This window comes from Prunus avium, chromosome 2, assembly GCF_965620075.1.
Source record: "Prunus avium chromosome 2, drPruAviu1.hap1.1, whole genome shotgun sequence".
NCBI lineage: Eukaryota > Viridiplantae > Streptophyta > Magnoliopsida > Rosales > Rosaceae > Prunus > Prunus avium.
The window spans coordinates 34,156,542-34,218,108 of NC_142285.1; the positions used below are offsets into that span (position 1 = coordinate 34,156,542).

Sequence of the window (61,567 nt, forward strand, 5' to 3'; positions counted from 1 at the left end):
AGATCATTTTTAAATATTGTTAACACGTGAAAATATAATAAATAATTTAATATCTAAGTTAAACTTGTGTTTCATTTACTGACAAACTCGTTTATTTAACGAATCTCGACAATTAACACTCATAAAGTTTGTTAGTAACTTGCAAATGATGGTTTCTTCTCTCTTAATTTGGATCTCATTGCCACATCTCGTTGAATCTTGTCGATATTAATCTAATTGAGCTAATCTCTCAACGAACTGGCCACGATCAATGAAAATTTTAAATGATTCACCATCAGTCTTTAAAGATGGTTCACCAATGATGACAGTTCGATTGCTAAGTTTAACTAGAATCCAAATTGAGCCGCACCAAACCCAACCCTATTGTGATTGGAATAGAACATAGTTGCATATATTGGGAGATTAGAGATATCTCTCCTCCACTCTTAAATAATGGACCAATGCATGTCAAACTTGCATATCTACACACGCATTCTATCCACTATCCATTATGACAGGCTACGCATCTCTGAAGAGCGTGAGAGGCATCAAAGAAGCAAGTAGCCGTTGTCATTCAAAGGTGACCTCACTGAAAATGGGTTTGGGCCCCTCCGAAGAGGGTGACTTGGTTTGCATGTGAGTCTTTCTGAGTGTATGTATGACTTGTCTCTCCCTCCCCCACCACTTTCCATGCCCTACATATTTAACTTTAGAAAAATATCTACAATTTCAAGAGCACTGATATTCTCACCTGCCTGTGGGAGCTGTAGCTATAAAGTCTACCTTTAGAACTTATATGAGTACTTAGTTTCATATTGTCTGTTCAATACAGCGTTTGAGCAAAATGTAGATGCAACATTTGGTATAACATTTGTATACTTTTGAATTCCGGATTGATCAACACGGTTAATCTAAGAGACGTCAAATGAATCATGAATCGAACTTAGAACTCTCTCTTTGTCAATGTGAACCAAATATTCTTCGAGCTGTCGAACATTAATTAAAGAATTAACAAGTAATTAACATATATAAAAAGGCTTATTAGCCCTAATTGCACGCTAGAAAATCTAATCTATGTGGAGCATCAAAGTCAAACTTAAGTTCAATTACAGGAGTGCACTTCAAGTTGAAAGTCAAGGAGCTGCTTTTTCCATCTGCATATTAGAATAATGTCACAAATAAAAACATGTTGGAAAACAGATGATGCTTCGTTTCATGCATCCAATCCAATAAAATATATTGAGAGACAAAATTTTATATTAGATATTTGGATTGGATAGTTGGATAGATTTATGGAGATCTCTTTGTTTGGTCCAGCATTGGATCATCAACTCCAAAAGTGGAAGTACCTTGAACTCTGTTTTCAGAAAATTTCCCAATATTTTATATTTATAGGGAGGCCTCTTTGTTCTGGTGCTTGCCCAATTAAGATTTTTTAGTGGGCCAGTGTGTTATAGGTGTCGTTTTCAACATCAATCATCGAAATTGCTATAAAAAATTGTCAGTACACCATGTTGGAATTTTTTATTTTTTATTTTCTAATAACATTTTATGTTGATTAGTACTTGCAAATTTGTATACTTTCCCACCATACGAGGAAAAAAAAAATATCCTTCGTAATTGAATAGCATCTAAATACATGAAGCAAAGAAATGTTTTCAAGATAAAACACTTGAATTTGACATTCTACGTAACTCATTTAAGTTGCAAAGTTGATCAGATTTTATATTGAGATGGGCAATAATATACTAAATTTACAAACACGATACGGATAGTAGAACTCGAACCCAAGATCTTTCCTAGGAGATAGATAAATTTTTAAAGCAGCATTGCTTTAGAATATTTGGAATCAATTTTATGAATATGATGATCCAATTGTTCATTTTTTTATTATTTAAAAACAAGAAACAAATCACTTTCTTGAACATCCATTCTCTCCCAAATGAGAAAGGAATATTTGAGAGAGAAAATGACCTAAGAGTTAAAAAGCAGAGAGTATGTTGGTTGGTGGAGCTACCCTCAACCTATAGTTGTTGAAGAATAACTTGAAGGTATTTGGGTGAAATAATTATTAAAAAAAAAAAAGAAGGGGAAATTACAATAATGTTGTGTTTGACTAGGAAGTTGTACTTGCTATTTGTTGGTAACCATGTCTTTTTCTTTAGCTAGTTTCTACATTTTGGACAGCAGAAGAGTTACTGTCCATGGCGAAATGGTCAAATGAAAGAGGGCACACCAGACATTACCAAATCTTTTATTGGCAACAAAGCAAATAAATCAAAGCATAATTCAAAAGAAATCTGACTGTCATGATTATATCTCAACACAAGTCACCTAAAGCAGCTAGTCCGTCGGTGCACAATGAAAGATGCAAGGTTTTCACCAAAATGCCACTACTGCCAGTTTTTGTTTCATGAGAATATGTAAGTTTTATATACATTTGTAGCCTATTTTTTTGGTAGTTTAAGTCTTTGATACAGTGGTTGTCTATAATGGTATTAGAGTCTGTTTGTGGGTAAAACAAATTTAGGCATCAACAGAGTCTTTTTTGTAAGTAGTCATGAGTTCGATTCATGTTTCCGCACTACTTTGTTGGTTTGCAAGGTGTAGAGTAGGGCTACATTTATACGTTCGCCTCTCGCCTCTCGCCTCTCTTCCCCTATTGATCTACCTCTCCATGTGTAAGACGACTTACACGTGAGGAAAAGTAAATTTAATATACATTGTTAGCTCATTCTCCGACAACATAAGCTTTTGCCACTAGTGGTTGTGTAATAGTGTAAGATCTGCATACTTGGAAATAAGTACGAGAACATTTTCCATTTTATGTTTAGCAAGTGCAAACTAGAAAGATTATTTGGTAATTCGTAATGCATAATGTTTTTGTTTGTTGATTTCAAAACCATTGGGGCATCATTTCTGCAACTTAATCCAAATTTTTATAAGAAAAGCAAACAGAACTAAAATGAAAACAGAGAAGTTTAACGAGTGGGAAAATTTCTGAGGAAAAGGGCAAAAGGGAGAGTATAGCCGAGCTTCAATTGGTAAGTGCTCAACATAGATGGTGGTGCTTCGCTCCAAATCTGCGGAAAAGAATCTCCTACCTTCCAAGTATTCTCAACAAAATTATAATTGCTCCTACAAGCAAAGGTCCGAGACACCAGATTTCTATACAAGATCAAGCTACTGGGTTTTGCCATTTGCAAATCAAGTTCAACCAAGACCAAATCTCACCTCTTAAGCCAAATTCAACTCAACTCAAGTTCTATCCTGAGAATAGTTAGTTTTGGTGTACTTGGTGTCCTAAACATGACGCCCAGACCCATCCAAATCCATGCTCTCCACCACAACCTTCATAATCAATACCAAAGTGGAAGATGTGCCAATCTTCCCACCAGGGCGGCAGGCAATTTGAATGTAGGGATACAATCTTTGCCAAGGCACGGCTCCTATTGAAAACGGAAGTAAAAACAATACAGGATACTCTTTGGTCCCTGATAGGAAAAATGATTAATCTTGTGATGAATCAACCTAAATTATCAGAAAATTTCCATCAACTACATACTTCCTAGCACCTAAATTCAGGGAGTCAGAAATGAAGGTTTAAGTCCATTCAATAAAAGAACCATTTGACGGAAAATATCTCGAAAGACGTTGCACAGAAAAACTCCGCTAGAAGATTAAATTCTCAACCAGACGAGAAGGTCGTCTGGTTGATGGCTAAAACATTCAACAACAACAACAAAAAAAAAAAAAGTTCATCAGTTCCAAACTTCCAATTGATCTCTAATCAGAGTCAGGCTATTATATCACAATCTTCACTTTTTTAAGACAGATACACAGTTCATTTTCGAGATGATTATCTGTCTTAGCTCTTGATCACCCTCCACATTCTAACTACTAAGCCACACTACGCATTAGGACACGGGTAAGCATAATGTTTTGGTATTGTCTTGACAACCCAAAGTTTCCAACTGAAATGGGACATCATCTTTGTAGGCAAATTGATTGGAGCAAAAGAGCAACAACATTAGAGAAACCTAAATTGCACATTTAAAGGGAAATTCAAAACCATTCCTTTGAATACTTCTTAAAATACACAGACAAGCATTGCAATTGAACCTCATTTGTCAACCTCCATTGCCTGGGCAGCTTTAGCTTTTGCAGTCGCTGTCAGTTTGGTCTTCAATTTCCTCTTGCCAACTTGAAACCCACCTTTCTTGTTCTTGCCACTACCATCAACCTGGTGCACATAATTTGGTTAAAAACAAACTTTCCTTTAGTTGAGCTAAGCTACATCTAAAGAGAGGGAAAACTTACTTTCATCTTGCTCTTCTTTGCTTGAAGCTTCTGTGCCTTCTTTTCTCTTTCTTCTTTCTCTCCTAATTAATTACCAAACAAATTTAAAACTTGTAAACTACATGACATATAGATATCCACAGAGAGAGAGAGAGAGAGAGAGAGAGAGGCTTGCTTACTTTTGAGTTCGAATTCGTGCTGCCTTTTTCGACGAGCAAGATCGTTCTTTTTCGACATTTTTCTCGCGCAGCTCTGAATCGCCGGGAACCCCTCTGGTTTTGGCTTTCACTTTCCTTCTTCGAAATCTTCCGCGAAAATTGACTAAAACCCTAAACCTAGTCAGATGTTCAAGAGGGAGAAAATATTAAAATAGTTTCTTAATTATATTTTTTCAGTTTTCCAAATAACATTTACTGGGCTTTCTTCTTCGGCCCAAATAACATAAAGCTTCTTGGGCTGTGAATAATTGATTTTTCTGGGCCGTGAGTGATTTAAAACGAAATAAAAAGCAATATTATACGGAAAATACCAAGCTTTTCATAGCTTCCGCTTCCTGGATCAGTTAGGAAGCTTTTGCTTACTGGGTCCTGCTCAAGTTGGCTCAGGTACAAGTACTTCCTTCTTCACCTTCAAAGTCTCGGCCTTGCTGATACTCTGATATCCGAAGGGAAGATTATCAAACCGGAGACACAGAAATCAACCCATTAATCAGGTACCTAAGGAGACCAAATCAACTTTCGTTCTCTGGAAATTTACGGTCTGGTTCTAGTTATTGCTGAGATAATTTTCGATTTTCCTATTTGGGGTTCTATTGATTGTATTGAAATGTGCCTCTAATGTCATTCCCTCATCTGGGTCCTATCGAATTCTGTCGAGTTCTATGATTATTCAAGGGATATATTGGGTTTTCAGGCTATGATCTTTTGGGATGCTCAGAAAGATAGGTGGCAATTGGAAATTAAGTTGAAAACTAAGAACTTTGAGTTGTTTTCTATCTGGGTTATGAGTTTCAGGATTTTCTGCTTAGTTTTGCCTAAAAAAGAATTACAGTAGCACTTAGTTGGGTTGATTTACGAGGATTGCATACTTTTAAGATTACAATCAAGGCGTTAATGCTCTTGTAATGGCACTTGCATTTGTCTGGAACCTTCAAAATCTTTGGCCCTTTTCGATACTCAAATCCGATGACCTGAAAGTTTCTAATGAATTAGTAAGCAAACTAACAATACCTGAACACACGAAACAGTTTGTTTACGCCGTTCGGGAGCCTGAAACTCAGTCTGTAATTTACATACTTTCTGCTCAAAGTTTATCAGAGGGGTCAGCATTGGATGCTGATTGTCTTATTAGGGAGGTTAGACCTGATGCTGTTATTTCCCAGGTGGGTCTTTCAACTGTGACTGAAATTCAATCTGAAGAGACTGTATTAAGAGATGGTTTTGACAACTCAGTTCCCACTTCTTCGTTTAAAGTTCTCAAAAGATGTTTTCTGGAGAAGGTTAATAAGGAGAAGTATGAGGATATTGCAGGAAACTTGGTTTTACAAGAGATCTTTGGGGTTGGTTTTCATGGACACTTTTTGGTTGCCAAAAAGGTGGCTCAGGAGGTTGGGTCTTCATTCTTGATGCTTGAATTGCCATTTGTAAAATGTTCTGGTGGGGAGAATACCTCAGGTGAACATGAAGCAGTGAGCAAGTTCCAAGGTTTAGCTAGTAGTTTGGTTCCACAGAAAGTTGGTTCAGTTGCTTCGGTAAGTCCGTCGAGGTTTTGCATAACCAATGATGTTCATTCACAGATGGTTAAGTTATTAGCTCCGCATATTGATTTATCAATATCAAGGCTAAGTCCATCAACGTCTGTTTCTGAGGTGGGGTCAAAAGAAATTCAGCTGCAATCCAGTTATGAGGCCCCACAATTTGCTCAATCAATTTATCCATTTCTTGTGGATCTGCATAATATTTTTGCGGATATCCCATCAATGGGAAAGGCTCTAGCTTGTGCACAAAGGATGTTTTATGATGTGAAAAGAGGTGAAGCTGTAGATACCAAAGTTATATCTGAAGTCTACGCCTTCCGGATTGCAGTTGAGGGGCTAAGAATCTCTATGAACAATGCTGGTCGGCTTCCCATTAATAAAATAAGGAATCCAAACTTAAATGAGATTGATTTTTCTGAGCTTCCAGTTGAGGACAAGTCATATGCTCTCTTTGTTCAGGCCCTTCGCAGCCAGACTAAGAAGTTCAAGACTATAGTGGCAGTAGTGGATGCTAGTGGCTTGGCAGGTCTTAGAAAACACTGGAACACCCATGTACCTCTGGAGGTCAAGGATTTGGTTTGTCAGCTTGTTACTAATTGTGAAGGCGAGGGGGAAATGTCAAACGATACTGATAGGAAGCGGCTAATAACTAATAAACCTTTGGTGGCAGTAGGGGCAGGGGCAACAGCAGTTTTAGGAGCCTCTTCGTTCTCTAAGGCTGTGACACTCAAAGTTCCTGCTTCAACCTTTATGAAAGTTTTGACACTCAAAGTTCCTGCTTCACTTAAACTCTTTCTAAGCCAAACCCATAAGACAGTGGGACTTGCCCTTAGTAAGACCCTTGGCCCATCAAAAGTGGTAGCTCCAGGTTTTATGAGTTCTGGAGTCAAATCAACATCTATATTGAAAGCAACTGCTTCTGCTGAGAAGATCCGAGCAGCTGCCCATAGTGTTATAGCTGCTGCTGAGAAGACTAGCTTTTCAGCCATGAGAACTGCATTCTATCAAATAATGAGGAAACGGCGGCTCCAGAAAATCGGTGTCCTACCATGGGCTACATTTGGGTGTAGTATGGCAACTTGTGCCGGGTTGGTTGCATATGGAGATGGGATTGAATGTGCTGCTGAATCTCTACCTGCAGCTCCATCAATTGCCAGTTTGGGTCGTGGGATTCAAAATTTACACCTGGCATCTCAGGAAGTGGCACAGAGAGATAGCACCAGATTACAAAAATCGATTGAATCCCTCATGTACAGGTTTAAGAAAGTCAGAACTCAGTAGCGAGAATGCAATTCTTATCATATTTGCATAATAGTGGATGCTCTACACAAAGTGGTTGATGGCTAAAAGATGGACTTCATGTAAAAGAAAGAAAAGAGTGTCTAGAGCAGGGGTTAGAGCAGGGGTTCTTCATGTCGTCATTTTTAGTTTTTTCTGCTTCTGTATTGGTACTCTTTTCTAGAAATAGAAACAAATTTTGCAGAAACTTTTCCTTGTTTATTGTAAATATTCAGAGTTCTTTTGAGTGCAGTTAGATGAAAAGTGAAAGAAAATGAATATATTCATATATGAACAAAGATTTGTAGCTATATAGGTTTGAGCAAGGTTGAATTTTGTCATATGTTCGACAACAAATTGGATCTCTTTTTTCTCCAATACAGGCAGCTTGAATTTTGTCTATGGGCTTGTAACAGTGGGACATAATATGGGTCACTTTCTTTGTTTTTGTTTTTGTTTTGTTTTTAATTTAAGAGCGTTTGGTTTTTTAACTTAACAATTATTTTGAGACATAAAATCTTAATTTAGAAAGTTGAATTATATATCTTTTACTTGGATAAAAATGTCTGATTGGATTTTTATTTCCTATCTCACTCTTTTCAATGCTCCCAAAACCTAGCACTCACTTCTCTTTCACACCCTTGGTAACCCATATGTGTTGTTATCAAGGTATTAAATGTCGATATTATCGGGATAATATCGACATTTTTGGGGGACCGATATTTTCGCAACAAATCATGGTGTTATCGTCAATATATCAATATTTTATCGATATTATCCCGATAATATCAACATTTTTATGAATGATTTGGGCAATATATCGCAATATTATCGATAATATCGCAATACGAAACCCAAAAATATTTATATATATGGTTTTTGTGAAAACCATTTTATTCCTTCAAATGATTTTGCTTATGGACAACGTCAACCAATCTTGGATCCATATGAGTGGCATATTAACAATTACATACAAAACTATTTTTGGGATTTATCATTTGATGACTACTCTTCACAATATACCTACTCTACACATAGAGATGATGAAGATAGTGAAAATTTTGAACCTCATAGGAACTCTATGTAGTACTAAGTCACTCATGTGTCTTACTATGCAATGTATAAAGTGTAAAATATTGTAGTAATTCATTATATATAAATGATTATGGTGTGTTTAATCTTCTTTCATTAATTACTACATATTTTCTACACTTACAGTATTTGCCAGCTCGCTATATAATCAACTTAAATAAGTTAAATTCATCATGCAATGCATTTCCTTCCAATTTTTTGTGATAAAATAATAGATAATTGACTAAATAAACATCATGCAAAGTTTCAATAAAAATTTCCAAGTTTTTCTTACAATTTCTGTGGTTTTTATTTAATTTTTACCGATACCAATATTTCCATCAACATTTCCGTATTTTTGGACTTCCGATATTTCCGATACCATCGATATTTTAGACCTTGATTGTAATATACAACATATTTTTCTAATTATAGTAGGTGGTGTGCCCGTTCCCTTACACTCAAGTTCGACCTCCCTCTCCGTCTATTAGAGTAGTTTAGAATATATTTTTAAAAACCCATATAAAAATTTCACTCTGATGTTGATTGGGCTCTCAAAGAGGCCGACATGAATCCTTATTAAATCGTCAGAAATTTGTCAATCAAGGTGACTTCACTCTGCCTTTGACTTTGTTAATGATTGTTTTGTGGCTGCTTCTCTTTGTTTTTAGGGCTTTTTGCTCCGCTTTGGGAGATTCATATGGTGCATTGAGATTGAGGTTATTGTTGTCTATATATTTCTCCATTATGTCTGATTTTTGTTAGGCAACCAGGTGCTGAGGGTGTTCAGTGTTCCAATTTTTCATACTAGATAATCTGTCCATGTGCTTCAAATTTCTGTTGTGCACGTTTGGTTTCAAAAAACAAAAAAATCTGCAGAAAAGAACATTTGATTGATGAATTCTCTTTGCAACATGTCATAACATAACTGAACGACATGCTACATATTTCTCACTTTATCTGTAACAACATTTTTCTCACATTTATGATATAATATTATTAAATATTCATTTATATTATAACACATGGCGGTACTCCAGTAACACCTATAATTACTCCAAAAGTGATATGAAACTGAAAATTTCATTAAAATATTGCCTTTTGAATTGCAAAAGAACATTTTGTATTAACCTCTATTTATTTATTTTTTCTGTAGCAATACCATTTTAATGTAGTTTATGTGCCATAAAAGCCACGGCGTACCCTTTATAAATTCTATATCCAAACGGCGCCGTAAAGCTTATCTTCAACAACAATAATTAAAGCAGGCAAATGAGAAATGATTATGGCGGGAGCGATGGGGCAGAAGAATGATGAAGTCTTCGACTTGTGTTGGCCGTTGGCCCCATTCAATACCACACAACAACAATTCAATTCAATCTCTCCACCAACAAAATCCAAAGACCATTGGCGGTGGAATTTAAAAAAATTCAAAGCAAATAATAAGACCCAGCTAATCAAAAGTAAAAAGAGGAAGAAAATTAAGCTGGTCTAATTCTTCACAATTAAATTAATCAAAGAATGATTTATATTGTTTCTTAATGTAATATCCTTTGACTCAGGACATGGTTTGAATAGATTAATGGCAGATTTGTTTGTTTATGACAATTATATAAAAAAACAAAAACAAATACTATTGCAAACACCGAGCCTTTTTTTTTTCTCTTCTTATATTCTACACGGATCTTGAGCTGTTTCAAACTATCACTTTGTTTTTCTCTTCTTTTCTCGATTGTGGTTTTGTTTAATCATTTATTTCTGTGCTTTTTGAGGCAAAAGGTTGGATCTTTTAAGGGTTCTGCTTTGATCGAGAAGGGGAATATTTGATTGGCTGAAAGAGACCCAGAAGAGGGTTTTTAGCATTGGAGAAGAAGCTTAAAGGTTTTAGAGCTTTTGGGGTCAACTGGGAAGCCTTTTGCTTACTGGGTTTTTGGTGTTTAGTAGCTTTCTGGATCAGCTGGGAAGCTTTTGCCCACTGGGTTTTGGGTTTTGGTATCTGGGTCCGCTGTTTTCTTTTCTCTGATTTCAGCTTCGCCAAATTGGTTCAGGTACTGAAAGAACTTTTAAAGCAGCAGTTATGTTGCTATTCACATGTCATTCTCATTTCATTTGGCTTTGAGCATTTATTGTTCATTAAATTATGATTTAGTAATATTTGGTTGGATAGATAGAAAATGCTAATGGCCAACGCAATCATAATGTTTTCTGATAAGAATGAAAGGAAAAGGAAAATAAAAGTAATCTAAATTAGTTTGTAGCTAGAGCATTCAGTTCGGGTTGGTTTACTTTGCCAAACAGTAAACAGAAATTTTAACCAAGAAATTGTGTATGTAGTCCAAACAAATCTCTGCTAGTACCTGTTCTCTCCCTCTCTACTTTTCGTGCTACTTGAGTTTGTTTGAGTTTGTTTGAGTTTCTGCTTTCATCACATTTCTAATTCAATGTTCCTACAAAATGAATGAATCAGGTATTTCTGTTCGGACCAATTTAGCTTCATTGGAGCATTTGTCCCACTTGAATAGCAGTAAAGTTGATCTAGTTAGCATGAAGCCAGAGGAAACTGAATTTACTTGATCTTCGTTTTGTTTAGAGACACAGTTTCAAAAGGGATAGTTTAAGTTGATACTGTGACATTGACATGGGGTGTCAATGCTCCAAACTCATACCATGTTGCTGGAATTCACAATTCAAGGCAGCGGTTCTTGAAGCACCTGACATTGGTGGGTTAATTATATGCCCTTTTTTTGGTGTGTGGTGTTTTGTTTTAATGGAGAAGCGGATCATATCTGATGCTTGTGGATTGTTGCCTTTATTGCAGATAATGAGGAGAAGAGCGAGGTTGATTACTTGCCTACATTTTGTGAATTCACATTTGAGCAACTTAAAAATGCGACATCTGGTTTTGCAGTGGAGTACATTGTGTCTGAGCATGGAGAGAAGGCTCCAAATGTTGTTTATAAAGGGAAACTGGAAAATCAGAGGAGAATTGCTGTTAAGCGCTTCAATAGGATGGCCTGGCCTGATGCTCGGCAGTTTTTGGTAGACAGATTTTAACTTGATTTCTTTTTCTTCTATGGTTTCTCGAATTTTACTTTCGTCCAAACCATTAACATGATATTTTTCTTCTTCATAAACTCTTAGTCAGCACTTAGGTGACCAGAATTGCACAACTATTGTTTTTATCTTTGTGTTCTAAACCGATGTAATTTTCTGTTGAGATCTTATGTGGGTTGAAATTTGGGTCGTAGACTACTTTTGGCAGATAGTATTCACAAAATGCAGTGCTGTATTTCTCTGACTGTGAAGTCCATTTCTTTTGGGCCATATATATTACCTAATCATATTGTTTTATCAGCTCCATTGAAGGAAGGAATTTTCTGTCTTCTCTATTCTATGACCACTTTTGTGAGACGATTTGGTTTTGCAAAACTGCAGGAGGAAGCAAGATTGGTTGGTCAGCTCCGCAACCAGAGATTGGTCAATTTGCTTGGTTGCTGTTGTGAAGGTGATGAGAGGTTGCTTGTGGCCGAATACATGCCCAATGAAACACTTGCAAAACATCTTTTTCATTGTAAGGTTTAGTTCTTAAGTTTATATGAGGCTTACTCTTCTAACCTGCACTCATTTTTCAATCAGTGGATACCTGATCCATTTGGTCCTGCCATTGCCTCTGGATAATAGTTCCATTTGTCTTACTGATGACTTACCATGGACTTCATTTGGAATTGGACATAATAAGATATTAGGCATCACATTTATTTTAGTAATGATGACCACATATTGCATTAGAAATTCATAATATAATTGTCTGGCATAATTTCTCACTTTTCCACCCTGAATTTTGTAGTACCAAATGCTACTTGAGAGTTTATATTAGTGTTGGTATGAGCATCTACAATGATACAATGGTTGCTAGTGTGACCTTTTTTATTGGTGGTTCTTCGTTCTAGTTTTTTACCCCCTCCCCGTCTGGCATTAGAATATTTTTTTTTTGACTATTAGACAGAAGTTAAGGACAAATACCCTGTGTGGTCTTGTTTCAGTTATAGTATCTTTTCTTATTTCGCTAAATTATCTAATTAGTTGCATGGATGCATCACCTGTTGAGTACTATCCTAATGTTCTGTGGAGTGAACTTTATTGCTTTCTTGAATCAGGGGAAACACAGCCTATGAAATGGGCAATGCGATTAAGGGTTGTTTTGCATCTCGCACAGGCTCTAGAGTACTGCACAAGCAAAGGGCGTGCCCTTTATCATGACCTTAATGCTTACAGAATTTTATTTGATGAGGTAACTATTTATTAATTCCATCTGTTCAGTACCATTTTTCTTATGCATATTCTGCTTGCATACCTTGATTTTATGTATTATAATTTTGCAGGATGGAAATCCTAGAATATCTACCTTTGGCCTGATGAAAAATAGTAGGGATGGGAAGAGTTATAGTACAAATCTGGCATTTACTCCTCCTGAATATCTTAGAACTGGTATGTAGCTCCTAGAAAGCAGGCAATGTTTTTTCTCCAAACAACGCTCATTTAAGTTTATGATTATCTTGACAGCTGCATGGTTTAGCTATTTAAGGTAATAAAGTTATATTCTTGTTTGGTATTTGATAATAACTTGGAATGTTCTTGTTAACAAGCATCCAAAGCAGATGTAAATGATCTTCCTACCATGGTAGCCTTAATTATCAAATACATTAACAATTTACTTTCCAGAATAGTTTCTTTTGTTAGAATGGCAGATCTGTCTTCGTGAAAATTTGTCTCATCACAGATTTATTTTCTCCTGATATGTAAAAAGGAGTTTAATATGGAAATGTCGGTGCTGAGACAATTACTCTTGATGTGGATGCAGTTCAGCAATTATTGTACACTGAACAGGCTACTCCTTTTGATATATAATGTTTTTGAATTATAGGGTGAGCGCCATTTAGTCTTTTCATCCGAACTGATCCTTCTCAATATCTTACTATAAAGTATTGGTTGATCATATTTTCCCTTACATATCATGTGGTGGTACTGATTTGGAGTCTCCATGTTTGTTTGCAACTGTATTTATGATTTAAGATCCGACTGCTATTGGCATCTCACAACGTACAGTAATTACTCATTGGTTTGCAAGATAAGTCTATGACTTTGCTTCACGTCCCTTGTCATGCAGGGAGGGTAACACCAGAAAGTGTAATATATAGCTTTGGGACTCTTTTGCTTGATCTTCTCAGTGGAAAGCATATTCCCCCTAGCCATGTGAGTAATTTCTTGTGTGGTAAAAGGGAACAAAATAGAGAAAAAAGTGTTAACAGGAAAAGAATATTGTTTCTTGATGTTAATCTTTCTCCCTACATAATATTGTTTACTTTCAATTGTTAGGAATTCTGCATCATGATTTCGTCTTCTTAGGTTAAGTGTAAACACTGAAGTAAATTTCTTGACTTGACTGATTATTTTGTACCAGGCCCTAGACCTTATTCGGGACAGAAATCTTCAGATGCTGACAGATTCTTGCTTGGAAGGACAGCTTTCTGATGATGCCACTGAGTTGGTACGGTTGGCTTCACGGTGTTTACAATCTGAACCCCGAGAGCGACCAAATCCGAAGTCATTAGTTGCTTCTTTGACGCCTCTTCAAAAGGAAACTGAGGTCAGTTTTGTGTTTCTCTTATAAAGCATTCGAATTTCAACTAAATCAGGGAGCATCATTTGACCACCTGAAAAGTTGCACAAATAGTTTCTAGATCCATTTTTTGTGGCAGTCTTTTAAGCACTATATTTAATGGATATCTTCTTTCCACTGGACTCAATCTGAGTCTGAGCTATTTCTGCAAGTGCAGATCTACCGGATCTTTATTTTTATCGGCAGTGATCGCTTCGACACAGAACCTTTTGACAAGTGGAATATTTGAAAATTTGAGAATGGGACATGACACTCATGTGTTACTAGTTATGTAGGACTTAAGAGAGCTACACTTTTGTTCAGTGCCTTTCATGGTGAGCGATATTCTAAGAAAAATCTTGGAAAATCTGTATTGCCCCAAAACTGAGGGTCATTTTTATAGGGGTTTTAAGGTATTTTGAGTTTATAATCCCTTAAACTCATAGTTACCAACCTCAAAGTTAGGGAGATGGAGAACCAACTTCTATAAGAATATATCTATTTGAAAGTCTATGCTTACTTCTTCGGTGTGAATTCAAATCACTAATGATCTGAACCATCTTAGTAGTTCGATTAAATATAGAGGCTTGACATAATGCTGGTATCTATAGTTCCTTTAAATTTCTTTTTTGCTTATGACTGCAGGATCCCTCTTTTGTTTTGATGGGTATTCCAAACAGTACCTCCTGCTCTCTTTCACCACTTGGTGAAGCCTGCTCAAGAAGGGATTTGACTGCTATACATGAGGTCCTAGAGAATATTGGCTATAAAGATGATGGAATGACAAATGAGGTTCTATATTTGTTTAAAATGATGGAGAAATATAAAATTGCCTCTACTTCTGCATAATTAGCCTTCTAGATAGTCTGCTTCTGTATTCATTTTGTGCATGTGGTTGTTACTGAACTTCTCATTTGCATATGTTCTGTTGCAACTGTCTGTTGAGTTTCTTGCCATTTATCTTGTATGCAAAGTACTGTTACTGAAACATTTTCATTTCTCACGTTCCACTGCAGCTCTCGTTTCAAATGTGGACTGACCAAATGCAGGAAACATTAGATTCAAAGAAAAAGGGGGATTCTGCTTTTAAGCAGAAGGACTTTAGAACCACAATTGAGTGTTATTCACAGGTTAAGTTCTTATTGTGATACTGTGGTTGGTTGGTTTCTTTTTGCATTCTCTTCTCTTGTAGGGAAATTATACTCATTCCAGCTATTAGAATTACTTTCAGAAATAACAAAATATGTTTGTAACATCTTATCTGCTAAATCTTGTAGGAACAAGTGAAATTGGTAGTTCATAAACAGTCACAAAATTAGTGGATTTGGTCCTAGTAAAGCCTTTGTTGCTACTTTATTTGTATGTGTTATCCTGCTAACAGTTTATTCCACTTGCAGTTCATTGATGTTGGAACCATGGTTTCTCCAACAATTTTTGCCCGGCGCGGTTTGTCTTATCTCATGAATGACATGCCTCAAGAAGCTCTGAACGATGCAATGCAAGCTCAAGTAATTTCCCCAATATGGCACATTGCATCTTATCTTCAGGCTGCTGCCCTCTCTGCCCTTGGAATGGACAATGAAGCACAAGCAGCACTGAAGGAGGGTACTATGCTTGAAGCCAAAAGAAACGCTGCAGCTGGAAAGAAGTGAAAACCAAGGATCAGGTACTGAATTTGACACTTCTCAGTATGACGCTCAGCACATATAGATGTTGCTCATAAGGTTTCGAATCACGGAAGTCAAAGCTTCACTCAGTTCCATGATATTAAGATTTTGGTCATTTTCCCGTGAGATATGTTGTATTTGAATTCTTTGATTTGATTTGATTTCTTGTCCGTTAAATGTTTCCAGTATATGAATTACTCTGGAAAATTGGAAACAAAAAAAATGTTGTAAACAACAGTGGGAGGAAAGAAGCTTGTAATTTTACCCAAAAAAAAAAGAAGCTTGTAATTTGTGTACAAAATACTTAAAAGATTCATGGTGTATTCTTTCTGATGAAAAACACTGGATACCATTCCTGTTGGGTGGAACCACACTAAGGGCTTTTTTAAGAAAAAAAATATAAAACTTATATATTTAACTTATTTTCAATATTAGCCCAATCAGTGGCGGTGTATTATATTACTCCATTTACTTAAGTTTATAATGTAAATAATGAAGTACCCCCCATTTGGATTCAATTAAGTAATTAAATAAATTTGAGTTTTCAATTAGTTTGGATCACACTATATTGATTGACTTGATAGACAAAAACAAGCTTCTTCATGCTGAAGAGTTTACAAATCAAATAATCACTTTTTCTTTTTTCAATAATTTCTAATTTTATATTGGAGAAATTTTTTGAGGGTAAGCTAAGTGGAACTACTCGAATTTTGGCCCAATATTTCCTAATTTTCTTCCCACGCAATTATTAATCTAGACTAGACTTGAGAATTGAGATGGTGATTTGCCTTCCAATGCACACCAGACTCTTTCTCATTATTGTCTTGCAATTGTTGACTTCGCTTGACTTGACTTGAGATGGTTGGTAACTGTGCCTTTCGGTGTCCACTCAACCTTTTAAATTTGCTTTCTATCCAAGGCGGGGCACAAGCTACAATTATCTTCTTGCAAATATAGACCTTGACTTAACTGAAACATATGTCTACCAACCCAATATTATTATTGTACGTATATATTTATTGATACTTATATAGTAAAGCATAAATCTTCTACCAATCACATATTAAAAATAAGATAAATTAATATTACATGTGGTGTTAAGATTACTCTAAAAAATTTCTCATATTATAATTTATAATGATGATTACGAAATTCTCAAGTAGGAAGAGTATATTTAGTGCTGAATCTGATCGCTAAAGTTTCAGAGCAAGGAATTCAAAGTGTCCTTCATTTTGTATTCAACTTCACCTCTATTTGTGAGATGGTGCACAAGTTGGTCTGTAAAGATGGTCTCTCTAGCCATCAAGGTAAAACTACATGTATTATTTGTGACTTTTAGCCAACTCTTTATGAATAGGGATCGAAACAGATTCCCAATGGGGAATATGGTCCCCAATGTTTGTGTGGATGGATAATCCTTGACGGGGACTAGGCAGAGGATGAGGATGATAAATTTTTGCAAGGATAGGGATGTGGGAGGAAAATCCGTCCGGTTGCCATCCTCAATTGACTTGACTTAGTAATTGATCGGCATAAAGATAGATAAAATCTACAGTTCCTAGCTTATTCATTGAATGATATGCTAAAGAGTATCGAAATCAGATGAGCAAAATCATCATGGAGGATATGAGCTTTTCCATTGATTGGGTACCATTCTTAGTTAGGCTTTAGTTTAAACGTCTCTGTCTGATTATAATAAATAAATTATTAGTTATTTGATAAGAAAATGTTTAAGTTTGACAAGATTTTGCATAAGGCTGCAATCTATGAGATGCAGAAAAGAAAAGAAACAAAGTTAATTGGCTTTCTGTAAATCTTATGATCTAAAATACTCTGTAGAAATGTTGGAGAAGTCCCAATCAAGTTCTTACAAACAAGACAAGTAACAAATCATTTACCAAGGAAAATTCCCACTACATAATTCCTTACAAAAAAGACACAAATCTTTATAATGGAGTTGAGCAAAATTAATCCAATATACACTTGAAAACTTCTGCAGATATATCATTGCTTCCATGGCAACGGTGCACTCTTCAAGTCAAGTGAAGCATGGATGTCGCCTCAGAGCTAAAAGTATACAAACATCCGTAAGTTTCGAAAATATAGTTAATTATAAAACCAAATTAAACAAAAAGAAGAGTTCATGTACTTACATCTTATCAATTAAGCATATCCTTGAGTTGCCGCTTGATCAAAGCTATTCTACTCAAAATAATTAGGGTTTAAACTGATATGTTTATTCTTCTCTCAAGGAGGAATATATATATACTACATACAGAGTGGGTACAAAAAAGAAATATGTACAAAATTCCTAATTCTACTCAAATTAGATAATCACAATAAAATATAAATTCTATTCATAATAGGAACGTTGACTCACGCCAACACTCCCCCTCAAGTTGGTGCATAGATATCGATAATGCCCAACTTGTGTGATCAAAAAAGAAAGCAGATGATAATGGGAGCCCAACCTCTCGAAGGAAGGAAGAGGACAGCCCATAACCTAAATTGCTTTGTAATTTTGTTTTTACTGTTTTCTCCTTTTTTTCAAATGAAATTGTTTTGTCATTATTTTTGGTCCAAAAAAATTGTTTTGTCATTAACTTTCTTTTAATAAATGGTGATTTGGTAAAAAGGTACTCAACTTCCTTTCTGCCTCCAATCTCATTTTATTTCGACATAAAATGGCACATAGAATTAAAAAAATCAACACTTCTCTGGCGTAGCTGCATCTTTCATCGGATTAGTTGCAAAGAAAACAAATACAACTCCTCCAGGAATTAGAGGGGACAGAGAAACCAACGCATTCATTGGTAAAGATGAAATAATCCTTGGAAGGAAGGAGCTTGTGTCAGATATAATTTCCACATTAGCCAACTCCAACATCAAGTAAGAAAATCTTTCAGTTATGGTCATCGTGGGAATGCCAGGCTTGGGAAAAACAACTCTGGCCAAGGCAATATACGATATGGATTCTATAGACAATTATTTTGATAAAAGGATATGGGTGTGTGTATCGTCGTCTGCTTTGGTTTCCGATGGCTGGTGGCGGCGCTGGCCCTGCCGTTTGGAGATCTTGGTCATGGTGGGACAGCCTGCATCACACATAGTGGCTGCGGTGGTTGGCTTGATGAACAGCAGCTGGAAGAAACTCTGATGTCGCTTGGGTCAGTGGCGGATCTAGGATTGAAAAGCCAATTGGACGAAACTTACATACTAAAGTCGACGGTACTAGTGAATTTTATTAATAAGTGGAAAAAAGTACACCTATTAGGGGATGTAATGAGCCTTACCCTCAAATGCATCTATACATAAATAAAAGCTTAACAACAAAAATAAAAATCACAAGTAAATGCAATGCAACACAAAACATCACTAATCAAATCTAAAATTTTACCTTGCGAGACTTAAAAGTCTTAAATTCCTCAATTATCGATGTATTAGTGATACTAATAGCAAACTCTCTTTCAATGTGGAGGGTCATGCAATCAACAAGAAACTCATCAGCTACGGTGCTTCAAAGCCGATTCTTAATTCAACAATATCAACAAACAACAAATCAAACATTGAAACATCTCAACAAAATTCCTAAAATGAAAGCCCTAATTAATTTCAACAAAATCACAAAATTATAATTCAATCCCTAACCAAACCCTAGAATATTCAATTTTAAATTAAAACTATAATTAAAGATATATAGAGAAAATGAGAGAATTAGAAAATACTTATTGTAGAAAGGAGAGGAGAAGATATTGCCAAGTTGCCCATTGCCCAGCCAAGATAACAGGAAGATAATGAAACATATGTCTACCAACCCAATATTATTATTGTACGTATATATTTATTGATACTTATATAGTAAAGCATAAATCTTCTACCAATCACATATTAAAAATAAGATAAATTAATATTACATGTGGTGTTAAGACTCTTAAAAATTTCTCATATTATAATTTATAATGATGATCATGAAATTCTTAAGTAGGAAGAGTATATTTAGTGCTGAATCTGATCGCTAAAGTTTCGGAGCAAGGAATTCAAAGTGTCCTTCATTTTGTATTCAGCTTCACCCCTATTTGTGAGATGGTGCACAAGTTGGTCTATAAAGATGGTCTCCCTAGCCATCAAGGTAAAACTACATGTATTATTTGTGACTTTTAGCCAACTCTTTATGAATAGGGATCGAAATAGATTCCCAATGGGGAATATGGTCCCCAATGTTTGTGTGGATGGATAATCCTTGACGGGGACTAGGCAGAGGATGAGGATGATAAATTTTTGCAAGGTTAGGGATGTGGGAGGAAAATCCGCCCGGTTGCCATCCTCAATTGACTTGACTTAGTAATTGATCGGCATAAAGATAGATAAAATCTACAGTTCCTAGCTTATTCATTGAATGATATGCTAAAGAGTATCGAAATCAGATGAGCAAAATCATCATGGAGGATATGAGCTTTAACATTGATTGGGTACCATTCTTAGTTAGGCTTTAGTTTAAACGTCTCTGTCTGATTATAATAAATAAATTATTAGTTATTTGATAAGAAAATGTTTAAGTTTGACGAGATTTTGCATAAGGCTGCAATCTATGAGATGCAGAAAAGAAAAGAAACAAAGTTAATTGGCTTTCTGTAAATCTTATGATCTAAAATACTCGGTAGAAATGTTGGAGAAGTCCCAATCAAGTTCTTACAAACAAGACAAGTAACAAATCATTTACCAAGGAAAATTCCCACTACATAATTCCTTACAAAAAAGACACAAATCTTTATAATGGAGTTGAGCAAAATTAATCCAATATATACTTGAAAACTTCTGCAGATATATAATTGTTTCCATGGCAACAGTGTTGAAGTGAGTCTCCTAATTAATCAAGAAAATTTATTTCCTTGATTAATTAAGGGATTTACTTTCCTATTTTATATAGTTGTCAAATCATTGTATAATTAGGAGATACTTTCCTAATCTTTTACTGGATCTAATTCCTTGTAAAGCACTCATGTAAACTCTTATATATACCTCCTTATGGAGAAGAATAAAAATAAGAACCTAACATATTCAAACCAAATATCATATTTTAGCATGGTATCACAGCAATCGATCCTCGGTTGTCTCTAAATTCTCATATCAAAATTTCTCCTCTCCTCCTCTTCAAGGGGGGGAGGGGGAGTGAAAAAGGATCTGTTTCTCTTTCTCATGGAGATTTTGCCTCTTTCTTGACTCCGACATACCCTTCTCTTCAGGGGGAGAAGAGGATTGAAGAGAAGTTTCTATGTTCTTAAGCCGTGTTCACAGGGTTTCTGTGTTCTTTAAACTCCTCATATCAAATTTCTCATATTTCTCCCAAATCCAAATCCCTCAAATCTAAAGTCCTCAAATGCCTTATCTCAAATTTCTCATATTCAAATCCAAAACCCTAAATCAAATTCCTCATATTCTTCCCCAAATCCAAATCCCTCAAATCTAAAGTCCTCAAATGCCTTATCTCAAATTTCTCATATTCAAATCCAAATTCCTCAAATCAAATTCCTCAAATCTTATACACATACCTCTCAAATCCAATTCATACATCAAATTCCTCAAATCAAATTCCTCCAATCAAAATCCCTCACATTCTCATATCACATTGTACTTCCGCTGCGATGTCAGGAATCCCTACGATTCTCCCCTTTTTGCATACTCACAGAAGCATGCGGTCAATCCTGCTGACCCGGCTACCCGGACTTGTGCTTCTATCAACACCACCAAAGGTTATACTTTTCATATGCCCTCTCAAAAATCCGCATGGATTATCGACTCGGGTGCTACGAATTTCATGACTCACTTACCAAGTTGGGCATTTGTGACGTATATGCACCAACTTGAGGAGGAGTGTTGAAGTGAGTCTCCTAATTAATCAAGGAGATTTATTTCCTTGATTAATTAAGGGATTTACTTTCCTATTTTATATAGTTGTCAAATCATTGTATAATTAGGAGATACTTTCCTAATCTTTTACTGGATCTAATTCCTTGTAAAGCACTCATGTAAACTCTTATATATACCTTCTTATAGAGAAGAATAAAAATAAGAACCTAACATATTCAAACCAAATATCATATTTTAGCAAACAGTGCACTCTTCAAGTCAAGTGAAGCATGGATGTCGCCTCAGAGCTACAAGTATACAAACACCCGTAAGTTTCGAAAATATAGTTAATTATAAAAACCAAATTAAACAAAAATAAGAGTTCATGTACTTACATCTTATCAATTAAGCATATCCTTGAGTTGCCGCTTGATCAAAGCTATTCTCACATAAAGCCAATCATTTAAACCATTCAGGAACTTGAAGTATTCGTATCTCCATGACCTCTTGAATATCAAAGTGAAGCAAACTCCCCAAAATCCTGTAACAAACCCAAGCGCCATACTGATGTAAAATCCCAGTGTTATAAGCTCATCCTTATCCTCTGTATTGCTGTACTCAGAGGGATCATCATACATCTTTAGAAGTGGAGCTCCACAGAGTTGAGGATTTTCAGCATAAACAGAGCGATCAAAGCTTTGGAGCTGAGTCCCGATTAGAATTTGGCCCGACAAGTTGTTATATGACAAGTCCAAGACAGCGAGACGATCTATTCGAGCAAGGCTCGTTGGAATTCTTCCACTTATTCGGTTTCTCGATAAATCAAGAGAATCCAATGACTGCAAGTTTCCGATCTCTGGAGTTATTTGACCTGTTAACTGGTTTCTCGAAAGGTTTAAAGAAACCAATTCCACAAGACGAGTGATTTCACTTGGAATCTCCCCTGTTAATGTATTGCTTGACAGATCAATTCTTTTCACTAGCCCCAAAATACTTTTGTACGTGGACATTCTTCCTTTCCATATGAAGGTTGCATCATCCTCATAACTATTACCAGGAAATACCATCTTATCATTTTCTTTCCTATAATAATGTGTGCTGGTTAGACTTGAATTTCCTTTCTGAGACAGAGCAGTCAAATTGTTGAGGCATTTGGGTATGCTTCCAGAGACGTTGTTCATAGAGAAATCCAAAATTTGAATGTGTATTAGATGACATAATTGTGGGGGCATGCTTCCATTGAAGTTATTAAAGGAAAGCATCAAGATAACCAAATTCTTGAAGCTAACCCCTAACCATGTAGGTATTGGTCATGATAATTTATTATTTCCTAGATCAATAACTTCTAAACTTGTGCAATTCTCCAGCTAAACTGTTGTTTCTTAACTTCCGGTCAGTTGATTATTATTCACAGACAAGATTTGCAAAGATGAAAAAGTTGTAAGATTAGTTAATGAGCCAGCAAGATCATTGTGAGAGAGATCCAAAGTCTCTAATGAATTTTGAGCACATGTGGGCAAAAGCTGAACAAACTTGGATAATTGTCCACTCAGACGATTTCCTGGAATCTCTAGAAATTGCAAACTACATAGCCTAGCAAACGAATTCGGGTTTCCTCCTTCAATCTGGTTATGAGAGAGAACCAGATTTGCAAGAGAGCTCATGTTTCCAATGACATCGGGAATTAAACCGGTTAGATTGTTTTCAGAGAGGTTAAGGTCAACAAGGCTTGCAGTAGTGTAGTTGGACAACCAAAGAAAAATTGAAGAAGTGAGATGGTTGTCTCTGAGATTAAGATGTGTAAGAGATGTGGAAGAATTTATGTTAGAAAAAGGAGTGGAATGAATTCTAGGAGGAGGAGGAGGAAGACTGCAGTCCCCTAGATCCAAGTGTCTTAGTTTAGGGAGCTTATTAACTGCTTCTGGCCAATCGAACATATTACTGAGATTGACGTGGCTTAGGTCCAAATCGGTTAAAGAAGAAAGACCAGTGAGCCAATTAAGATTTTCTACATTAAACTGATTACCGCCTAGGTGGAGATATTGCAATTGCGTGAGGTTTCCAATCTGACTTGGAATTTGACCACCAAAATTACCCCAAAAGAGATTGAGGTATCTTAGATTGGTTAGAGAACCAATGAAATCTGGAATTTGGCTCCCATTGAAATCAATACATCCAAGGTCCAAATGTTGTAAATGTTGCAACTCAATCAGTTTAGGACTAATCATCTTACCTTTTGAAAGATAGCCTTCAAGATCAAGTTGAATTTGGTTGTTACAAGAGACTCCAATCCATCTGCAACAATCTTGTTTATGGGATTCCGAACTCCATGAAGAGAGGCTGTTGTACTCATCCACCAGGCCACGTTTGAATGCAAGGAGTGCTTGCCTTTCCCTCTCTATGCAAGTCCCGGTCGCATTAGCATCCTTGTCGCTGCTGCCAACTTCTCCTCCTTTGACATTTTGTAGCAAAAGTAGCGCAAATGCAAGATAGAGTTTCAAGCAACTCCCGTGACCCTGCATATGTTAATATATTCAAATGCAAGATCAACTCGATCCAATGAAGAGGCACAACTGTTTAGGGTTTATATAATGTCAAAGATGGAGCACAACCAAAGCACAAGCATATGCAAACACTGCAAGTATATTGATATATGGTTATAAAATATATATATAGGGGTAAAAAAGAAAGTCTTTAATGACTTGAACTGACTAGATTTGTATTCCAGAATGCAGGTCTTGACTGGACTTAAATTGACTTGAGATGGTAATTAACGTGCCTTCCCATGTCCACTCAATTATTTAATTTGCTTTCCTATCGGTGGAACACTCCAACTAGTGTAGTAGACCAATCCTTTGTACAATTCTCTTATCGTATACACTTCTAAAAATTCTACATAATCATATATATATATATATACCTCGAATACAACTTACAGAAATTCTCGAACTCTCATAGTTTAGCATAAAAGTTAGTTGATTCTGATTCATCGGGTTGGTAGAACTCCCATGATCATATATAATATTTGTGGAAACTTGTTCTACAAAATGTTCAATGCACTGATGGTTTCGAACAATATTATGCATAAATAATTTGTGAGAATAAATTTATACAAAAAGCATTATCAAACCACTTCACTTATTTAGTGGGGAAGGTTAATTTAATGGTAACATTTATAGCCTCTACCACCTTTAAAAAAAAAAAAAAAAAAATCAACAATACAATTAATAATATTCAATACCGTATTTGTACAGTTTAGTTTTTGAACTGTGACATAAGATTTGTACTTAAAAATTCAATTAGGGCCTGTTTAGATGAGGGACATGGACAAGAAATGAAGGAACAGTGCCCCCTTAATTTTTGATATTTCTTAACCAAACTTTCCGTGATGACTTGTATATTTCTTAAGCAAACTTTACGTGGTGACTTATAATTTTCATGGCTCTATTTCATAATTTTTTTTTTCCTTCGTACCCATTTTCTTAATAGTGTAAGTATTAGCTTGACCTTGAAAGCTTGGACTGTTTAATTCCACAAAAAACACATCTTTGATAATTCGGATTTCTTTTAATGTGCCAAGACATGTGTGTCTTTGTCAAACTTTTACCAAAACCATATTTTTCAAAAGTGAATTATCTTTTTGAGTGAATGATATGACTGAGAGTGGTATGTTGCAAAAGATGAGCATGTATTAATTTTGGCACATCCTTTATATATATATTAGAACACATATCCTTTCAACTTCAGATGGGATTCTTTCCTTTCAAATGCTTCTTCATCATCCTTGTAACGTGTTTGAGATATTCACACAGACAGATAGAAAACCAAAACAAAGCCACATATTTATACAAGACAGGACAAGAAAAAGACCATGAATCATCTGCTCTTGCTACAATTTAATAGGCAAGTTAGTACTAGGATTTTCAATTAACAAGTGCAAGAGAGAAAACAAAGGCATCAAATTGGGTTTGAGCCAAGGGTGAGAGAAAAAAGAGCTAAGGTTTGTGAGAGAACAAGGGGGTTCTTTATTGTAACAAAGGGATTCTTTCATACTAGTGAATTTCTCGGGGATCACTAGAGATGACGTAGGCACACCCCCGAACCTCTATAAATTCTTGTGTTCTCTGTGTGTGTTTACTTTTCGATTCGGTGTGTGCTTTTATCTTTGCATATGTGTGATAGTTACGTAGTCCATCAACAACAAGGTCTTAGAGTATTTCGCACAACAATGTTCATACAAGATATCCGCTATACAATCACTACTACATTTTTCTATTTGCGCGACGATAGTTTGCGCGACGAAGGACAAATCGTCGCATAAAAGATCATCGCGCGACGGATAATCATATGCGTAGCGCAAACAAGAGCGACGAAGAACTTTCGTCGTATAAAAGATCATCGCGCGACGGATATGCGTAGCGCAAAATAGAGCGACCAATAAATTTCGTCGCGCAAAACAACTTCGCGCGACAGAAAAAAACGACCGTCGCGTAAAACAAGGGGAAAAAACCGCGAACAAATATTCTGGCGCCTAATTCTTGCGCGACGACTAAACTCGTCCCAAATGACATCTTTGCGCGACAAAACACTATCCGTCGCGCAAGGTACGATATACAAAACCATTAATCCTAAGCCTTAATTTTAATTTTGCCATCTAAATCATATATTTTTCATTGATTTTAGTGAAGATCATCATTCATACCCTTTTAATTATGGGAATGGTAGAGGAGAATCTTTTTGTATTTTTATCAACCTCCATACGAATAAATTTCAGGGTTATCAATTTCCCTACGAAGAGAACAGCGCGAAATATGTTTTGAAACTAAAAAGTGTTCATTCAACTCTACAAAACTAATTTCAACGATCCAACCGTTAAACGTGTTTGTATATACTATGAGATTGTATACCCCAAAAATCGCAAATAACAAATATTCAGAGATCTAGAAATGGGACAAAATATTCAAATGTTATAAATGAACACGTTTGCGCGACAACTGTTTGCGCGACGACTACGTATTCGTCGCGCTATGATGTTTTGCGCGACGACTAAACTCGTCGCAAATGACATCTTTGCGCGAGAAAATTCAATCCGTCGCGCAAGGTACGATATACAAAACCATTAATCCTAAGCCTTAATTTTAATTTTGCCATCTAAATCATATGTTTTTCATTGATTTTAGTGAAGATCATCATTCATACCCTTTTAATTATGGGAATGGTAGAGGAGAATCTTTTTGTATGGTTATCAACCTCCATACGAATAAATTTCAGGGTCATCAATTTACGTACGAATCTTTTTGTAGGGTTATCAACCTCCATATGTTTTGAAACTAAAAAGTGTTCATTCAACTCTACAAAACTAATTTCAACGATCCAACCGTTAAACGTGTTTGTATATACTGTGAGATTGTATACCCCAAAAATCGCAAATAACAAATATTCAGAGATCTAGAAATGGGACAAAATATTCAAATGTTATAAATGAACACGTTTGCGCGACAACTGTTTGCGCGACGACATGTTATTCGTCGCGCATAATAAATAGCGGGAAAACAAACAGTGTCCAGATGTTTCGCGCCACAACTTTGCGCGACGAAAGGGTGAATTAGTCGCGCAAGGTGGCTATCGTGGTTGCGTGCGTGTCAAACTGGGCTTTTGCGCGACGGAAATTTTCTATTGCGCGACTAACATCATATGCGACGAAATGATGGATTCGTCGCGCAAAGGTGTGATGTCGGCACGTCTTTGCGCGCCGCGCAAGTCGATTTTGCGCGACGGAATTTGCCTTGTGCGACGAAATATGGTGTTCGTCGCGCAAAGATGTGATGTCGACACGACTTTGCGCGTCGCTGAAGTGGAATTTGCGCGACTAATTTATTTGCGCGACGAATTAAGTCTTCGTCGCTCAAAGCCGTCTCCTTTAACAGATTCATTTCAGCCATTGCAGAGGCAAACTGAAAAATCAGTTTTGCCTCTGCTTCTGCCCCTCTCTATCTCCGTTGTCTCCATTTTCTCAGCTGCAAATCAGTTCAGGACATATTGAATAAGGTATTTTATTTGTTTTGTATTTATTTAACATATCAATTTAATTTCTTTCTATATTGTTTTTGTGAAATTATATTTGTATTCTGTTGTTAAATTATGCACGGCAATGTACGAAGTTAATTGAAATTAACTTCATACATTTTTTATTGTAAAGCTTAGTTCCCGTTCGAGGTTAGTTGGACCGTGCATGGGTGGGTAAACCACGACTACGGTCCAATTAATTCTTGAATTGTCCCATATTTTGGACAGTTTGGAAATGTATAGTCGTGTCACGTAGTTTACAGCTACAGGATTAGGTTTCGATTGTGGAGATTTCGGTGTCATCTCGGTACGTTCTTCGGGTGGTACGTAGGTATTTGATATCTACGGTACACCTCAAGAACTGTAGCGAGATGCTGCCGAAATTCATCCACGTCGAAATCTAATCTCATGTAGCTGTAAATTACGTGGCATGACTATGCATTTCCGAATGGGATAGGGCCCTTACCGGAGGCATAAGGTGACGTTGTGATTTTCTAAGAATACAACATAATTGTTGTATTGTGATTGTGGTTCCAGGAATTATGAGCAGAAGGTGGATACAGAACCCTAACAGGTGCGCAGACGAATACTTGGATGGAATCGAGGAATTTATTCACTTTGCACGGTCACACAACCCGGGTGCAACTAGAATCAGATGTACTTGTAGAAAGTGTAACAACATGTTGTGGGATACAATTGAAAATGTTCAATTTCATTTAGTAAGGAATGGAATGATTGAGACATACAGCAGGTGGAACCATCACGGGGAACAATTAGACATTGGTTCGTCTTCAAGGGCCACAAGAGTGGACAATGTTGAACCTATTGTGGATGCTAATGAACAAGTCATGGATATTATACATGATGCTTTTCCATTTGCATCAACCAGCAGCAATCAGGAAGGGGAAGATGACGTGCCTACACCAATGGATAGTGCAGAGTTTGAACAGTATGAAGAACTGTTAAGAAATGCCAACCAAGAGTTATATCCGGGGTGCGAGGGCTTTTCCGTTCTTACGGCGATTGTGGAGCTAATGCACGGAAAAATAAAGTATCGTATGTCGAACCTGTGTTTCGATTACTTTTTGGGGGTTTTCAAGAGAATGCTTCCGACGGACAATTGTTTGCCGAAAGACCACAGACATGCACAGAAGATGTTGAGTGGTATTGGATTGGGTTATGAAAAAATCCATGCTTGCAAAAAACAATTGCATGTTATTCTACAAAGAGTATGAAATATTGGATACATGCCCTATATGCAATGAGTCGAGGTTCAAACAGACGTCTCAGAATAGAATGACTAAGGTTCCACAAAAAGTCATGCGTTATTTGCCCCTGAAGCCAAGATTGCAGCGATTGTATATGTCGACGCATACTGCCACAGACATGAGATGGCATAAGGAAAAACGGGTAGACGACGATGGCGGCATCCTGCAGATGGGGGGCATGGAAAGAGTTCGATCGAACGTTCCCCGAGTTTGCTGCTGATCCCCGAAATGTTAGGTTGGGACTTGCCACTGACGGATTCAATCCGTACGGGGTTCTAAACCAACACCACAGCACTTGGCCGATTTTCGTATTCCCATATAATTTGCCGCCTTGGAAATGCATGAAAAAAGAGTACATGATGATGACTGTTTTGATAACTGAGGATCCTGGCAGGTCAATCGATGTGTACTTAAGGCCGTTGGTTGATGAGCTCAAGGATTTATGGACAAACGGTGTGCGTACGTACGATAAATCCACTGGGAAGATGTTCACTTTGCGGGCGGCAGTTATGTGGACTGTGAATGATTTTCCCGCATATGCAATGGTGTCGGGGTGGAGCACAAAGGGTTATATGGCATGCCCTGTATGCAAGGAAGATGTAACTTCTGGTTGGCACGCTGGAAAAGTGTGTTACCTTGGGCATCGAAGATGGTTGCCATGGGACCACGAGTGGCGGGAAAAGGATAAAGAGTTCGACGGGAACAAAGAGCGTCGCGCAAGACCTAGAGAATCGTCCGGTGATCAAATCTTGGAACAGCTTAATGGTTTGGATTTTGCTCCATTTGGGAAAACAGTTAGTCGGACCAGACCTGCTACACATATGAACTGGACGCACAAGTCTATGTTTTTTGAGCTTCCATATTGGTCGAAACTAAAATTGAGGCACAATCTCGACGTTATGCATGTTGAGAAAAATGTGTTTGACACATTGATAGGAACGATTCTAGATATCAAGGAGAAGACAAAGGACACGATAAAAGCTCGTCTTGATTTGGAAAGAATGGGCATACGAAGGGGTTTATGGCTGAAAAGGGGCACTGATAAAGCTATAAGAGATCTTGCATTTTTTTCAATGAAACCGAATGACAGAAAAGAGTTTCTACAGTTTGTCTCGTCTGTTAAGTTTCCTGACGGATATGCTTCTAATATCGCACGTTGCATGAATGTTGACGGGGGTAAATTTACTGGACTCAAGAGCCATGACTGTCATGTGTTTATGCAACGCCTACTTCCTGTGGGGATTCGACACCTATTGCCGGAAGATGTAGTGAAGCCAATCATATTGTTGTCCAGATTTTTTTCCCAACTGACGGCAAAAACGTTGCGAAAGACAGACATTGATCAGTTGCGCCATGACATTGTCCAAGTCTTATGCAAGTTTGAGATGATATTTCCTCCGGCTTTCTTCACGAGTATGATTCATGTGATGGTTCACTTACCAGAAGAGGCATTGCTTGCTGGTCCAGTCAACTATCGCTGGATGTATCCAATAGAAAGGTATATAATCATCATCATTCGTGTAAGCATCATTATCTCATGCTTCCTACTTGCTAATTTGCATCTTTTCATTTTATTTTGGCAGGCTACTCGGAGAGCTGAAAAAAAGCGTGCGCAACAGAGCGAAGCCCGAAGGATCAATTGTAGAGGCTTGGGTTCAATATGAGGTGCTTACTTTCTGTGGAATGTATTTAAAGGATATGGACACGGCTTTCAATCGACCTCAGCGCAATAATGACGGCGGTGTCAGAAATGAGCAACTTTCTGTTTTTGCCCAAAGTGCACGACCCTTTGGAGATCATGTACGAGGAGAGTCGTTTTCCAAAAATGACATGGAGGTGGCGCATTGGTTCGTATTGAACAATTGTGATGAGATAATGGCATATTTAGATGAGCATGAAGAGATGATGAAGCGAGAACATCCATCGCATTTGTATTCCAAGAAACACCGTGACTTGTTTCCAAAATGGTTTTTGGAATATGTAAGTTATAAGTGTTTTGTAATTGACATATATATTGTAGTATTTCATTTTCTCAAACTAACATGTGAATGTTGTTGTATAATTAGGTGAATAAGTTGAAATCAGATAATTCCCCCACTTACAGTGAAGAGTTGTATAACTTGGCATTCGGCCCAATTCGAGCTGAATTATTCTCAGGTTGTCATGTTAATGGCGTCAAGTTTTTAGGGACTGCACGAGATGACAAGTTGTGTACGCAAAACAGCGGTGTCCATGTTCCAAGTGGAGGGGAAAGTACGGACATTGATTTCTATGGCAAACTCACAACTGTCGTGCAATTGCTTTACAAAGACCGATACCAAGTCATCATGTTTAAGTGTCGATGGTTTGATACAAACCCAAATAGGCAGGGAAGTGTTAAAATCGATCAAGGGTTACTATCTATGAACATGAACAGAACTTGGTACGATGACGACCCATACATTTTGGCAAACATGGCAAAACAAATTGTCTATGTAGATGACCCTAAAGCAGGGAGCGGGTGGAAAGTTGTTCAGCAGATGGATCACAGGAACGTATATGCTATACCAGAACTAGACCCATCTGACGTCGATGTCGCTGACCAACGGTCAGACTCTTGCATGGAAAATGATGCGGAAACGCTTCGCGATACAAATGTTGTTCAGGAACCATTTCAGCTCGAAGGAGTGTCTTCAAGAGAAATACCAATTCAATCCATTACAATTGACCTCGGTGATCTTCCTAGATACGATGTAGTTATGGAGGAGGAGGAGGAGGAGGAGGAGGATGAGGATGATTGGGAGACTGAAAGTGATGATAGCGAAGACAACGAAGGTTATTATAGTTCGGATGATGAATAATGCAATTTATTTGTTGCTTAATATGTTTAAGTATTGGTAATTTCTTGTAATGTAATTACGTTAGTGTAAATATATTGGCAACTCTACTTTTGTTGAATATATGTACTTGTTATATCTAATTTCCAATTATATATGTATGTGGAAAAATAAAACGAAGTTTAAAACATTTGGATATACTTACTGAGAAGTTTAATGTAAAAAGCAATGAACTCAAGTCATTCATACTTTTGTAATTAAATTATTTTACATTTAATTATGGCGTAAATGCAAATTATTACGGTTAGGAAATGAATCTCGTGTCTGAAAAGTTGCACATCTTCCCAATTTCATCATATACATCTCAAATTGAGAAAGAATCTCAATGCTCATGTACTTGAGTTGTACTAAAAAAAAAAAAGTACTTTTGTCTAAAACGACCGGTCGTCATTTTTGCGGGATGGAAATCTTCATCCGTAACTGTTTTTGACTTTTGGTCCGCACTGTGTTCTTTGTTTTTCTGTGCTGAATCCAACCGTATAAAGAACTCGAAATTTGAACATACGGTCAGGAAGTTATAGATTAAAAACTGAACATAGGTCGGATCTGTTAAAAAAGGGCTAAAGAATCTGTTAAACTGAAGTTATAGATTAAAATTTGAACATACGAATAAAACTATAGCGTCGCGCAAAGAGGTTTTCCGGGACCAACAAATTTCGTCGCGAAAGTTAACAAATATGCAATAATCTTTAATTAATAGAAAATAATCTTGCGCGACGAAACTATGTACCCGTCGCTCAAGGAGGTTTTGCGGGACGACAACTTTCTTCGCCGAAGTTAATAAATATGCAACAAATTTTTGAAATAATAGAAAATAATCTTGCGCGACGAAAAAATATACCCGTCGCGCATATAACATGTCCCAAAAATCTCAACTTATTGCGAAATAACAGAAATGACCTTGTGCGACGAAAGTTATCGTCGCTCAGTTATCTGTGGGACGAATTATAATTCCTTGTCGCAATATTCGTTTAAAAAATAATCAATATAAATTATTTATTATTTTCTGTTTCACTTTGCGCGACGTAACTTTTCGTCGCGCAAAGTTTGTTTAAAAAAAAAATCGAAATTAAACTGTAAATATTTTTAAATGAACATCAAATTCAATTATTATATTCATACGGGGTCAAGGTTTGTAGACGTAAAAAATCATCAAATTTGGAGTTAAATTAACAGTTCAAATTTGATTTTTCATTTGTAACCGTCGAAAATGTTGGTCCCATTACATCATGTATGATTGTATATTTTTTCCAAATTTTGGCGTGTACGATCTCTGAGTATAAACCAACAACTCTACCGGTTGGATCGTTTAAACTACTTTCCTAGAATGCGTGTGTCATGAAAACACTATATAAAAAAAAAATGAATACATTTTGTATATGTTTGTTAAATAGAACATACAATTTTGTGGTATCAACTATTGTAAATATCTTTAAATGACGATCCAATTGAATCATTGTATTCATATACAGTAAATGAGTGCACCCGCAAAAAATCATCAAAATCGGAGTTAAAAAAACCGTTAAATCGTGATTTTTAGTTTATAACCGTCGAAAATTTTGATCCCGTAACATCATCTATGAATCTTGCATTTTTTCAATTTTTGGTGTGTACGATCTCTAAGTATAAACAAACAAGTTTGACGGTGGGATAGGTGAAACAAGTATCGTACAATGCGTAGCCCCATTAAAACAATATATTCACTAACATTTTATATTGTTTACTTTTTGTACTTTGCGCGACGAATATTGTCTGATTCGTCGCGCAATAAACGATAGCGCGACGTAAAAAAATTGCTGTCGCGCAATGTAATTCTCAGGATTTAGGGTTCAGGTTCAAGTTTAGGGTTTAGGGTTTAGGGTTTATTTTGCGCGACGAAGTCGTTGTTTTCGTCGCCAAGTTCTCAAATTTTTGGCGGTTCCAATCCCGCGTATTAAAAATTCCTTGCGCGACGCCGTTCATTTTCCATCGCGCAAAGTACGAAATTTAACTTTGCGCGACGGATGTTGTTTCGTCGCGCAAAGACGCAAACATTTAGGGAAAGAAACGCGTAGTTTTGGTCTGTCTTCAACCTCTCTCACTCTCTCAGTCTTGACATCAAAATCGCAGCCCCAATGCATTTCCGATTCGAACCCTAACTCGCAGCCGCTCTCTCTCCTTTCCCTCTATCTCATCCCTCTCTATCCCTCTCTCCTCCGTCCCCACTCATCCCTCTCAGTCCCTCTCTCCTCGGACCCCTCTCATCCCTCTCATTTCGTGGCTCCTCCGGGCCGCTCTCTCTCCACCGTCCCCACTCATCCCTCTCAGTCTCCTCTGTCCCCACTTATCCCTCTCAGTCCCTCTCTTCTCCGTCCCCTCGCATCCCTCTCAGTCCCTCTCTCCTCCGTCCCCTGTCAGTCTGTCGCCTCCTCCGTCTCCGCTCATCCCTGTTAGACGGCGGCCCCCCACTCTCTGTCTCGCTCGCCACCGCCGAACTGCCGTGCTCTCCGGTCTCCCTCGAAACCCAGTTGGTAAATTTCCCAACTCTCCCCGATATATATTTTTTCAATTGTTAAGTTTTATTTCAGAAATTTTCGGATTAAGTTTGGAATTGTTTTGCTGTTTCAATTTGTATATTTATTTTGTAATTGTTTAAATTGCTGCTTAGTCTGATGGTTGGTTAGGATTTGTGTTGGATTTGTATTGCGGCATTCTAAGTGTTTAAATTGCTGTTTCAATTTTGTTTTTGTATTGGATTTGTATTTTTTATTTCAGATTTGTTTTTGTATTGAAATTGCATTGTGGTGTACGATTTGTGAATTTTTAGGTGTATTGCTGTTAGATTTTAGATTTGATTGGAGCATCTGCTGCTGTTTTTTGTATTTTGATTAATTTTCGGGGGCTTTAAACTAGAGTGCTGCTAAACGAACCCTAAAATTAACTGAGTACACCCTACGATCTAAGTACACCCTAATGTTTAAATTAAAATGTAAAATTAACTAAGTACACCCTATTTAACTACCAAAAATACCCATGGTACACCCTCTTTAATTTTTAATATTTTAAAGTATTTAAAATAAACAAATAAAGTAAAATAATAATAAAATAATATTTTAACAAAACTCTCTCTCTCTCTCTCTCTCTCTCTCTCTCTCCTGCTTCTTCTTCTTCTTCTTCTTCTTTTATCTCTCTCCTGTGCGATGACCACCAGCTGGTTTGTGTTATTGATTGTTTAAGTTTTATGCATACAAAAATCAACTGGGATCAATACACTTCTCCTGGATTCCGAGTTGTATGTTAAAAATTAAGTCAATTTGTTTGAAGGCATGGGTTCAAAAGCTCAAGCAGTAAAACAAAGATTTTAATTCTTAATTAAATATATTGTCTTCAATCTTTCAAGAGATGTGTGGGTTTTCAATCTAATTTAGGGAGATTTGGTAGTTTGGGAATTTGGGGACAGCATATCTCAACTCGTCTTAGAGTGGGGTGGGTCGGGAAGGAGAGAGATCTTTTTTTCTCTTTTTAAAATTTTATTTTATTTTTTGGTTTTAAATACTTTAAAAGATTAAAATTAAAGAGTTGACCATAGTTATAACAATGGATATGCATAAAGTCTTAAGGATGGTGTACATATTGGGGTACATAATTCAATATATCCTTTTTGGTCATTTTATATTAGGGTAAATTAGTAATTCAATAAATAGTTTGATAGTAGGGTGTACTCAGTTAATTTTAGGGTTCGTTTAGCAGCACTCTTAAACTATGTGCTACTAACCAAATGTTGTATTTTGCTTTGTATTTTTATCACATACTGACTATTTCAAAATTGGGCAGCAATTTGATTTTTCTTTATTATGTGCTTCTGTTTTTTGTAATATCATACATGTTTCTATTTTGTTTGCTTTAAAAAATGTGCTTCTGTTTTTTGCCATATAAAGAATACATGTTTCTGTTTGTTTTTTAAATATTGAATTTGTTGTTCATTAGGCTTTGAGGTTTTTTTTTTTACAAAATAATAATTTTAGCCATGGATGTTTTTTTAATTGTAAGACCTTATCAGATGTCACAACTTATCAGACGTCGTAAGACGGTGATGACTTCACCTAGTTCAGCTCCCCCGATTGCGGTGTCAGCTCCCACTGGTGTAGCACAGTCGCAGGACATGCCAGTTTCTCCCCACGTCTCCCGGGCGCCGGTGTCATCAGAGTCATCAGTGGCGCAACCAGTTAGTGCCAGGCGGCGTCACCGCCCTCCCAGCACGACCGACACCACGTCACCATCTGCTGCTAGTGCGTCGGGGTCACAACCAGGTAAAGATTTTCCTTCAACTCCAGTTGTTTCAGACCAAGAATGTTAGTAGGATTTGTTATTTAATGTTAATTTTATATTTCTTTGCAGCGAAGAAGAACACCCGAGGACCCTGTCGCCAGTTGATGACGGCCAAAGTCACCCGGGTGAACAACAGTCGTATAAACATCGCATACGACGCGCGACATCGGGCTGCACCAACGGCTGACCAGCACAGCTCGTTGGCCCATGACATTGGATCCGTCGTTCGGACTTATTGCCCGATCAAATGGAAGTCCTGGAGGATCATGCCTGATCAGGTGCGGATGGAGATGTTAGGACACCTGTCGGTATGTATTCTATACCTTTTAATTGTTTTTCCCTTCAAATTTTATTTCTAATATTTAATGTATCTAATGAATTTATTTTAGACAAACTACAATTTGGAGAACATCGGCGAAGAGTTGTTGGCCTACATCAACAGACTCTTTGCTGATAGGTACAAGCAGTGGAAGAGCGACCTGCATCACCATTTTCAGGCATATGATGATCCGCAGGTTGCTCTTCAAGAGGGTTGCCCGAAGGAGCTTGAGGGCCGGGAGGATAGTTGGCAGTGGCTCTGCGGTCATTTTCAAGAGGCCGATTATGTGGTATTTTTATATATTAAATTGAAACTTATTACATGTTTCTTACTAATGTGTATTTAATTTTTTATATTTCATTTCACTTTCAACTAATACGTTTTATTTTTTGTATAACAGAAGAAGGCCAAAGCAAATAAGGGCAATAGGCAGAGGAAGACTCTTCTCCACCATTCAGGTTCCAGGCCCTTGTCTTATAGGATGGAGGCGCGGCGCCAGGTAATAATAAAGTCGTTTTTATTTATTTTTTAATATGTCATTAATATTAATTTGTTTTTTTCGTACTAACATTTTTTTTTTCTGCTCAATTTAAGGGGGGGTCCAAATTCCCAGAGATTGACGTATTTGGCGACGTTTATGTTCGACCTGGGAATGAGTTGGCGGAGTCCCTCCATGTAAGTAGCCTTTAATTTAAATTATTATGTAAGCGTTCAAGTTTTTATAGTTATTATATGAATGTTTTAATTCATATTTTATGTTATGTTCAACAGACGACGATGATTGAGAGGAGCCAGTTGGTTCTTCAGGAGTCCGCCTCCCAGCTTCCTCCCAATACGCCGCTCGAGTTCGTGGTTCCTCCATCAGATGCAGGGTTTCAAATCCTGACTGAAACCTTGGATCAGAGTCTCGGGAGGCGCCCAGGGACATATTGTCGAGGGATGGGGAATGCCAGGCAGCGGCCACCTAGACCCTGTGAATCATCGGAGTCAAATGAAGAGGTGACTGCTTTGAAGACAGAGGTGGCGGACCTCAAGAGTCATTTGTCTCATATTCTACAGTCCCTCGCTCACTCCGGCATTTCAATCCCGCCTTTTACTCCCACGTCGACCTCCGAGCATGCCAACCACACCTCTCCCCCTGTCAACAATGTCCAGACCTCCGAGCTGCATTTGCCAGACGACAATGTAGATCTTGGAGGGTTGTTTGATTAGATTTTAACATTCTTAATTACATTTTAAATATTTCTATTGTACTAAATACATTATGTTATAACATTTTACATATTTCTCTTTATTACCTGTTCTAATTGCAATTTCATTTCATTATTTAAAAATAAAAAAAAAAACCAAATTTATTTTTTTTACCAAAATAATTAAATTTAATTTTAAATTAATAATAATATATTTATTTTTACGCGACGATAATTTCCGTCGCGCAAAGTTTCTTTTTTGAAAATACACGACCGTAAAAATAAATTTTAAAGAATTTATTCTATTTTGCGCGACGAAAATATTTGTCTCTCTAAGTAAATGCGACAAATATGTTTCGTCGCGCAAATATTTTAATCACGAACGTACTCGTCGCACTATACCTGCGCGACGAAAACTAGTCGTCGCTCAGTGTCCTTACAACGACTATATTTCGTCACGCAAAGATTTTAGACACGGAGATACTCTCGTCCCTCTACTTTAGCGCGACGATTTTGTTTTCTCGCGCTATGTTAATGCAACGAACGTATATTCGTCGCGCAAAACTTTGACCGACGAAAAATCTCATCGTCCCTCGAATAATTTCGTCGCTTAAAGTCATTCTTTACGATCTTTGCGCGACAGATTTTGCGCGACGAATCTGCTGTCGCATTACTACCAAAAATCCTTCGTCGCGCAAATACAAAAATCTAGTAGTGAATTTATAATTAATGTTATGGAAATCACATGTGAATCATAATGAGACTAGAAGGTTAGGGAGAACTAGATTAATTTCTTTATTCATTGCACGGTTTTGGTAATTTTTTTATGCGAAGGGTTTTGGTTCTTGTTCCCCCATTATATATATAGAGCTTTTATTGAGGGATTCCTCAAATAACTTATTTGAGGGGCCCCTCCACATAGTATTTCACTAATCCAAACCATCTATTTTGTAGATATTCATTCATAGATCATCCATACAAAAAATCACTTGAATTCGATATCATTTGACCACTCAATTACATTATTGAAATTTAAGCACTTTCTTGAAGCACCGTATTCATTGATTTTGTCGGTCTCAATTAGATGCCTTATAGATTTTCAATTTGCATAATTTTTTGCAAGGATGATCTCTGAATAAAGATGTGAAAAATGGTTGATTTGGATCATAGAATTTATTTTTGTAGAGTACCCTAAATGGTGTCCCTCAAATAAAATTATTTAAGGGATCCCTCAATAGTAATTTTCTTTTTTGTTCCTTAATAATAATATACATAGGGGGATGAGAGGGGGCAGTCCGAAGTGCAGGACTTCTCTCCTAACTTTAGTGAGGATGAGTGTGTATTTAATTTTAAAAGAAAAAGAAAGAAGCTAGACTTTTATTCATATTGGTCTATGGAAAGATAAAAATAGAAGAAAAATTTGTCAAATGTGGACAAGTAGACAAGTAATGAACTTAATTATTTTTATCAAATGTGAGTTCGTCTTTTCCAGTTCGTCTCAAACACGCTACAAAGAAAAGTAGACTTACAAGTCACAATAAGAAGAGAGCCACAATTTATATGCAAAACAGGACCATATCCATGATATGATTCTGCTAGTAATTGAATGAATCATGCATATGGAATTATAAATTTGGAAGACAGAATATTGATTGAATTATATATGCATAAAGTTAATTTGGTAAAAGCTAGAATTCAATTCAATAAAGGCAGCCTTTGTTTTTCTTCTGGTCTGAAAATGAATTTCAATGAAGTTGGGAACTTAATTAGGTAAGACTTGTGGAAATTTGGTTTTGGAAGCATGAATTAATGCGTGGGTGGCTCCACAAAAGACTTTACCTTCTCAGATGTTGCACATCTTGAGAATCCCCAGTTCCACACGAAAATCAGTCATAGTTTTAACCTAATTGGGGCTTAATAATAGGTCTGACCGTAGATCATGGGAAATTATTGTAGGGTTTTGGTCCTTTTTCCCCCAGTTTTTTTTTCTTTTTTGTTCCTTAATAATAATATACGTAGGAGGATGAGAGGGGGCAGTCCTAACTTTAGTGAGGATAAGTCTGTAGTTTAATATAAAATGAAAAAGAAAGATGCTAGATACTCTTATTCATATTGGTTTGTGGAGAAATAATCATAGCAGAAAAATTTGTCCATGGTGCAAGTAGACAAGTAATATGACGGGATTTTGGTAGAAATGTAACTTGAATTTATACTTCATTTTCAATTTGTCACCTTAAAGAAAAATTTAAGAGAAATATCATCTAATTCATCAAAATCCATGATTTGTCATGACTTTAACACCATATAATTTTCCATCCATTTTTAAGGGTATTTTAATCTTTCCATTTGGATTTGTCATCAAAATCCATGAAGTTTAAAACTAATGAGTTAAATGATAAATTCAGATATCATAATTTGGAGAGTTTTGAGAAGTGGGTTTCTGAAACCATCCCTTTCGAAGAGTTCATGCCTAAATCAATTTGTATCAGTTGGGACATTTGTCCAAGACTTTCAGGTATTCTTCCGCTTAATAGATTGGTATTAAGATACAAGAATTTCAAAGATGAAAAGCTCGCAAGGCCATTCCAGGAGAGATCCAAAAACTCTAATGAGTTTTGAGCACACATAGGCAATAGTTTAACAAACTTGGATAGTTGTCCACCCAGATGATTGCTTTTAAGCCACAATGATTGCAAACTACATAGCCCAGCAAAAGATTTCAAGTTTCCTCCTTCAATCTGGTTATTATCTAGATAAAGATCTAACCATTTCGATTTTCTTAAGAGCTACGGACTGCCTATATCTTTTTAAGTGCCGTATGCTGTCTTCTTGTTGATTGGTCAAAAGGAAAAACTTGGTCATAGCAATATAGGGTAGATATTGCTGTGTATACAATGACAATTAATTGAGGGCGGAAAATAATGTATATGCCAAAATATCATGTCTCCTTGAGAAGCTGTGGACAGAAGGCGTAGGACTTTTTCTTCAGCGTGGACACTGACCACAGACCCATGAGTCTTTCACGACCAAATTTTGAGTTGAAGATTCAAGTTGTTGAGGCATTTATGTTGAGATTGGTAAAATTCCCATGTGGGACCCATGTAGTAAATGGGGCAGCAAGTTCTGGTTTTGGTTTGGCTTTTGGAGGAAGTCATGTTGCATTAAATGAGTGGTTGAAATTGAAGACATTTAGGTCCTTCTATAGTGCACCAGGTGCACCCATGCACCATTTGTCCTTTATGATGCTCCCAGATTTTAAAAAAAATTGGTTACCGGTTATACAAGTTATCAAGTTTCCACTTTTTGAAAATGCAATTGCATAAGGGTCATGCAATTATGCCCTTCCTGTTTGGCAATTGGCATATGATAGGATAGTGATTTACAGTAGTTTGGATATGAGAGTACCTACCGGTTATACAAGTTATCAAGTTTCCACTTTTTGAAAATGCAATTGCATAAGGGTAATGCAATTATGCCCTTCCTATTTGGCAATTGGCATATGATAGGATAGTGATTTACAGTAGTTTGGATATGAGAGTACCCTAACATTGTAAGAGGATCCTAAAACTTATAAGTTACAAAATTTGGGTAGCGGTTTACAAGTTTTTGAACCATGATTACAACATTAGGGTTCACCTAATCCATAATGTTGTAAATACTCATTTACAAGGATTAAGGATGCATTTTACAATCAAATGGAACATAACTGTCCAAAACCAAGTAAAACAAGATCTTAATATAGTAAAAGTTTGTGTTTACACGTATAAGGACTCAATTTACTTTCCTAATGTCCCTAGTTACCTTAATATTGTACTAGACGTCCTTCTCTTTGTAAATTACGATATTACAAGATTAAGGATGGGTTTTACAATGTTCTGGAACATAACTATCCATAAAAGAGTAATACAAGACCTTAGTATTGTAAACATTCGAGTTTAGAAGTATAAGGACCCAATTTACCATCCGAATGTTCCCATTTACCCTAATATTGTACTACATGTCTTTATCTTTGTAAATTTCGATATTACAAGATTAAGGATGCATTTTACAATCACATGGAACATAACTGTCCAAAACCGAGTAAAACAAGACCTTAATATAGTAAACATTTGTGTTTACACGTATAAGGACTCAATTTACTTTCCTAATGTCGCTAGTTACCTTAATATTGTACTAGACGTCCTTTTCTTTGTAAATTACGATGTTACAAGATTAATGATGAGTTTTACAATGCTCTAGAACATAACTATCCATAAAAGAGTAATACAAGACCTTAGTATTGTAAACATCCGAGTTTACAAGTATAAGGACCCAATTTACCATCCGAATGTTCCCATTTACCCTAATATTGTACTACATGTCTTTATCTTTGTAAATTACGATATTACAAGATTAAGGATGCATTTTACAATCATATGGAACATAACTGTCCAAAACTGAGTAAAACAAGACCTTAATATAGTAAATGTTTGTGTTTACACATATAAGGACTCAATTTACTTTCCTAATGTCCCTAGTTACCTTAATATTGTACTAGACGTCCTTCTCTTTGTAAATTACGATATTACAAGATTAAGGATGAGTTTTACAATGTTCTGGAACATAACTATCCATAAAAGAGTAATACAAGACCTTAGTATTGTAAACATCCGAGTTTACAAGTATAAAGACCCAATTTACCATCCGAATGTTCCCATTTACCCTAATATTGTACTACATGTCTTTATCTTTGTAAATTTCGAGATTACAAGATTAAGGATGCATTTTACAATCACATGGAACATAACTGTCCAAAATCGAGTAAAACAAGACCTTAATATAGTAAACGTTTGTGTTTACACGTATAAGGACTCAATTTACTTTCCTAATGTCCCTAGTTACCTTAATATTGTACTAGACGTCCTTCTCTTTGTAAATTACGATGTTACAAGATTAAGGATGGGTTTTACAATGCTCTAGAACATAACTATCCATAAAAGAGTAATACAAGACCTTAGTATTGTAAACATCCGAGTTTACAAGTATAAGGACCCAATTTACCATCTGAATGTTCCCATTTACCCTAATATTGTACTACATGTCTTTATCTTTGTAAATTACGATATTACAAGATTAAGGATGCATTTTACAATCATATGGAACATAACTGTCCAAAACCGAGTAAAACAAGACCTTAATATAGTAAATGTTTGTGTTTACACATATAAGGACTCAATTTACTTTCCTAATGTCCCTAGTTACCTTAATATTGTACTAGACGTCCTTCTCTTTGTAAATTACGATATTACAAGATTAAGGATGGGTTTTACAATGTTCTGGAACATAACTATCCATAAAAGAGTAATATAAGACCTTAGTATTGTAAACATCCGAGTTTACAAGTATAAGGACCCAATTTACCATCCGAATGTTCCCATTTACCCTAATATAGTACTACATGTCTTTATCTTTGTAAATTACGATATTACAAGATTAAGGATGCATTTTACAATCATATGGAACATAACTGTCCTAAACAGAGTAATACGATACCTTAATAATGTAAACATTTGTGTTTACACGTATAAGGACCCAATTTACTTTCCTAATGTCCCTAGTTACCTTAATATTGTACTAGATGTCTTTATCCTTGTAAATTACGATATTACAAGATTACGGATGGGTTTTACAATTCTATGGAACACAGCTGTCCAAAACAGAGTAATATGAGACCTTAATATTGTAAACATCCGTGTTTACAAGTATAGGGACCTAATTTAACTTCCGAATGTTCCACTTTACCTTAATATTGTATTACATGTCCTTTTTTTGTAAATTACGATATTACACGATTAAGAATTGATTTTATAATATAATGGAACACAAATGTCCATCAGTGTAATACAAGTCCTTCCTATTGTAATATCGTAAATGGGAAGTGAAATCCTGTGGAAAACGAAGCCAAACGTTAAGAAAATAGGCATGCATGCACGTTTGCAATTTCAAACAGACAGTTTGTCAATTGCATTATACGTGTTCAATTTCGAACTAAATGTTTGTCAATTGCATTATGTTTATTCAATTTCCAACACCTTGTTTGTCAATTGAGTTATTTCCTTTTCCTCCTAGGTGACCCAATCTATCAGTGCCCTTTCCATCTTATGGTCACTTCCTTTCAAATTAACTCATTCAATCCATTCACATACAACAATACACGATCATATTTGACATCATTATATAATACGTTTATGGCATCAAACAAGTTACATAAGCTTTGGGGTTACAAAACTATTTTGAAAGGGAATTGAAATCTTGTGGAAAACCAAGCCAAAAGGGTTGAAAAAAGGCATGCATGCACGTTTGCAATTTCAAACTTACGGTTTGTCAATTGCATTCTTTTTGTTCAATTACAAACTAACTGTTTGTCAATTGTATTATTTTTGTTCAATTTCCAACTCACTGTTTGTCAATTGCATTATGCTTGTTCAGCAAATCAAAAACCCATTTACTTCTGCTTAGTTTCTTCCTGTGCTGCATTAATTTCTGCTTAGTTTTTCTGGTTTTCTTTTCATAACATAATTACTTGATTTCATAGAGGGAAAATTACCCATAGAAATAGCTGGTTTTCTTTGAGCATATCAATATAGCAAAATGTTATATTGCTGGTCTTTGGGAACTCAAGTGTGGACAAGGATAATAAAGCTATTAATTTTACCTTTGCAATGGCCACTTAAATACGTTTCAGCAACATCAACTTGTTTCCACTGGTTTTTTGTGAACCATGCAAAATGCCCAGCCACCGAGATTTAAGATCTTCTCAATTCATCTCCAGAATCAAGCGATTCACATGTAGGGGAAGAGAGGGAGAGATGAAAGATAGAGTGCCGTTGGTGGGATTGCCTCAGCAGCAATTCACGATCTTCCCTTCTCCCTTTCTGTCGTTCTGTTTTTCTTTTCTTGTTTTCTTTTTCTTTTTCTATTTAATTTTTATTTTATTCACTTTTACCTACACCAACCCTTTTAATAGGTTACTAGCATTCAATGGTGTGGATTTAACCCTCATCTCCACTTACTCATCCAATGGCTGATATTTTGGGCGCTTGGATACACCACGCCCATTGTAGAATTTTCCTATAAGTTCAATAGGTGTCACAGCCTTTGCACGATTGGAATGCAAATGAGAATTCTTTGTTTGTCAATTGCAAAACTAAAATACAAATGGCACTATCTGTTTGTCAATTGCATTGACAAATCACATAATGTATTTACATTCTCAAAATTAAAAAGGCTGCCAATAACATAAAGAAAACAAATCAATAGTTTTTATAATTATTTATATTTCTCATAACCATGAGTTTAATGAAATATCCTACTAAGTACACATAATGGGAATGGATAACTTGTCCATCAAAAGCAATACATTAAAACTAAATGCCAAGTATTTCAGGCAAAAAAATAAAACAAACTAAATGCCAAGTACAAGAAGGAAGAAAAAAAAAACTGAACTACAATCAAGATCTGAAGCCTAAATAACAACGGTAGAAATAGAGCAAAACAATTGAACTACAATCTACTACACTCCCATCTTCAATTCAGCCCATGCCTTACGTCACCAAGCTCATACAAAATTCCTTTATATTGCTACATCACAACCACGTCATGTTGGCAATTGACAAATAGGCGCTATGTAATTGCCATTCTAATTTGTGAAAGCCAATCGTCTGAATGGTAATTGCCAAACGACCTCTGTCATTTCATTTTTCTTATCTTCCATGATTTAAGTACCTAAAAGTAAAAACAACAGAATTTTTGTGCTTTTAACCATTCTAATCGCATATATGAAAAACTAAACAAAATGCCGACAACAATTAAACACATCCTACTCCTAATAAACAATCCAAGAAATCGTATTCTTCCCAGGAATTTGTGTATTTCTTATGCAACCAACTTGACATGACACTCACTCAAACTACTATTCACCCAATTCATAACCAAATAAAACACACACCGCCAACTCATAAGCCACAAAATATATGAATCGTCGAATTATTCTGCCTCTGTGACTCCTTGTACTGTCAAATGTTTCAAGAAAAAATACAAATGAGAAGAAAACAAAAAGGGAATCACAGCATAACTTCACAAAAAAATTTGTAGCATTATATGTATCTTGCTAGTGAAGTCCTCACCTTCACGAGTTGAATAAAATGAGATTAGTAAAATGAAGATAGCTACTCCCGCTACAAAATAAGAGGAAATAAATTATATAGCGATATTTTACTATACATTGAACGAACCAGAAAGCAAATCAAAACACTCATGATGAAAAAGGGCTCGCGGGAACCATTAGACAAGGGAAACACAAAGTGCAGATTCATCTCCACGTCTCTATGTTCCCAAACAACTAGCAAGGATAGGACCTCCAACTTTGGGTGATAGCATAAGTCACCAAGACAAAATCAGCCATTTAGCAATTACTAGCATGCTGACTTAATTCTTCAAATATCTATGCAACTAAGCCTACTAGACTGAATCAAATGTTTGTGTATTTCCAGTTGATCACGAAACAACATTGCATCAACATGTTACTTTTTTGACTTTTTTCACAGCAACGTCATTTGTATGCAATCATATTTAAAGAAATGTTAGAACACCCACCAACTACATATATAGTCTTCAACATCCATACCAAAATTTGAATTGTTCACTGAAAAATCAGAACTAATTCAGATTAGAAACTAAATATATTACTCTACAATTTAGACTAAATTATATGAAGCACAAAAATAATACATTATAAGAAGTCATAGATCTCATGGGTTGTAATGGACACCAATTTGCTCCATTGTCGTGGAGGACAATAAATGTCTCAATCCTATCTCAAGTTCTAGATCATTATTTTAACATTGAGATCTCAAGTAAACAGAGTACATAAAATTCCAAGTTATCAAACACAATACACACAGTTTACAAAATAGAAACCTGCAATATCTCTTCAAGGTTGAAATGGATGCTCCATCGTCTAGCATCTTCCTTCAAGAACCCAATGCTTTTGGTTTGAACAATATGCAGTCTCAAGGCCATCAATTTAAAGTCTCATATCATTATCAAGAATGAACAACTCTCAAGCTTCCAACCCTCAAATTCAAATAATAAAAAAAGTAAGAAAGTAGCAATGATATCTCTGAGAGGGAGAAAGGGGAGAGAAAAATTCGAAAGAGAAAAAAAAAAGAATTATAATTTCAAAAAATTACCAAATTCCTATATAAATCCAAAATATTACCAAAAATAATAATAATAATAAGGACTTGCGATTCAATACCCAAATCATTAAACCCTAAATTAAAATAGGACATATAAATCATTTTGTTAGAAAGCCTAGACCATAATTCAAAGTTGAAATACTTTCTGCTCTGATGCGAATCATCTAAATTGCACAATTAGAAAGATAGGGAGAAAATTAGAGTTCTTACCTGCCATAGAGAGGTTGAGAGAAAGCCAGCCACGGAGATCCAGATGAGAGTGAGACAAAGAAATCATAACTGTGAAAACCTAAAAAAACAAAACAAAGAAAAACCAGCGATGAAGCAGCAGCAACAAGGAAGATACCCAGACCCAAAGCCCTAGAAAGGAGAATGAAATAAAAAAGGAGAAGAAGGAGCATGACCTACCTGAGAGGAGAGGAGATGTGATCGTCGGCATCGTCTCGTCGTCACAGAAGTAGGAGAAGAGCAATCGTAGAAGGAATAGAACTCGAAGATAAAGAAATGAGAAACCCAACCCAAAGTTGACTTGAAATGTCTATGAATGAGAGAGCAAGTACTTTTGTATTTTTTTTTATTATTTTACCTACAGCAACCAATTTAACCGGTAACCAACAATCAACGCTTTAGATTACCCCACATGCCCCAATTACTCATCCAAAGGTCTATAATAAGTGGCGCATCAGTGCGCCAGGTGCACTGTAGAATTTTCCCTTCACTTGGGGCTGCCGACATTGGTGTAGAGTATGGGAAAAGTCTTGCTAGGTATGATTTCTTACTTATATCAATTTACTGTGGGAAAGTCTAATAGATTAAGGACTGCCAGGGAGCTCATGTTGCGCCACACATCGGGGGATCGAACCTGCACCACGAACCGCGGTTGATAGAGAGATCAACACTAGCTAGAGATTGGAGTAATTTATGTAAGAAAGAGATGAACCGAATCAGTTTAATTAAGACTAATCGTCTTACCTTGCAAAGACTTGTACCCAAGCTGGAGTTCAGTAACATGGCCAGTGCCGAGAGCAATATCCTCCCCCCTGTTTTGCCTCTGTTTTTGCCTTCTTCATTTCCATTGCTATTTGCTTGTGCTTTTACGAGATAGAGATACTTTATAGTCCATCCCCTAAGAAAATGTCCTGCCTCTCCCTATGTATTGATTGACAATTTCTCAATAGTGCAGGCGTTGTGCAATTTTGAAATTAAGTGGTTACAGTTCGTACATATGGCAGACATTTGTGTGTAAAAATATCAAATTGAAGTAAAACAAACTTTTGCAGTAGATATTATTAATTATCTGAACACAATACAAAAATGCCAAATGAAACAAGAACGTTATGGCATTAAACATAAGTACTATGCCAATAGGTAGCTCGAAACTTCATATAACATAGTTGTCCATGGCCTCTGCACTCTTCAACTGAAGTAAGCTTGTCGAGTTGTTGTCTCCTGAGGTGCACAAGCTCCTAAAAATAGATAGACAATTAACAGTTAAATGAGAGAGAGAGAGAGAGAGAGAGAGAGAGAGAGAGAGAGAGAGAGTTAAGCACACTTTGCCCTGAGGATTGATGCCTTCACGTAAAGCCAATTACTGCAATCATTCAAGAAGTTGAAGTATGTGTGTCTGCAAGACCTGTTGAGTAGAATGGTGCCAAAAACTCCCCAAAATCCAACAGCAAACCCAAGCCCTATACTGATGTAAAATCCTCGCGTTACGACCGCGTCCTTGTCTTCTTGATCACTAACCACAGGCTCATTTGAACCTGTTTTCTCCGGAGAACTACAATTCTTTTCGAGTGGAAGTCCACAAAGTAAAGGGTTTCCAGCATAAGCAGAAGGATCAAAGCTTTGGAGTTGAGTCCCTATGGGAATTTTACCAGATAAGTTGTTGTATGATAAATCCAAGACACCAAGACCATGTATCTGAGTAAAGCTTGTTGGAATTCTACCATACATTTGGTTTCTAGATAAATCAAGGGAGTTTAATGACTGCAACTTTCCAATCTCTGGAGTTAATTGACCTGTTAACCGGTTACTCGATAGGTTTAAAGAAACCAACCCAACAAGGTAACCAATTTCACTAGGAATCTCTCCGGTTAATTTATTGCTGGAGAGATGAATACTCCTCACGAGCCCCAGAATACTTTTGTATTTTGACATTGTTCCTTTCCATATTAAGGATGCTTCATCATCAAAACTATTTACAAATATTGGCCCACCAGGACCACGCTCACCTCTGTAAATATAAGTGATGCTTCGATTTGAATTTCCTTTTTGAGCCAAAGCAGTCAAGTTCTTGAGGCATTTCGGTATTGTTCCAGAGATGTTGTTCATGGAGAAATCCAAAATTTGAATGTGCCTTAAATAGCATAATTGGGATGGCATACTTCCATGCAAACGATTAGACCGAAGAATAAGTATAACCAAATTTTCAAGTCTGAACCCTAACCAATCAGGTAACGACCCTGATAATTTATTTTCTCCAGCATCAAAAACTCTTAGATCTCTACAATGCTCCAAGGATGAAGGCAACCCTCCTACAAATGTGTTGTTATTTAGTTTCAGTGTTCTGATAGAAACTAAATAGCCGATTGTGGCCGGAATTTTTCCCGAAAAGCCATTGTTACTCAAATCAAGAAAGAGAAGTTTTTCCAAATGCCTCCAGCAATCCGGAAGCTCCCCGGATACATGGTTGCTTGAGAGATCTAGAAAGGTTAAATTACTAGCCTTGATTGCACACAGGAAAGAAGTCAACCCAGAAAATTGATTATTGGAGAGATCTAGAAACGACGCTTTGGACAAGAATGAAGGGATGGGACCTTCCAATTGGTTCCAACTCAAATTTACTCGAGGGTAAGTTGCAAACTCGAATCTTGAATTTTCAAGTTTTCCTCTAATTTGGTTTTGCGAGAGATCTATGAAGACCGATTCACGAGACAAATCCCAAAACCAACTTGGGAGGATGTCAGAAATTCCTGCATTAGAAAGATCAAGGGAGTATTGGTTTTCCTGAGTTTGAAGCCATCTTGGGAAAAATGGACCCATCTTGCAAGACCCCAATCTTATGATACCCAATTTAAAAGGAGGAACCCATGTAAGTTATTTCAAGTCTTTATTCAATAATACTAACCTTGATCAGACATGGCTTCAGTAGGTAGGATAGAGATCTTCTTCTTCTATGCAGTCCTTAAGCTCTTTCTCTTATGGGGTGAGATTTCTGTATGAGTATGTATATCGACTGATAGAGAAGGGACCTCTATTTATATGCATTTACTTAAGTTTCCTGCCCATTAAGAAATACTTAAGCAATCCAGATTGCATTAGGATAGTGTGTTTCAATCCATATAGAATTAGGAATTCTCTAAGTTCTTTTCTTATTAAAACACTCTCTAGAAAAAGAACCGCAGATAATGTTTAAGTTTGCACTCCTAGATCATGTGAATTGCCAAATCCTTATAGGATTAGAAGACCACATTTACGTAAGACAAGTTATTGTCTTACAGTCTCCCACTTGGTCAATAATCACAAAGCAAATTTCACTGATCACTTTAAGGCCTTGTGGAGTTTCAACTAAACAAAATTCCCACCAAGCAACTGTCAGTTTTGGAAAATTATAAGGAATTATCGAGGCATATTGAACATACAGTTATCGAAACCTTTATAATCACACTTAAAATTTTCCAACACTACATGAAGCTTCGATCAAGATTAAAATTTCAGAGTAATCATGAAAAACCTGGAAGTGCTTAATTATATCATGACTACTCTATCGTCCCTGCAAATGACTACCAAGGTCTTGTCTTTGAACAAACAAAGACACAACTGTCATGAACACAAAACCTGTACAGCTTCTCTTTATGCTAGCATTGCTGTCATAAATATGTGTTCAAGCAATTATAAAACAATTCCAGTAATTAAACTGAATATAAAACTTTATTAACCTCAAGTCTGAAATCATCCATTGTAACTCTACTAGTTAAGCAAACTGAAACAGAAACAAAACTAATTAACAAGTGCTGAACCAAAAGAACCAAACTCCCACTGATGCTCCCACTGTTTTAGCCACTCAATTCAGTTGTTAGTCCCATACTAATCACATGTTTATGGAACACACCATTAGGCAATCCTTTTGTGAGTGGATCAGCTATCATGTCGTTTGTGCTGATATGATCTAATGTAGTGTATCCATCTCTTATTTTCTCCTTGACAGTAAAGAACTTAACTTCTAGGATTCTTGAAGCTTTGGTCCTTTTGTTCCCTTTTGCAAAAAGGACTGTTGCACTGTTGTCATTCCAAAGTTGTATAGGTCTGTCAATTGACTCAACCACATTTAGACTAGAGATAAAGTTCTTTAACCACATAGCTTGAGAGGTTGCTTCATAACAGGCTAGAAATTCAGCCAACATAGTTGAAGCAACTGTGAGAGGTTGTTTGATGCTTCTCCATGATATTGCAGCTCCTGCAAAACGAAAAACAAAACCTGATGTTGATTTTAGATCATCTTTGCATCCTGCAAAGTCTGCATCTGCAAAACCTTCCAATTCCAATCTGTCACTTCTTTTAAAAACCAACTTATAACTCTTTGTCCTCTGCAGATATCGCATAACTCTCTTACCTGCAATCCAGTGAGCTTGTCCAGGATTTGATTGGAATCTTCCCAATACACTTATAGGAAATGCTATATCTGGTCTTGTGCAGACCTGCGCATACATTAGACTCCCTACCAGAGAGGCATAAGGCTTGTCAGCCATCTCCAACTTTTCTTGATCAGTTTTAGGTGCTTGGTCTCTACTGAACTTGTCTCCCTTCGAAATAGGCACATCTGTGCCTGCACAATCTTGCATATTAAACCTATTTAATATCTTTTCTATGTAAGCTTTCTGTGAGAGACCTAGCAGACCCTTGCTTCTGTCTCTACTTATCTCAATTCCCAATACATAAGAGGCTTCTCCCAGATCAGTCATGTCAAAATGCTTAGCAAGGAATGCTTTGCAGTCATGCAACATTGACATATTAGTGCAAGCTAACAATATGTCATCAACATAGAGAACTAGAATTATGAAATGACTCTTACTCCTCTTCATGTAAATGCATTCATCCAAGATATTTTTTGTGAAACCATATTGCTTAACAACTTCATTGAACCTTATATACCACTGTCTTGATGCTTGTTTGAGGCCATAAATCGATTTACATAGCCTGCAAACCAGATTTTCTCCCTTCTCTTGAATAAAACCTTCTGGTTGTTGCATGTAGATTTCCTCCTCTAGGTTTCCATTCAAGAATGCAGTCTTTACATCCATCTGGTGTAACTGTAAATCAAAATGAGCTACAAGTGCCATTATGACTCGAAATGAGTCTTTGGTTGAGACTGGGGAGTAGGTCTCATTGTAGTCAATTCCTTCTTGTTGTGTGAATCCTTTGGCAACTAGTCTTGCCTTAAATCTGTCAATCTGTCCCTTTGAGTCTCTTTTGGTTTTGAAAACCCACTTGCAACCTATTGGTTTGCATCCCTTTGGTAAAGGCACTAATTCCCAAACTTTATTCTTTTCCATAGAGCTTAATTCTGACTTCATAGCAGCCCACCAATTTTCACATTTCTCACTCATCATAGCTTGCTTGAAATTAATGGGATCTTCTATACCATTCACATCGTTTTCAGATTCTTGGAGATAGACATGATAGTCATCATGTAAGGCTCTTTTCCTTGGTCTCTGTGATCTTCTCAGTTCCAAGTTTAACTGTGCATTATTTTCTACTTCTGCATTCTCAGTTTCTGGTTGCATGATTTGCTGTTCTTGAACTTGATCTGCTGTTGTCTGTTCTTCTGCATCAGTTTGGTTGTCACTCAGGTTTAAACTTGGTAGGATCACAATTTCACTTTGTGTGTTTGTTTCAACAGAATTCTCAACTTCTGTTATCACTTCATCAAACTCAAAACTTTTATCTTCAATTCTTTCATCTTCAGATTCTATGAACACTGCTCTCTGTGTTTCCACAAACCTGGTTGTGTTTTTGGGACAATAGAACCTGTATCCCTTTGTTTTATCCGGATATCCAATGAAATAACCACTTGTAGTTCTTGAGTCCAATTTCTTTTCCATAGGGTTATAAAGCTTGGCTTCGGCTTTGCATCCCCATACCTTTAAATGGTTTAGGCTTGGTTTCCTTTTGTTCCAGATTTCATAGGGAATTTTGTTCACACTTTTGGTTGGAACCCGATTAAGTATGTAATTGGCTGTTTTCAGTGCTTCTCCCCACAAGAACATAGGTAGATTTGTGCAACACATCATACTCCTAATCATATCCTTCAATGTTCTGTTTCTTCTCTCTGCGATGCCATTTTGCTGTGGTGTTCCTGGATTTGTGTATTGAGCAATTATCCCTTCTTGTTGCAGAAATTTGGCAAATGGTCCAAGGTTTCTTCCACTTTCATCAAATCTCCCATAAAACTCCCCTCCTCTATCAGACCTTACAACTTTGATTTTTAGGTCTAGTTGGTTTTCTACTTCAGCCTTGTAGATTTTGAACATGTCCAAAGAGCTGGATTTTTCTTTGATCAGAAAAACATGTCCATACCTTGAGTAATCATCTGTAAAGGTGATGAAATAGTTAAACCCTTCATGAGTTGAAGTTGGAAATGGACCACATATGTCTGTATGGATTAATTCTAGAACACTTTGACTTCCCACAGCTCCTTTCTTTCTCAAGTTAGTTAATTTCCCTTTTACACATTCAATGCAGACTTCATCTATATCAAAATTCAATGGTGGTAGAACTAATTCTTTGCATAAGGTTTTCATTCTTTCCTTTGATATATGTCCAAGCCTTTTATGCCATGTTTTAAAGTTTTCTGTTTTGATCGGATTGGATTGGATGACATTGATTTCCATTTCTGCTGTTTTGCAATTCAATCGAAACAAGTTATCAACAATACTTGCTTTTCCAACTATCTCTTTATTTCTGAAAATAGAACAACCAAAATCATCAAAGTTCAAAGTGAACTTTGACTTTACAAGCCTAGTAACTGAGATCGGGTTTTTCCTTATAGTAGGAATGTAAACCACATCTTCTAATTCCAAAATAAAACCAAAATCTAATTCAAGCCTAACTACTCCAATGAAGTCTACTTTAACTCTAACTCCATTGCCTACGAACACCTTCACTTCATCCTTGCTTGGCAGCCTCCTCCTTGTTAACCCCTTTAGCCTGTTGCTTATCCAACCATTTCTTGTATTTCCTGCAATCCTTCTTCATATGCCCATTTTTCTTGCAGAAAAAGCACTTTAGTCCCACTGGTTTCAAGGCCTTTAAACTATTATTCTCCTTTTCCTTTTCTCTTCCAGCAGCAGCTCCTTTGTTCTTAAATTCCAGATTTTGTTTGGTTTGAACCAGATTCACCATCCTAGCACCTCTTTCTTTTATGATATTGATTTCCTGCTGAACACTTATGGTTATGAGGTCATTCAGTGTCCAATTTTCCTTTTGAGCTATATATGTATCTTTGAGAGACTTAAACTCCTTAGGCAGTGAATTCAAAGCAAAGTGCACCATCATATCCTCATCCACATTCATTTTCAATTCCTGCAACTTAGTCCCTATGTCGATCAGATTCATAATGTGAGCTCTAACACAGCCTTTTCCATCATATTTCATGTCTGTCAGTTGACTCAGCAAGGTACTCTTAACAACTTTCTCTGATTCCTTGAACCTTTGTGCAATAGATTCCTAATACTCCTTAGCATGCTCAGATTTAGGGATGCTTCCTTTTACAGATGGAGCCATAGCTCTCTGCATAATCAACATGGTCAATTTGTTTGCCTTTTCCCATCTAGCAAACTTGGTTTTGACTTCTGTAGAGGCATCTGTAGCTGGGGCTTGAGGTGGGTTTTCTTTGAGGACAAAATCATAATCCAGAAATCCCAAAGAGATTTCCAGGTCTTGTTTCCACTTTTGGTAATTCGATCCAGTTAAAGTTACAATGGACTGATAGCTTGAGGAATTAACTGAAACATAATAATAAAATAAATGAACTGTCCCCAATAAATCTTTACTTAAACATTATCAATTTATACCTGTAGGTTATAAACTGAACATGTTCCAAAACACTGGAAATTTTTTTTAGGTCTGAATAAACTCCCTGTGCAAGAAACTTCTTATCTGTGGATCAAGAAATTTCTTGCAGTTTACACAGTCCTTTTCCATGTTGTTCCATCACAATTGTCATCAATCTGTGCCTTTTCCATCTGTGGATGAAATCAACACAGAAGGCTACGAATTGTGATGCAATTCTTGATCAATCTATTGATTGAAACTGCTGCTGTACCAATTAAACTGCTGTGGCTCGTTCAACTGTTGCAGCTGTAATTTCAGTCTTTGATCAAAAGTCTTATAAGCATGATCGAGCAGAAAACTTGATGCTCTTAATCAAAACTTGATCAAACAGATATGCAATTAGTTTTAAATACATGCTTTATGACTAATGATCAACTAGAAGCTTTAAACGTGATGCAGATTTTATAAAATTCGAAAGATTAGATTATAGAACAAGACCTAGTGCTCTGATACCACATGTAAGTTATTTCAAGTCTTTATTCAATAATACTAACCTTGATCAGACATGGCTTCAGTAGGTAGGATAGAGATCTTCTTCTTCTATGCAGTCCTTAAGCTCTTTCTCTTATGGGGTGAGATTTCTGTATGAGTATGTATATCGACTGATAGAGAAGGGACCTCTATTTATATGCATTTACTTAAGTTTCCTGCCCATTAAGAAATACTTAAGCAATCCAGATTGCATTAGGATAGTGTGTTTCAATCCATATAGAATTAGGAATTCTCTAAGTTCTTTTCTTATTAAAACACTCTCTAGAAAAAGAACCGCAGATAATGTTTAAGTTTGCACTCCTAGATCATGTGAATTGCCAAATCCTTATAGGATTAGAAGACCACATTTACGTAAGACAAGTTATTGTCTTACAACCCAATCAGAATGGAAGTTCAAAACTAGCGAGTTAGAGGATAAATCCAAAGTCTTTAACATGGAAAGTTGGGAAAAATGAGTCTCTGAAATCTCTCCTTCCAAAGAATTCATACCGAGGTTCATATAAACCAGTTTGGACATTTGTCCAATACTTTCAGGTAGTCTCCCGCTTAATCGATTTCCATAGAGACCTAATTCTCTCAATGACATATTCCCAATACTTTCAGGCAATCTTCCGGTTAATTGATTTCCAGATACGTGTAAATATGTCAACCGTACCATTTTCTCAATACTTTCGGGTAAGCTTCCGCTTAATCGATTGTCAGAGAGATCCAAAAAATCTAATGAGTTTTGAGCACATTTAGACAACATTTGAATGAGCTCCGAAAATTGTCCAGTGAGATTATTATTCGAAAGAACCAATGTTTGCAAACTACATAACTTGGAAAAGGAATTTGGGAACCCTCCTTTGAATTGGTTTTCCCAGAGGTTAAGGACTCTCAGAGAGCTCATGTTGCCCCAAACATCAGGGACTGAACCTACACTTCAAAAACGGTTGTTAATTAGGTTGACATATAATTGGCCAAAAAAAAAAAAGAGGTCGACATATAGTTTGCACAATATATAGTGGTTTTGATATAGAGATGAACAGTAGCATGAGATTTTGGAGTATTTTATGTAAGAAAAAGACCAACTCAATCATATTTATTTAGGACAAATCATGATACCTTGCAAAGACTGGTTAAAAAGCTGGAGTTCAATTACATGGCCAGTTAGATTGCACTCGACTCCTTTCCATGTGCAACAATCTTCATTTTGGACTTCTGAGCTTCCCCAGGAAGAGAGTTGATTGTCGGTATCCACGATGCCTTGTTTGAATGCAAGGAGTGCTTCCCTTTCCCTCTCTATGCATCCAATGGAAGGATTATTCATGTGCAGCAACAAAAGCAGCACCAGAAATGCATGAAGGAACTTGAACTCGAAGCATCTTGCGTCGACCATGTTTAGTAAAATCAAGATCAAGAAGAGAGGAGGAAGAAGCAGAAGTACTAGTAATGAAAATGAAGGATGACCTAAACCCTATATACTTGTAAGTTATATATGTGCGTCACACCCACATGATACAGTAATAACAATTTAAATGAAATTGTAATGATCATCATCACATATAATTTGGAATTTTATCTACCAAACCAAAACCCCACATCTTTAGCACGTGAAAACCAAATAAGGGTGGAATGGTTACCAAATTTTCTCCTCCCTATATCTACGTGACTTTATCTTTCTGAGCTGCCAATTTGGACGCCATACGTACATATGTGTCATTTGATTATTTCATGTGACCATACTGTTGCCATTATTGTCTTCCACCTCAAATTTCTCCTTGACTGAAGCAAACAAGTAATGGACACAAGCCACAAGGAGAAGCTAGCAACAGGTGACCAAAACAGAGCCACATATTCACCAAACAGGACCGCCAGCAATGACGTGCGCTTCTGCTAGGAATTGAATGCATCTTGGAATTATTAATTTGGAACGCGTAAAATTGATTGACTTTGTAGTTAATTCCTTGCTACTATTCTTGGTTTCTTATTATTGGTTCTAAATGTTGTTGCCTTTGGTTGTGTTTATGATTTTTGTTCTAATATTTCATATGCTGCAAGTCTTCAACCCACAAAGAGTGTCCAATTATGAACATAGGATTTTCCTTATTTCCACAAGTGCATTAATGGATGAGTAGACTTGTGGAAATAAATGGATGAGAGAAGACTTGTGGAAGTTTCGTATTGGAAGATTGAATGCATGAGTGGCTCATAACCTGTAAAATTGTTTTTATCAAAAACACTTTTTTATTCGGTTCGCCCGTACGTTTCATAGGGCCAAGGTTAAGCTTTGTTTTATGTGGTTCCGACAAGCTGGTCACCTTAACCAGTCATACCCATTTATGGAGATTCAGGATTGCCTACTGCAGAATTATGGGCCTAAATCATTCTTAATCTTAACATCAAAACAGTAATCGGCAATGGACCAAGATTACGAGCAACAAGTTAACTGTCTTTGCCAAACTTTATACCCAACTAGGTTATTCCAGTCCACCGAGGTATATTATATTGAACTCTCTAAAGTCCCTTTTTTTTTTTGGTAACACTCTAAAGTCCCTTTTTACCAAAAGAACAATTGTGCCTAAATAGAAAATCACTAAAGCCCCTTTATATTCTAAAATAATTTTACCAAAACCACATTTTTCAAAAGGGAATTATATTTTTGAAGTGGGATGTTGCTGGTATGCAAAAAAGAAGAGCATGCATTAATTTTTGAAACATCCTTTCGACTTGAGATCGGATTCTTTCCTATCTTTGTAACGTGTTTGAGATATTCATACAGACAGAAGATCAAAACCAGAGTCATACATTTATTCAAGATAAAACATGAAAAAGGACTACAATATATCATTTATCTACTACTACTAGCTACTACTAGAAATTAAGTTCGACACTAATTTCCAAGATGCAAGTGGCCAGGAAGTAACTTGAGTTAAGTAATTGAATAAATTTTGGAATTATCCAAATCAGATAATTACATTTTTATTATTCTTCTTTATATATATATATGAAGAATGAATTTGTGATCAGTGGACAAGATTTTGGGTCATTAAAAATAAGAAAGAAATGAGAAAGTGATGAATATATAGGTGAAGATTCAAGTCAATATCAGGCACAATTGTTACCTATAATACATATTAGTGGATTCATTATGCAATATCAAATCAATTGGCCTTTGTTTACCATTCGTAAATTTGGCAGGAACATAGAAAGCCAGAACATTTTATGGCAAACAGTTGATTCGCAAGTGCAAATATGTGAAGTTGTGATTATCAACAACTTTTGAACTCATCTCCTAAAGGGCGTTATCCATATCAAATCTACCAAAGAACAGTGAATCTGAGTATTTTAAAAGACAATCTATGACCCAAATTATAGCTCCTCGATTAAGAGGGCAAAGCTTACGAAGTTGTAGGCTTGCTCTACTCAGGTAGCTTTTGCATGCTGCGTTATATTATGCGGGACGCTTGTCCTTCCCAATATAATGCCAACATTGTGCTAGCCCATATATAGAAGTATTCTTTTCTTTCACATATTTAGATGTGCCACCTTTGATTTCACTTCAATATCCTGAATGTGGAATTGCTTCAGATAAGGTTCGTGTAAGTAACATATTCAAGTAATCCTCAAAATACCCATTGGCAAGAAATTTTTCCTGATTGAAACAACTATAACCCAAAACAAATGGTTTATAAACTTCAAATGTCTCTTGGAGGAAAAGAGAGATAAAAGACTCAAAAGAATTACTGGTTTCACGTAAAACGTATTCAACATATTGAATTTGGATTCAATTGAGCTTTTAGAAAGAAAAAAAACACGGGTGTACGTTCAAGATTATCTCGCTTTTATTTATATGATCATTGTAGTACAATTTGTCGTATTAGTAGTAGAATACTATACATGTTATAACATGCTCGTTATATATTAATTTATATTTACTTTTTAGGAGTAGAATAGTATAATGTGGTTTATTCAGAATTCCCAATCTATAATTTAGCATCAGCAATTTTATGTATAGTTCCTTAAAAAAAAAGGTCTATAGTTTTGAATATAGTGATACATATTCCCGATTTATAATTACATTTTAGTATCTTGTGGTTTACTCCAAACTCCCGATTTATAATTTAACATCAACAATTCTATGCAGCAAACATTTTTTATTTTTCTTTAGCTAGATTTAACTAATATAGCCTATACGGAATTGGCTCCTCTACGTTTATAAAATACAGAATTTTGTTTAGATGTTTAATATCCGTTTTTTTTTTTGTTACCAAAATTGACGTAAGTCTATTTCTACTGTTTCCTCACTCCCCTTCCATTCTCTTCTTACATGATGCTCCGATTTTAGATACATGTGTTATTGATGATTCTCTCTGTTGACAGATTTAACTATTGCCAGATCATATTCTTTATGAAAATACAATTTAACATATTTTTATTTACTTAAATCCTAATATTTATGCAGTGGCGGATTCATGAATTTTTAAAGGAGGGGCAATATTTAAAAGGCTAAAAGTTCAAAACTTTTTTTTATTACAACAATAATTGTAATAGACGACGAATTCTTTTAAACAGTACTGTCTTATTTTACAAGATAACAATTTGTCGTAAAAGCATTGTATAGTAGAGTGTAAAAGTGTTGGAGCAGTCGAGTTCTAAACCATAAACCCTATATGAATAAAGAGAGAGCCAAAGCAGAAAAAAAATATATTAATAAAAGACATTTTATTAAAAAAAGGAAAAAGAAAAACATTACATCAAGACTTCAAGTTCCAACGCAAGGGATGATTATCATGGTTCACCGACCGTTTAGTTCCAACTTGGCCATGGCTTTTTCAAGTTTCTACGCAAGGCTGCTTTAGGTTTCTTTTCATTTTTTATTTTTTTTGGCCTTGCCCAAAACGCATCGTTTTCACCATAATTTTAAAAAAGAAAAAAAAGGATGTGCAGCGCATAGCACATCAAAGAAGAGGAAACAAAAGGTCATTCATGTATTTTTTCAAACAGTTGGTGTGCACCTCCAAGGCAGAGCAGAGGGCAACTTCTAGTGACTCCAAACTTTTTTTCGGGGAGGGGAGGTCTGCACCTGCTTGCACCTCTGTGGGTCTGCTATTGTATTCATGTATATGTGGGCTAGGTTAGTTGACCAAACTAGTGTGTCCGGTCCTTTGCACTTAATTTCAAACCCTTCCACGCACATTAGAAAGTAAAGTTTTTTTTTTTCTCATTTTTTAATAAGTATATAGACAACAATACTCCAGCTCTAACCGATTAGTAAAGTTACTCCACATTTTAATTTTATAATTCGATCGGTTCAATTTTTAGGTTCTTATTCGAAGATCATTCATACATAATTTCATCCAAATCGAAACACTTTTACGCACTTAATTAGTATCATAAACATTTCATTGTTTATTGAAAATTTTTGTTCGTCTATGTATTTTGATCCGTCAGATAACTAACGAAAGCATGTTGTTGAATACTAACATGCATATTAGATTGCATATGTATTTGATCCGTTAGATAACTAACGAAAGCATGTTGTTGAATACTAACATATGCATATTATATTGCACATGGATACCATATTAGAACATGAACACCCAACTTAAAACTGATTTGCTATAAATCAAAAGGCCTATAATCTTTGAAGCACTAATGCAAAGCTTCCATCCTCTCCAACTCATATCCATAATCACTTATAAGTCGTCCCACTCAGCTAAGTACTTAAAAGAAAGAGACAGTGAGCAACTCCTTTATAACAGTCATTAATTGGAGTTTAACCAACAACACATTTGTTACCCAACAATCTGCTTTAGTTTGGTGACCCGTAGAAAAAAGGCACACCCACGATCATCTTTAGATGAGTTTCTCTAGCTAGGTCATCCCCTTCCTCTAGCTCTCTCTCTCTTTGAATGGGTTTCAAAAGCAAATACTATCATTTTATTGTTCACTACTGTACTCCTCATCGTTTTATCAATAGATCCCTTTGCATAATGCCCTTCACCATTCTTCTTCAAAATTACCATGGCAAAAATTAATCTAGACCATAGGGATAGAACCTTCTTCATTCTGCAACACTTGGAAGTGTGAGGGTTTAAGTAAATAAAAACATGTGCCGTTCTAGTTATAAAGTGATGGTTAAACTCGAATTTCTAA

The 61,567-nt window shown here is 36.2% G+C and overlaps 8 protein-coding genes and 2 long non-coding RNA genes across 13 annotated transcripts; 3 read left to right on the forward strand and 7 right to left on the reverse strand.

The window, feature by feature from the left end:
- Nucleotides 1–3,987: 3,987 nt before the first annotated feature.
- On the reverse strand, nucleotides 3,988–4,634 carry LOC110744944 (uncharacterized). Its single transcript, XM_021944988.2, has 3 exons — nucleotides 4,458–4,634; nucleotides 4,300–4,361; nucleotides 3,988–4,222 (listed from the first exon to the last, which is right to left on the reverse strand). Exons 1-3 carry the CDS (start codon nucleotides 4,513–4,515, stop codon nucleotides 4,103–4,105), a joined length of 240 nt encoding a protein of 79 aa, XP_021800680.1. The 5' UTR covers nucleotides 4,516–4,634; the 3' UTR covers nucleotides 3,988–4,102.
- Nucleotides 4,635–4,815: 181 nt separating this feature from the next.
- Nucleotides 4,816–7,520, forward strand: LOC110745081 (uncharacterized). Its single transcript, XM_021945160.2, has one exon. The coding sequence runs from the start codon at nucleotides 5,402–5,404 to the stop codon at nucleotides 7,313–7,315; it is 1,914 nt and encodes a 637-aa protein (XP_021800852.1). The 5' UTR covers nucleotides 4,816–5,401; the 3' UTR covers nucleotides 7,316–7,520.
- Nucleotides 7,521–9,717: 2,197 nt separating this feature from the next.
- LOC110744962 (serine/threonine-protein kinase BSK3) lies at nucleotides 9,718–16,049 on the forward strand. 2 transcript variants are annotated; one of them, XM_088249477.1, is made up of 12 exons: nucleotides 9,720–10,431; nucleotides 10,851–11,103; nucleotides 11,202–11,221; nucleotides 11,292–11,422; nucleotides 11,819–11,954; nucleotides 12,541–12,674; nucleotides 12,766–12,871; nucleotides 13,551–13,636; nucleotides 13,845–14,030; nucleotides 14,688–14,834; nucleotides 15,059–15,172; nucleotides 15,440–16,049. In XM_088249477.1, exons 4-12 carry the CDS (start codon nucleotides 11,393–11,395, stop codon nucleotides 15,692–15,694), a joined length of 1,194 nt encoding a protein of 397 aa, XP_088105603.1. In that variant the 5' UTR covers nucleotides 9,720–10,431; nucleotides 10,851–11,103; nucleotides 11,202–11,221; nucleotides 11,292–11,392; the 3' UTR covers nucleotides 15,695–16,049. The 2 variants fall into 2 exon arrangements, with proteins under 2 accessions (XP_021800702.1, XP_088105603.1); XM_021945010.2 differs by having other exon boundaries at nucleotides 9,718–10,431; nucleotides 11,202–11,422.
- A 1,502-nt stretch (nucleotides 16,050–17,551) lies between these two features.
- LOC110745187 (uncharacterized) lies at nucleotides 17,552–19,463 on the reverse strand. The gene is made up of 2 exons (XR_002524769.2): nucleotides 17,863–19,463; nucleotides 17,552–17,776 (listed from the first exon to the last, which is right to left on the reverse strand). It is a non-coding gene; the product is annotated as an uncharacterized LOC110745187 (long non-coding RNA).
- A 2,494-nt stretch (nucleotides 19,464–21,957) lies between these two features.
- On the reverse strand, nucleotides 21,958–22,623 carry LOC110744861 (receptor-like protein EIX2). Its single transcript, XM_021944893.1, has one exon. The coding sequence runs from the start codon at nucleotides 22,621–22,623 to the stop codon at nucleotides 21,958–21,960; it is 666 nt and encodes a 221-aa protein (XP_021800585.1).
- A 315-nt stretch (nucleotides 22,624–22,938) lies between these two features.
- On the reverse strand, nucleotides 22,939–24,078 carry LOC110744851 (receptor-like protein EIX2). Its single transcript, XM_021944880.1, has one exon. The coding sequence runs from the start codon at nucleotides 24,076–24,078 to the stop codon at nucleotides 22,939–22,941; it is 1,140 nt and encodes a 379-aa protein (XP_021800572.1).
- An 11,760-nt stretch (nucleotides 24,079–35,838) lies between these two features.
- On the forward strand, nucleotides 35,839–40,202 carry LOC148296920 (uncharacterized). Its single transcript, XM_088248670.1, has 7 exons — nucleotides 35,839–36,055; nucleotides 36,144–36,382; nucleotides 36,464–36,682; nucleotides 36,794–36,892; nucleotides 36,988–37,068; nucleotides 37,165–37,559; nucleotides 39,989–40,202. The coding sequence occupies exons 1-7, from the start codon at nucleotides 35,839–35,841 to the stop codon at nucleotides 40,200–40,202; spliced, it is 1,464 nt and encodes a 487-aa protein (XP_088104796.1).
- Nucleotides 40,203–45,368: 5,166 nt separating this feature from the next.
- LOC148296921 (uncharacterized) lies at nucleotides 45,369–47,341 on the reverse strand. Of its 3 annotated transcripts, XR_015834047.1 has the most exons (5): nucleotides 47,231–47,341; nucleotides 47,033–47,111; nucleotides 46,542–46,697; nucleotides 45,749–45,799; nucleotides 45,369–45,634 (listed from the first exon to the last, which is right to left on the reverse strand). It is a non-coding gene; the product is annotated as an uncharacterized LOC148296921 (long non-coding RNA). The 3 variants fall into 3 exon arrangements; XR_015834048.1 differs by lacking the exons at nucleotides 45,369–45,634; nucleotides 45,749–45,799 and adding an exon at nucleotides 46,200–46,266; XR_015834046.1 differs by lacking the exons at nucleotides 45,369–45,634; nucleotides 45,749–45,799 and having other exon boundaries at nucleotides 46,436–46,697.
- A 738-nt stretch (nucleotides 47,342–48,079) lies between these two features.
- On the reverse strand, nucleotides 48,080–56,948 carry LOC110744843 (receptor-like protein EIX2). The gene is made up of 4 exons (XM_021944871.2): nucleotides 56,534–56,948; nucleotides 55,809–56,344; nucleotides 48,375–49,915; nucleotides 48,080–48,288 (listed from the first exon to the last, which is right to left on the reverse strand). Exons 1-4 carry the CDS (start codon nucleotides 56,805–56,807, stop codon nucleotides 48,204–48,206), a joined length of 2,436 nt encoding a protein of 811 aa, XP_021800563.2. The 5' UTR covers nucleotides 56,808–56,948; the 3' UTR covers nucleotides 48,080–48,203.
- Nucleotides 53,784–55,789, reverse strand: LOC148296922 (uncharacterized). Its single transcript, XM_088249479.1, has 2 exons — nucleotides 55,432–55,789; nucleotides 53,784–54,828 (listed from the first exon to the last, which is right to left on the reverse strand). The coding sequence occupies exon 2, from the start codon at nucleotides 54,476–54,478 to the stop codon at nucleotides 53,990–53,992; it is 489 nt and encodes a 162-aa protein (XP_088105605.1). The 5' UTR covers nucleotides 54,479–54,828; nucleotides 55,432–55,789; the 3' UTR covers nucleotides 53,784–53,989.
- Nucleotides 56,949–61,567: the final 4,619 nt, after the last annotated feature.

Coding starts and splice junctions, on each gene's coding strand:
- LOC148296922 (XM_088249479.1), bottom strand. CDS start 54,478: ATGAAATATGATGGAAAAGGCTGTGTTAGAGCTCACATTATGAATCTG.
- LOC110744944 (XM_021944988.2), bottom strand. CDS start 4,515: ATGTCGAAAAAGAACGATCTTGCTCGTCGAAAAAGGCAGCACGAATTC. Junction 4,362..4,457: donor GCACGAATTCGAACTCAAAA/GTAAGCAAGCCT, acceptor GTAATTAATTAG/GAGAGAAAGAAGAAAGAGAA. Junction 4,223..4,299: donor CAAAGAAGAGCAAGATGAAA/GTAAGTTTTCCC, acceptor TATGTGCACCAG/GTTGATGGTAGTGGCAAGAA.
- LOC110744861 (XM_021944893.1), bottom strand. CDS start 22,623: ATGGTATTTCCTGGTAATAGTTATGAGGATGATGCAACCTTCATATGG.
- LOC110744962 (XM_021945010.2), top strand. CDS start 11,022: ATGGGGTGTCAATGCTCCAAACTCATACCATGTTGCTGGAATTCACAA. Junction 12,675..12,765: donor ACAGAATTTTATTTGATGAG/GTAACTATTTAT, acceptor ATAATTTTGCAG/GATGGAAATCCTAGAATATC. Junction 13,637..13,844: donor AGCATATTCCCCCTAGCCAT/GTGAGTAATTTC, acceptor ATTTTGTACCAG/GCCCTAGACCTTATTCGGGA.
- LOC110744843 (XM_021944871.2), bottom strand. CDS start 56,807: ATGGTCGACGCAAGATGCTTCGAGTTCAAGTTCCTTCATGCATTTCTG. Junction 56,345..56,533: donor TTTTAACCAGTCTTTGCAAG/GTATCATGATTT, acceptor TTTGAAGTGTAG/GTTCAGTCCCTGATGTTTGG. Junction 49,916..55,808: donor TTTTGAACTTCCATTCTGAT/TGGGTTGTAAGA, acceptor AAATAACTTACA/TGGGTTCCTCCTTTTAAATT.
- LOC110744851 (XM_021944880.1), bottom strand. CDS start 24,078: ATGCAGGGTCACGGGAGTTGCTTGAAACTCTATCTTGCATTTGCGCTA.
- LOC110745081 (XM_021945160.2), top strand. CDS start 5,402: ATGGCACTTGCATTTGTCTGGAACCTTCAAAATCTTTGGCCCTTTTCG.
- LOC148296920 (XM_088248670.1), top strand. CDS start 35,839: ATGACTTCACCTAGTTCAGCTCCCCCGATTGCGGTGTCAGCTCCCACT. Junction 36,056..36,143: donor TGCGTCGGGGTCACAACCAG/GTAAAGATTTTC, acceptor ATTTCTTTGCAG/CGAAGAAGAACACCCGAGGA. Junction 37,069..37,164: donor AGTTGGCGGAGTCCCTCCAT/GTAAGTAGCCTT, acceptor TATGTTCAACAG/ACGACGATGATTGAGAGGAG.